Genomic DNA, 72,089 nt, shown 5'->3' on the forward strand with positions numbered 1-72,089 from the left:
GATCATTTGTGTGTGCATGTATGCACTGTTTTGTGAAAGTACTAGAATTGCATTTAACTGTGTCTGTGTTGCTGTCATGATAACACTCAAATGCCACACACCGATATAACCTGTATCTGCCTTATTGAGAGATGTCTCACCCCTACAATACGTACATATATTTCAGGTCCTTCGAGTAATCGGAGCTAGCTACCTAGTGTAGGAGCGTAGTGTTGGTGTACTGCGAGAAGTACTTGGGTAAGTCCTAAGCTTATACCAGGTGGTCTTTTGGGGGTTTTGACTGCCACTCGGATTTGTGTTGTATTTTGTAGAATTAGACTTCTTTGTATAGACTCTGGTATGGTACTATACATGTATAGAAAGACTTATCTTCCGTTGTGTTTTTGTGGTATATGTGAATGTGTATAGGGTGCCTAGGAACCCCACGGGGATGGACCCTCATTCATTGTACTATGTCATTGGTGATTTGTATGATACAGGGATAGGATTAGGTTACTTATTCACCCTCAGGTCCCATTATTGGGTTCGGTGCATGACACCTGAACTCGTCCGTTTATTAAACGAGTCATAAACGAGTCATCCGTTTAAAATATATAATTTAATTTTTTCAAATTTTTTATAAATATTTTATAGAAAATTTTTTCAATTGCAAAGGGAAAATACGAAATCCAAAATTATTGTTTAATATATTAAACAAATAAATTCGTGGTGTCCACTAGTGTGCGTGAGAGAGAGAGAGAGAGAGAGAGAGAGAGAGAGAGAGAGAGAGAGAGAGAGAGAGAGAGCACTCTTGTGTTCTAGTGTTTACACAAGGTCTTTTTATAGGGACAAGTTTGAGGTAGGACGACTCGCCTATGTTGTTAGGGTGTGGCTTGTAATGGAGTCAGCAGCCGCACCAAACCAACCGCGTTCGTTGACGTTGGAGAACAGCCGCCACCAACCCTGCCGCTGAAAGTGCAGTTGCCTCTGCTTTACTTTTATCCCCCCAACTACGTGTGTGTGTGTGTGTGTGTGTGTGTGTGTATATATATATATATGTGATGTATGTATGTGTAATCTGTGTGTGTTGTGTGGAGTGGTTTGGCAAAACATTATGAGTGTAGTGTGTGCAGAGAGTGAAGGAGCTGCGTGCGGGAGTGTTGTGTGAGAAACATAGAGTTGTTTTGAGTGAGAGAGAGAGTAGAGTTGAGCAGGGGTGCTCATCCTCCTCCTTGTATTATTCTCCTAGTTTTTAGTGGATTGTTGTGTGCTCCCATGGATGTAGGTTGAGTGGACCGAACCACGTAAAATCCAGCGTTATATTGTGGTTGTTGATTATGTGCGATTGTTGCTCGTAGATCCTACCCAACAATTGGTATGAGAGCGAGATTGGAGCAAAATTGCCAAATTGGAGCAAAATCGTCGGATTGGAGCCTCTACCAAGTATCTCAAAATTGCGTTTTGACACCACCATTGCGTTCCTCTCGTCGAGACAAATACAACGGTGGTAACCGGAGCTCGAACAGAGCTCAGATGAGGCTACACACGCCTACACGTGCCCTCATGGGCCAGCAGGTGATCAAAAGGTGGGCTTACGTGCCTTCACGCACCGGCATGGTCGGAAGGTGGGATCACGCGCTCCCACGAGCTAGCAATTGTCCGGTGAGTGTCTAGAGGTTGAAGACACTGACGTCAATGCCGAGTCGGTAAGCCACATCAGCCGGGATCTGTGACATGTCAGCTGCCACGTCAGTAGCCGAAGACTCAGTGCCACACCAATTACCACGTCACTACGTGGGCCCCACATGATCACGTCAGTAGGTGGGCCCCATAGGGAGGTGGGCCTCGATGCCACGTCAGTAGGTGGCCCCACAGGAAGGTGGGCCTTACAGTGCCATGTCAACAAGCGGCATCAAGTAACAGCGTTTGTGATAGTTAACGGCATCGGGTATATTCCATTAAATTTAACAGAGTTGATTGGAGTTTGATCATTTTGACTAAAAGTTTGACTAGGCTTTTCAGAGCCATTTCGGGTTGGTTTTTCAAACGAATTGAACAATTTCAAAGGTTTTTAGCCATTCTAGAGCCATTGGTGGTGCCCATTTTGTGAGATTCGGAGCATAATGGCAAGTGTTGACACTTAAAAATTTGAGGTGGAGAAGTTTGATGGGCGGACAACTTCAGCTTGTGGCAGAGCATAGTGAAGGATGTTTTAGTTCAACAAGGCTTGATCAAACCGCTAATCAGGAAGAAGCCCGATGATATCAAAGATGATGATTGGGCAGAATTAGAGATGAAGACGGTCAGTACAATCCGATTGTGTCTAGCAAATAAAGTCAAATATTTTGTGTTAGACGAAACCTCACCGATGGAGCTCTGGAAGAAATTAGAGCAAAGGTACATGTCGAAGTCCCTTACTAATAAGTTGTTTCTGAAGAAGAATCTTTATCAACTCCGAATGAATGAGGGAAGTAGTCTTTTTTATCACACAAATGATTTCAACAAGATTTTGACCTAGTTATTGAGCCTTGGCGTAAAAATTGATGAAGAGGTTAAGGCGCTTCTACTTTTGTCGTCTCTACCACCTTCATTTGATCGTCTGGTAACTGCATTACTCATGGGGAAGAATACCTTGAAGTTGGATGATGTGATGACATCACTTCAAGATTCTGAGATGGTAAAAAAGTCGGTTGTGACTTCTCATAAGCAGACTTTGGTGGCTAATAGTGAGCGACAAGGAAGAAGCAAAGATCGAAAGCTTGGAGGTAAACAATGGCGTTCAAAATCAAAAGGACGAGATATGAGCGAGGTTGTATGCTATTGGTGTGATAAAAAAGGTCACTTCAAAAGGAACTGTGAAGATTGAAAACGGTATGAAGAAGAAAAGAGGACACGGGATGGTGTCAATGTATCGGAGCATGCCACATGACATGATAATGATGAGGTCCTTGTAACGGCAAGCAATTTACATCAACAAATTAATCAAAATAATGTGCAGTGTCGATACTGTAAGAAGTACGACCATATGAAGAGGGAGTGCCGAAAATTGATGAGAAAGAATATGAATGCTCGCAGTAGTCCAAACAATGATGGATGAGTTTTGGACTCTAGGAGTTCAGTGCATGTTTATTCTAAGAAAGAATTTTTCCATTCTTTCAAAGAAGTTCGCAGTACGGTATCACTTGATGATGGGTCTTCATGCGATGTCAGAGGGATTGGATCTGTGAAGCTAAAGACGCCTATTGGAGCAGTCCGTGTTTTGGATGACGTAAACTTCATTCCAAAGATACGAAGAAATTTGATCTCCCTTAGTCGGTTGGATTCTAAGGGTTGCCAAATCTCTGTCGCAGGTGGAGCTATGGAGGTGACTCGATGTGACTTAATGGTATTTACTAGGAAGGATTCTCGTGGGCTGTATCGGATGATGACAGTTGCACATCATCAAGAGCAGACTGACGAGTTCGGTTTGCCAATGAAGAAGGCGATGCTCTTTGCATGGTTCAGACGTTTGAATCAGGCTATAAAGATTTGCCTCGATCAAGTTCGTATCAAGGTAGAGTTGTGGACTTGGGAGATGATACTCGCCAAGGTGGACATTGTTAGGGTGTGGCTCATAATGGAGTCGGTAGCTACACAAACCCAGTCGTGTTCATTGACGTTGGAGAACGGCGGCCACCAACCCTGCCGACCATGCTGAAATTGCAGCCGCCTCTGCTTGACTTTTACCCCCCAACTGTGTGTATATGTGTGTGTGTGTGTGTGTGTGTGTGTGTGTGATGTATGTATGTGTAATCTGTGTGCGCTGTGTGGAGTGGTCTGGCAAAACATTGTGAGTGCAGTGTGTGTAGAGAGTAAAGGAGTTGCGTGCGGGAGTGTTTTGTGAGGAACATAGAGTTGTGTTGAGAGAGAGAGAGAGAGAGAGAGAGAGAGAGAGTATAGTTTAGCAAAGGTGCTCCTCCTCCTCCTTGTATTATTATCCTGATTTTTAGTGGATTGTTGTGTGCTCCTGTGGACGTAGGTTGAGTGGACTGAACCACGATATTTTGGTAGTTGATTATATGCGATTGTTGCTTGTAGATCCTACCCAACATATGTGTCTTGCACGTGGCTCACTTGTTTAGAATTACTCAACATGCTCAAGTACATTGCACGTGACGGCTACTATGGATATGATCATGTGGCTACAAACGAGAAGCCTATAACTTAATTTCTTGTTTTTCACTAAATTAATTAAGGGTAGGTATATTCGAGTCGAATTGAGTCAAATTGACACAATAAAATACTCAAACTTGACTCGAAAATATTGAACTTGAAACTCGACTCGAATTCGTTTGATTTCATAATTGTTAAACTCGAGTTCAATCATAAGTTTATAAAAGTCGAACTCAACTCGATTATAAATTAATATTAAATACATATATTAATATATATTATGTATATATAGTATCAAATATATTTATAATATATATTATATGATGTATATAATATAAAAACAATAAAACTAAAAAGCTTAATTAGGCTCGAAACTCGATTAGAGTACTATTATAGAGCTCGGACTTGACTCATTAAAATACTCTAATAACTCAAACTCGACTTGAATTCGAGTATAATCGAGTTGAGTCGAGTTAGGGGATGAGTCCAGTTCGAATAATTCGTGAAAAAGCTGGACTCACTTATATCCTAGGGGTAGGTGAGGCTCGAGGCCACATTGTCTTTTTGTGTATTTAATTAAGTTATTGCTGCAAATTAATTAAGCATGCGGGTTGGTCCACCGCAACGTACTGGTGGCCGGGAAGAGTGAGATGGGCTCCCGAATCCCCTTCGTGTTGATGGCGTAATTGTAAGTTGTAACCTTCTCATATATACCATCTATAATTCCTTCATTAACAGATCGATGCTTCATTTCTTATAACATAATTAATCACTTCTGCTGCCGTTGCTATTGATTGATTAGTTTTTTACTTGCATTACATATACACACATTATAACTCGCTAAAAACATAAAAAAAATATTTTTTTTTTCCGAAAATATAGAAATATATAAAAATAAATAAATAGAATACTTAAAATAATCCCAACTCGTGTCCCTTCACATATTTATATATTTATAATATATATTTGTTCAATTCCAATAATCATGTATAAGTAAGGACTTGTTAGGTATCGTTATTGATTTTTGTTTTTTGTTTTTATTTTTGTACAATGAAGAAACAAAATTATAAAAACGCATTTACTATTTATGTTGCTAGTTTTATGTTTCTATTATTAATTTTCTACTGTTTACGAAAAAAAATTAAATGTCAGATTTTATGATTTTCAGTTGTTACATGTTAAATATAATTAAATTAAAAATATAATAATGAAACTAAAGACAAATTATTTTTACTGTTTTTCAATTGTCATTTCTAATAAATTTTTTATTGTAAAGTAAAATTTAAAAGTATAATAATAAAAAAATAATTATAATAATTTTTATTTTTAATATAACATATTTTCTAATGTATATTGTTTCCCAATTTTATTATTTGAAACATATTTTTATAATATTAATTGACTTAAAGCAAAAAATGAATATTTTTTAATTAAATTATTTATTTATTTTAATTTTATAAATATTAATCAAATGTTGATTTCTAGTGCTTAGTTTCTATTTCTGATTTTGATTTTCGTTTCTAGTTATCGTTTTTATAATTTTTGACACTGATACCAAATCACCCCTAATTTTTCAATTTGAATTGGTTCAATATTGCAATTTGGTCTCACAGTTTTGAGTTAAAAACAAAAAAAAAATCCAAACATCTACAACAAATTCAATGACATAACCCTCAAGAGACAATTAACAGAATGAAAATAAACATTCATAATGTTGAGAATACACCCTAAAAAAAAAGTGTTAAAACACAGTTTAGGTGGGTACAACCACCCCAGAATGAGGGAATAACTGCAAAACTAAAAACCCAAATACTATAACCAACAATACCAACTGTAAGAAGAAACACAAAGTAACCTTGCATACCTTCTTCTGCATTCTCAGAACCTCTCGTGTCCCCAAAATGTCACCACAATAAGTCTTCAACTCCTCAGCTTGCTTTTTTAGTATCACAACTCTGCCCTCGGCTTCTCCAAGCTTGATGAGTATCTTTGCTTGCTCCCCAGCCTCTGCTTTTCGTTCTTCAAGAAATGTGATTTGATCTTCTGCAGCAGCTCTCACCTTTTCTATTGTCTGTGCTATTGCCAAATACTCGACTTCAGCTTCAATCTTCTGTTTGAAAAGGCCCTCCAGCTCGGTTTCCATCTCCCTACATTTTTCCTGTTGCAACTCTATGTTACTCCCTGATTCTCCCATTTGTGACCTGCTGCTATTTAATGTAGCTTCAAGTTCAAACACTTTCGATTCCTTAACTTTCAGCATACCACTCATTGATTCCAGCTTGCTTTCCAAACATTTTACCCTTTGTTTTAGGCTTAAAACCTGGGTTTCCAAGGAACATGGAGAATTTTGTCCATTCTCTTTAGAACCCAACCAGTCGGCAGAACTTGGTTCACAGATTTCTGGATCATTAGATGTAAAATTTGCAGGTGAACTGCTATCATCAAACAAGGTCTCATATTGCGAAATAGATTCCTTCCCAATCTCCCTGAGTTTCTTAATTTCTGCAGGAGTACACACAGATCCATTAATTGAATACATAACATGACTAAAAGGCCTGAAGTCAACAATGCACTCGTACCCCTGGTGCCCCCCATATTTTTTTTATTTTTTTATTTTTAAAGAAAATGAAGAATATGAATTATTGAAAATGTGAAAGACAAACATCTAAAATAAGCGTCAGGGTCAGAGTCCAAACGGTTTCAACTGCACACGGATCATACATTAATGCAATTCTACAAATTCAAATTATGGATATTCCAACTGTGCTCTTTGAAATGCATTATCAGCATTTATTGAATCATCACCATCTGCAGGATCTCAAGAACTACCATTTATTCATATTGATATCAGACATTGAATCAATACCTTGCTTACCTTCTTATAAAATTCTACCGATGAAAGGAAGCAATATGGGGAGTAGGAAACTGATCCGATTCTCACTTAGAATATGATTTCATTTGACACAAGCCCCTGTTTGGTATTGTCTTCAAAATACAACAGATGAATTCAAAAACAAGGGAAAATAACGGCAACATTACAAGCATATTTGGGAGGGCCTTTTAGGAAATTGCTTCTCAACAGAGTTCCCAAAGAATGGCCAATTTAAGGGAACAACGAATGATGTTTTTGACTATTTAAGCATGGAATCTGTTAATCATTGAAGGTTACCCAAAAGTTTCCACTTTTGTTTCGTTTCTATTTCAGAAATGAAAATTATTTTCAGAAACTGGTTTTAAACAGGTAACAAACTAAAGACTCCTCTAACTAAAAACACCTCTAACAAGGCTAAGACTACCAATCACAATAAAAAGAAGATCCATGGCAGACAAACAGAAGAATCCATGGGGAAAATAGAGTATAACGAATATAAATGCACAAGAAGTCTACGAAAGTGTGTCCAAGCTGAACTTAAACAGCAGTAAGTGCAAAAGTATAGCATTCTAGAAGGTCTGGAAAAAGCATAGAAGTGAACAAATTTTTAAGTGAAGCATGATATATGTGAGTGGTTTCCAATGCAATATATGTGAGTGGTTTCCAATGCAATAATACTGCATTACTCGGACCTTCCACTACAACCAGGACTAGCTGTGCCTGGCAATTGGACTTGGTTACAGGCCATGGATTTATATGCTAAAAATACTGAGAACTTCACTGCACACCAGTGTCGCTAAAAGCCCAGGTAAGCTGGGTGCAAGGACTCATCGCCATAGTGCTTCCAAGGCCCCAGGCAAGATGCATTAACATGTGCACACTTGTAGCGCATTATGCACAAACTTAGATAGGGAGTTTTAGGCAAAAAAGTTTACCTTTTTATGGTATTTTGTGAGGGAATAAACAATTTGATTGTGACTAATTCAATTAGTGGGTGCACACATTACTCTGATAAAATCATATCATGACCCAAATCCTATATATAACAAAGATTAAAAAATAGATCTTTAAATTTAAGGTGTTCATGGCCAATAAAGGAAACGATAGTAGTTAAAAAGCCCAAGGCATACCAAGGCACAAAGGGTAATTGCAGCGTAGAGACCCAAACCGGGAAATAAGGAAATAAATAAGAATTTCTGAGTGGAACAACAGGCTTCGTTGACGAAGCCTATGCTTTCGTCGACGAAGGCCCACATACGGTTCGTCGCCAAAATTCAGAACCTCATCGACGAAGAGATCCATAACGGCTGGAAAATATCAGGCTAGGGTTCGTTGATGAAGGAAGAGGTCTGTCGACGAATTTGACCGGGTCAAGGGGTCTATAAATAGGATTTTTGTTTGCTTAAGGGTTAAGAAATCAAAATCTCTCACTCTATCTCTCTAGAACCGGCGCATTCTCTCTCTTCAATCCTTCGCCAATCGTTGTCTGTTTCAAAAATCAAAGGTTACCATGAGGATCAGGGAGCAAATATTTACAATCCTTGCGGAGCAGATTCTTGATCTCGTGAAAAAGTCAAGGTTCGGTTTTTCGAGCGTCTCGGTTTATTTTCAGGAAATAGGCAGGGGAATTAAGTTAAGTCAGTTTTTTATGAAATTGAGCCGTTTGAAATGTTTATGAAGTAAGTATATTTAGGTTTTCAATTGAGATTTCTAAAACCAACCGTTCAAAAGTTTTGCTTACAAATCTAGGATATATGTTATGGTATTTTCAATATAAATGAATGGTGGGAAGCTCGGTTTTACGATTTAAACTATATATGCTATGTTTTTCTTGGTTGCCTATGGGTTATATTCAAAGTATAGGAAATTGTACGGCAGGCAAATGATATGTATGTATTATGTATAACCGAAAAGAAGAATGTTGTGAAATACTAGAACTGTTTATGAAAACGCAGGAAGATTTATATGTATGATGGCCCTGAGGGCCAAGCTTTATATGACGGCTGAGGGCCAAGTTATGTATATGATGGCCACAAGGGCCGAGTTTTGTACGATGTCAGGTTTTATATGAAATGAACATGAAATATGGTCTTATTACTTAAATTGCACGATATGCTTTAGGAACCCTGATGGACCATTATGTTATGAGCACAGTACCGTTGCTAGGAATTATATATGTGACCATGTGCACCACATTGTACTGCGAGGGTGGTGTGGTGGTCTATGTCGATTAGTCTCGGTAGAGGGTATACCATACTTGGAAACCCAGACTTTCAGGACACGATAGGGCAATCGGGTCACGCAAGTAAGTTATGGATGCCTGCGTAGTCGGAGTTATGACACGGATGTATATTGACTTTGTCTTGGTTGATCGCCCTAGGCTGGAGCCTTCGAGCAGCACAACCCTGACCACGGAAGTTTATACATGGCATTAGTCACAGGAGGTGTCTTTTATACATATCTATATATTTTTTGTAAATGATATTATGAAATTAATGAACTGTTTATGTTAGGAGAATGATACAAGTATTTCCAACTATATAAGTACGTATGACGTAAAGACAACTATTTTCGGTTATATGAAAGAATGATATTTTCTGTAAGCACTAATGTATGCTGCCCACACACTAATATTAACTTAATCATCTTTACTGAGAAGTGTCTCACCCCAATATACAAATCATCTTTTTAGGAAACTACAGGTATCGTGCTTAGTAGGATCAGGGGGTGAGAGTTAAGAGTAGTTCCATTTTGAGAGTGCCCATAAGAACTCTAATGTATGTAAGTTATGTTGTATGCCTCCGGGCTTGTATTATCGTCGTGTGGACCGAACTAGTAGTTCAGTTTTGGTTGGCTCGTAATATGGATATTTGGGAATTTATATGTATGAAAAAAATTAGAACTCTGGTAATGTATGTATGAAGAATGTTTCATTACTTCCACTGCATTTATGTTTAATGATGATGGTATCAGGTACACAGACATCACTAAAGTAGCACCCCGGGCCCACGAGGGGTTTGGGACACTACATGCAAACTAGGCATGAGACATGAGGCACAATGCGAAGGCATGATCCTCACCTTCTATTAAAAAATTGTATACAATGCCTTATAATGGATAATTGATGAACACATCAGCAATGATATTTGAACTTAAAAATATAAAAAATATTCAATACCAAAACATTAATGCATAGAAATTATGACTACCAGGTACTGAGTACCAGTGAATTCAAGAAATAAGCAATGTTGATCCAGATTCCAGTATCCAAAAATAACTAAAAAAGCATAACTATAGCAATGTTCATTATGTTCAAGCTGTAAATTCCAGAAAACTGCAGCAGAAATAAGCAGCAGCTAGCAGGAAACAAAAATAAATAAATAAACAGCAGGCATCCAAGCAAAGTAAATGCATTAGCATTCAGCAATTCTAGAAAGGGCAGGAAAGTATATTTTCAACAAAACAAAAAAACGACATAGGAAAAAAAAGCCTCAGACTCCGGCAGCGATCATGGTTTCTCTGAAGTACTGAGAGCAAAAGGTCGTCACACACTCACTCAACAGGCAGAAGAATAAGAAAAGAAGATGAGAAGAAGAAAAAACCTCACTTAAATATCTGATTTGGTCAAGAACTGAAGAAGAAGAAAGTTGCATTTCAAGAAGTACCGTACCTTTGAATCTTGGACTGTCCAACCTGGTCAAGATTGAGATTAGTAGAAGAAGAAGAAGAAGAAGAAGAAACTAGCAAAGACGAGAAGAACTGTAGCAGATCGTTGACATCAAGATTCGCACTTTCCAAGGTTCAAAGAAGAAGAGGAAGAAGATTGTGACTTACCTGCTGTTTTCAAAGAAGAAAGAAGGTTGAGGAGTCCTAAAGAGCTGGTTTAAAGACTCAAAGGCTAGTTTGAAGAGTCAAAGGGCTTGTTTGGAGAGTCCTTAACACTGCCTAGGACTCCAAGTCAAGGAGACTTTTAGAATAAAAGGGTGTAAATGGTCAACATTCATGAGGTGCGTCTCACTGCACTTCTCACTTCACAGCACCTCAGTGTGCACCATAAAGTTCGCCTCGCCTCATATCCTTTTGAGATGCTAGTCTTGTCCCCTTTTGCACCTCACACCTAGACATGCCATTGACTACTTTGAAGGAAACCCAACTTGTTCACACCATACCATAAAGATAATTCAATTTTTTTCACTCCTTGTACCCAAGCAGATCAATTGTGGCTACTTTTCCAAAATCCATAGAATGCCTCAAGCAAGGGGTACATATATCTAAGATAGGCAGCTAGTACCCTTACAGCCCCTGCTAGCAAAGCTTATTCTCACCCTCATCATCATTCATTGTTTTTCAAACCAAATCCACTACAGGAAAGAGCTCAAAAGGATTTCCAGCTTGCCAATTCAATCTCCCAACTCTGATGTCATCACTCAGATTGCTACCATGTTGTAAAATTTTCGATTAGCTCACAGAGGACATGCTACCAATTTCCACCCCCTCAATGCCCTATGCTAGTGGACATCTAATGTACCACCTTATCAAGAACTCTCACTTTCAGCTGCATTAATAAACTCTCTACAAAAATAAAAATTCAATTGCAGCCATAAAAGCATTAGCTAACCATCAAAGTATCAAATAGATGAGACCCCAAAAAAACAAACTTGCTAAACGATCCTCCCCTTTCATGAACAACAGCAGTTAATGTGTTGATCCATTATCCAATTTAACTGCTAAAACTTCAACAAATGCATGCAAGGACTAAAGCTTAAAAACACCACAAATTATTGACAAAAGCCAATGCTGTACATGTAACGACCCAAAGAATAATGGTATTTAATTAATAAAAAGAAAAGGAATTGGAAACAGGAACAGAAGGAGGCAGTCGACTTCATTGACGACGTTGCATTTTGGATGGGATAATCCCGAGAAATTTTCTAGGCCTCGTCGAAGAACATAGGGATTTCGTCGACGAGGGTTCTTCAGGATCTTGTCGATGAAGTCCCGTCTCGTCAACGAGAAGATACCGAGAGAGGATTTTTGGAAGTCTGAAATTCGTCGACGAGAGTTGAGGTTTGTCGACGAGTCTTCTTCTTGGCCTCGTCGACGAGATGATGTGGCTCGCCAACAAAGGCCACAGTTTAAATAGACCTAAAATCCATTTTTTGCCAAAATTTGCTGCGCATAACCTCTCTCTCTCTCATCCTTCGGTTCCCTACCCTTCTCTCTAAGATTTCGGACCGATTTTCTGCCGGTTCAACGATCTGAAGCCACCACGACGCTCCTAAGAAAGTTCTCTGCAAGTCTGCTGGAGGGGATCGTCGGTGGGGTCAAGTTGGAAACCATCCCAAATCCAGGATAAGGCTTTCTACTCAATATTTGGATTTTTGACAGTTGTAAAAAACATAATACGCGTAGAAATACTTAACTTTAGTTCTGAAAAATTCCGTTTTCAGAGTGTTGAACGGGAAACCCTGCGGGTGCAGGAGTATTTCTCTTAGGGGCTTTTCATGACACAGGTAAGGGGATAAACTAAACTAGTATTTTTATGAAAAGTATGTATAATATTATAGCATTTGATTTTAGAAAAATAAATATATTTATATATGATTTATATTTGAAAAATACTACTGAAAATGATGGTATGTTAAATATACGAAAAACCTGTTGTGTGGCATGAGTAGAAATTATAATGAAAAAACTATTTTCTGGGAATGTGCTAATGATATGGATTTTTATAATGAAAAACCGGTGTACGGGCCGAGATTTTGATATATTTTCCGAAGTACGGGCCGAACTATGTATGTGATTTGCCGGCGTACGGGCCGTGCTATGGATATGATTTGCCAGCGTACGGACTGAGCTATGGATATATTTGCCGGTGTACGGGTCGAGCTATGGAAATGATTTGCTAGCGTACGGGCTGTGCTATGGATATGATTTGCCGGCATACGGGCCGATGATTTTCATGATATACATATATATGCAAAATGATATGATTAATTTGATAATTAATGATATGAAATATCCATGTATCATAGTTTCAGTATATGCTATATTTTATCAGAACCTAATTGACTTGATCTAAGCTAACACTTGCACAGTACCGTTGCTATGTGTCCATGGTCATCATGATCATGATATTTGTGTTAACGCCATTGTGCGGAATGGTGTGAGATTGGATGGTCGATATGGTTTTTAAGAGGTGTGTGAGCGCCCCTGGTGTACGAACCAGGTCTGATAGACCCATTAGACTTACAGATTGTAATTTTGACTTGGGAGTGGTCGGCCAACCATTGTCAGGTCCCGCTTTCGGGCCACACAATCCAGTCATGTGGGGATAAGACATGACAATAGCCAGTTAACCTACTAAGATTGTTTTCGTATTATTATTTATGAGATGAATTATGCTATGGAAACCATTATGTTCTGCCATGTTGATTATACATGTTTTTCCAAAAATGATGTATATACAGTTTTACTGGTTATGTTTATGATTATATATATATCACAGAAATGCTCATGTTGTTACACACTAGTGTTAGTTTATTTCTCTTACTGAGTCGTGTCTTACCCCGAATTTTATAAACATTTCAGGAGCCCTTGATAGGAGAGCAGGTAAAGCCCCGCTGATCTAGTACGGTTGTTTTGCCCTTCCAGAAGGCTAAGTGTTATGATAAGGTCGGATGTATTTTGTGGAAATGGCCCTAAGACATCTTTTGGGTTATGTATTGTGTATATATATATACAGTGATTGTAGTAACTCTGGTATTGTGATGTATGATATAATGAGGTTTTTATGATTTATGTTTCCTACTGCATAGGCTTCCGTGATGTGTTTATGATGTATCCTTAGAACCCACGGGTTCAGGTGGATTATGATCTGCTGAGTTTTGTGATATTGTAATATTAAAAATAGAAAAAAGTGAAAATTAAGCAGGTCGTCACAGTATAGCCCAAGCATCCAATCAAAAAAAGGGCGGCCCAAACATCCAATCAGCTAACCTAAAAAACAACAGCAGAGACTTGGTCATCCATGAAGTTAACAACACTGTAGATGGCTATTTGTTCCGCAAATAGTGTTACTTTGCACTTTCTCAGCCTCCTCTTATGACACCAAAAGGATTCCATATTTCCCTTATTTTAAAAAAGCTTCAGAGCACAATTCATTTGCAAAGGTGGAGCCATGGACACCAACACTCGAAAAATAAGATATAGATGGGAGATCAAAATTGTCCTTAGATACTCCAAAAAGTTAAATTTTCCTTAAATATTTCATAAAAAAAAATTGTCAAATATTTAATATATCTGGGATTAAAGTCACAGCATTTAGACAATCCTTTTAGACTCTAATTCGTATTTCTTATTAAAACTATTCATTTTATTTTGCACAGGAAATTATTTTCTATCTTTTCAATACTTAAAATTGTAAGCGAATGTTAAGTACGTAGAAATGAAATGGGAGCAAATGGAATGGAATGACATTTGTTACTTGATTTCTGTTAGATTACCACTTTACCTAAAAGTTTAAGCTATTAGGTTGTGGGCAAACAATGTATATCAAGCTTTAACATTACCCTGCACGTGCAGCCCAACAGCATGTGGAGAGAGATTAAACACTATAGATAATACCCATTACAGGGAATACAATAAATTTTTTAAACACGACGCAATAAATGCGGGCAACAAGACTAGGACCCAAGACCTCCTGTAATTAGCTCTAATACAATGTTAAATTACCACTTTATCTAAAAGCTTAAACTGCTAGGTTGTGGGCCAACGATGTATATCAAGCTTCAATAATTTCTAAATGCTTTTCATTCAATTTTTTATTCCAATCCATTCCCAGAGATTCTATTATGTGAACCAAACATGACGCAAGTCGTATTTTTGTTCATTAGACTTTGACTTTAAAAATCATTATTATGTCATAGCATGTGAATATCTCTTATTTCATGAAGGGCAAAAAGGTGCCTTCAATTAAATCCATTTCTATAGTTGATCAGATGCTCCTGTCACCGTCCAAATATTTCTGCACAGTTGTTAGCTTATACGATATAAAAATCAATAATAGGAACCTTCATTTACTTCCCCAAATCAATCATGTAACAACAATTAGATCTCCTGGATCAATTATTTTGGCAAATTAAACAAGATTATTAAAATAAACTCCAAAAAACTAGCAAGAATCTGATCCAAGCTTCTACAGTCAACAATATTTACTTCTGGCAGTTGCAGGAGACACTAAACACTTTTATTTTTTGTTACTTCCAAAGCATGTTTATGGCAACAAAAATGATGGGAAAATAAGAAACAACAAAGCAAAACAAAATAAATAAAATAAGAGACATGCAGAGTTTATAGGAATGTAAGTACTTTTTAATTGCAAAGCAGCAAATAAATGCCATGACTGCACTCTGGAAATAGGGACTGAAAAGAACAAAACAACAATTATCAATGTCGGACATGAAAGAGTTCACACCAACCTTTTTCAAGTGCTTCCTGCACAGATTTGAGTGTAAGGACAGAATCAACCAAAGGATCCCCCTCTTTTGTGGGCCAAGGGTCCTCTATTCTCTCTTCTTTAACCTTCCAAGATGAGCCAGCAGCTAAATTGTCCTGTGAAAGATCCTCAGCTTGCCCCATATTATCTTTGCGGTAACCAGTTTGAAATTCCTCACTGGACTGTTGTTCAGTTGCTGGAGGGTCATCACCATTCACTCCAACATGATTTGTTGACCTTCCAATTTGTTTTCCATTACTAATTGCAGAGGAAGCACCCTGCATAAAGACAAAGTTAGAACTCCTCGAATCAGATTCCATGCTGGAATGAGAGTTTTCCTTCTCGATTTTGACCCTATCTCCTCTAGGCTTCTTGCTAGTTTCAATCCGACCCTTTCCCTGTTGAACGCGTTGAACTGAATTACTCACAGCCCTCCCACTGAGATTCTTCATCCTGTTCTTTTCCCGTACAATAACCGATGCTGCAGTCACCTTTGGAGCACTGGCTGCAGTAGAAGACTTGCTACTTTGATCCTCGCTGTTCTCAGAATCAGCACTAACAGAAAAACCAGACCCAACAGCCAACCTAGAATCTGAGTTGGAGCAAGGGATGTCCGCAGCACCAAGGTTTCTTACCAACAAATTTACAGATTCAACAGAACCTTCACTCATCTTATTGATTTCCATAGGAAGCCGTGGATGTCTTGTTGGACTGGCAGGTGTGGACCAACCCCGCTTTAATATTTTACTAGAGTCAAGATTAGTACTTGCATCATTGATAAAATCTCTCCTAATGCGCCTCCACTTCTTCAGCCCATAACCCTTCATTGTTGGAGGAGGTGACTCTCCAGGAGCATGGGCAGATTTTGCAGAAGGTGAATTTACTGGATTTTCAGTTTCAACATCCTTAACCTCCATGTTGGTAGCCAATAGCTTGGGGTCCTCCAGTTGAGCAGAGCTCAAGCTCAAAATCTCATTTGCACAAGATCCATTAATTTCTATCTTACTCTCATTGAAGTGAGGCGTTCTTTCTCTTTCGGAGGTCACCTCATTATCCTCCACGGATTCTAGTGCGGAACATTCACTTTCCAAATCCATCACCAAGTAAAACCTACGGGAAGCAGAAATTATGTCGTTCCAGATCAATAGGTTCACATCTCCTAAGTCAGGATCTCCCTATGATAACCCACATCCTCAGCTCTCTCTTTCTCTCTCTCTCTCTCTCTCTCTCCCAACCTCATCAATCTCCCCAGAAAAACTCAGATCAAGATCAAGGACAACCATCATTCCAGCTCATGGGCTATATCCAGCAAATATCTGAGAAAATAAAGCACGCTGCTTTTGGTAATTCTTCGCATGATAATTCAAACATATGTTTGTGTGCGCAAATATATATATTTTTGCAGGTGAGCAAGAGGAGTGCCCTAGTCGTCAGAAATCAAAAAGGTGGAAAGCGACATATACAGATTCAATGAACTAGAACAACATGGAAAGAAAACAAAACATCATCAGCAGGAAATGCAAAGGACTACGAATGTAAGGATTGGAATTTACAAGGATGAATCAACAGAATACGAGTTGGCGACATACATACCTTTCTCCGCATAAATTAAATGAAGCGAGTAGCCATAGATGGATGCACAAGCTTTTTTCTGATTTCGGTAGGGATGGGACGGAGATGGAAGGAAACCCTAAAACTGATTCGGATTTGCAGATTTATAGACCATCAAATAAATTATTCAAAACTAAAGAATAAAAATTAAAAAAATTAAGATGAGTTTGGAACGAGGGGAGGTTCAGCCGGTCCACATGAGGTGTTGGGTGGCCCACACCAGGACAAGTGGTCGCCTAGCTGCCGCCCTCTCTCCGAAGTTTTTAATAGCGTACCTGTGGACCGTAGTACAGTTTTAACTCGCGAGAAATAACCCTTGCTCCGGTTGGGTTAGTCGAATCAAATTTTAAAAATAAAAATCGTATTCTTACTTTGTGAAATTATGTGAGAGAAATTATATTTTATCCGTGTTATATGAAAAATATAAATGTTTATCACCCCTTTATCGTCCGCTCATTCATCTTCTTTCATCTTCCTTCATTATAAATAATGTAATATCCTTAATATCCTATAAAAGAGTCATCTCTCTCATTTAGATGCACTCAAAAAAAAAAAAATGTTTGAAGAGAAGAGACATGTAGAAAGGATAAGAGAAGAGGAGAAATAGATGGAAGAAAAATATTTTAAACTAGGTTGGTTTCAAATTATCTTGTAATTCTTCCCAAAATAATGAAATTTTTTATTCTATTTGCCCGTGGAATAGGAATACCCAAACCACGTAAAATTTCTATCTTGTCTCTATTCACTTTCTTACATCTTTTATAACACATTATTAGCACGAGACTCAAACAATATGAAATATTTTTTTAAATCCTATTTAGTTTATTTCTTGTAAGTTTTACTCCACAATAGTATAATATTCTCTAGAAGAGAATATGTCTTTTAAAATTTAAAAGTATCAATCTCCAGAAGAGATGATAAGATAAACCTCCTAAAGATGCTATATATTTAACCTCTCGAAAAGATAAACCTCCTGAAGAGATTATGAATCTAGTCTCCAAAAGAAATGATATATATTTACCTCCTAAAGACTCCTGAAGAGACTATGTATCTAATCTCTAGAAGAGATGATAAATATTTACCTCCTGAAATATATATATATTATCATCTCAATTTTATTTCAGTTTTTACTTTTTGTTATTCTAAATTGTCTTATTATTGTTAATTTATTCAGATGTCGAACCTAACTAAAGTTGAATTTATTTTCCTTGATATCAAAGGCAACAATTATTTATTATGGATTTTTGATGTTGATATCCATCTAAATGTAATGAACTTATGAAACAATATTTTAGATGAAAATACCGTATCCCTACAAGATCGCACACAGGTTATGATATTCTTCCGTCATCATTTAGATGAAGAATTTAAATTGAATACTAAAGAAAAAATGAAACATAGGATTTGGGAGAAATAATAATTTTATTTCAACGAATGACAACGTGAACACTTAGGCTACACAAGGAGTAGTATTTAAAGGAGATACATGATACAATTGTGAATTTTGAATTCCATAAAGTCAAGTGTATGTACGATTGGTATCGGATCTTCAATAAATGTACAACAATGGTCAACACCTTTGATGAAACCGTCGATGGTTTGGTGAAACCGTTAATGATTTGCCACAAAGTTTTATTCTGTTTGAAACCGTCGATGTAACCGTTGACAGTACTATCGACGGTTTTCTTCAGAATTGCTTTCTGTTTGAAACTGATTATATAACCGTCAACGTAATGATTCTTGGTTGAGTCAAAACCATCAATGATTTTATGAAACTATCAACAGTTTGATGAAAACGTCGATGGTTTCTGACGGGTGTTGGGTCTGTGTGTTGATTGGAATCTTCCTTCTTTGGTTTGATTTAATTGTTGTTGGAACAATCTTCATACTGATTGGATTCTTCCTTCTTTGGTGAGAATTTAAATCTATTGCCTTGTTGATGTGAAGTATCATGATTTCTAGGAGTTGCTGAATTGTCTTCGTGGATGGAATTTATTGGCGTGAGGGCTCCAGTATCCCTCAACAACACTGCTCTGATTGGGGCTAAATTGGTGGCTTCAGTGGAGGACTCCTGTGCGTTGAGAGGGCCGAGTGGTGATGAGTTGCTAATACCCTCCTGCAAACCTTGTCGGGGTTGGAGGCAAAGTTTGTTGCAAAAATAATGAAGTGTTGAATTGGACATTGGCTTTGTAAAAAGATCGATGACTGGGTGATGAGTGGAGATGTGTTGAGTGATAAGCAGGCCACATCCAACGTGTTTGCGTACAAAATGATAATCCAACTCAATATGTTTGTTGCGAGCATGGAAAATTGGATTAACGATCATGTGAAGCGCACTGAGGTTGTCACAGTAGAGGATGGGAGGAAATGTCAGTGTAATGTGAAGGTCTTGGAGGATAAAGGTGATCTAGGTGAGTTCAGCATTTGAGTTAGCCATGGCATAGTACTCGGCTTCCGTACTTGATCATGAAATAGTATGTTATTTTTTTATACACCACGAGATGAGATTCCCTACAAGAAATGTACAGTAGCTCGTGGTGGAGCATCTCGTTGTGGGACACCCTGCCCAATTTGCATATGAAAAGGCAACTAGATCAAGTGGAGCATGTGAAGAAAATAGTAAACCCATTTCAATGGAACCTTTGACATATTGGAGAAAATGACGAACCATTTTTAAGTGCGTCAGCGTGGGAACATGCATGAATTGGGAGACATAATTAACACTAAATGAAATGTCAAGGTGAGTGAGTGTGAGGTATTGTAAAGCACCAACAAGTCCCCTATAGTAACTAGGATCTTCCATAAGAATGTCAGTGGAAGTAATTTTTGTTTTATCTTCAAGCGGTGTACCCATGGGCTTACAATAAATCATATTGGAGCATTCAAGGATAATAAGGGCGTAGTGTGATTGAGATAGATGAAGTCCATTGGGTGTTGACATGATTTCCATTCCAAGGAAGTGATGAATTGGCCCCAAGTCTTTCATCGCAAACTCATTGCTTAGAAGTTGAATGAAATTTGTAACAAGTGTTGGAACAGATCTAGTGAGTAATATATCATCCACATAAAGAAGTAAAATTAATGATCCAAAATCTAAGTGAAAAACAAATAAGGAAGGGTAGGCTAGACTATAGAAGAAACCATATTTAAGAAGAAATGCACTAAATCAATCAAACCAAGCACGAGGTGCTTGTTTTAAGCCATAGAGTGCTCGTTGTAGTTTACAAACGTATGTTGGATGGTTCAGATATGCCATTCCTAGTGGTTATTGCAAACATGCTTTAAGTCGATCTAAGGTGTCATCAGGTTTGAGTTTTGATTTAAACACCCATTTGGAACCAATGATATGCATGTGAGGTGTGCAAGGAACAAGTGTCTAGGTGTAACGACCCTGTAAATTCTACTGCTATAAATATAAAAAATACTAATAATATCAACAATATCGACTCGAACCCAAAGTGGGGTACCAGGGATATACCTGTCCATAAAATATACTAACAATGCAGCGGAAAATATAATGTACTTGAGATCCTCATATACAATACCAGAGTTCTAATGTCACCATAAATATATATATATATATATAAAATCTCAAAAACCCCTAAAATATCCCAAGGATTATACAAAACATATCCCCATCTTAAAACACTTACCCTAAGCTATAGTACCTAGGCTCCCTCTGTAGTGGTTCTAAAAAAAATAAAAAATAAAAAATAAATAAAATTAATTAATTAATAATTATTATTAATGTAATAATATAATATATTAATATATTAATATAATATAATATAATATATATTAATATAATATTATATAACTTAACCTGAAGGAATAACATTCCTTTAGGATTAAGTTCCCTAAGAAGGATATCCAAAGACACTCTCCGTCCCTCATGCCTCTCACTCTCCTCAACCCCTCTCTTTCTCTTCTCAATTTTCTCGGCCAAACGTGCACCAATCGAAGAATGAAAAATACCCTTGGGTTCCATTCTCAGCCACCAATATTTTAACCGGAGTGGATTCGTGATTACGGCGTTGTAGGCATCACTCCTAGAATAAGGTAATCTCTCTCTCTCTCTCTCTCTCTCTCTCTCTCTCTCTCTCTCTCTCTCTCTCTCTCTCTCTCTCTCTCTCTCCTCAATTTCTCTCAAATTTTCAGTCAAATTAACGATCGGACACCACCACAGGGTCTCAGCTTCGATCCTTAACAAGTTAATTGGAGCAGATAAAGGTTTGGGCTTCTTAAGCACCACTCCAAGGCTAAGGTAAGGGGAACAAATTATGTCAACTTTTTCTTAAATTTGAATAGATTAAATTCGAGTATTTGAACTCGTATGTGTTATATATGATTTTTTGGTTGATTCAGGCAAATGATTTGTAGGTTTTGGATTATTATACGTATCCTGAAAAAAAAAAACCTAAACTGTGTTGATTGATCATTTATGTTTTCTAAAAATATAGTTTTGGTTAAATAAAATCGTGGAGATGATTAGACCTGATTTTTGTTAAAATGTATTTTTCTCAGGTAGTTTACGGTATTTCGAAATTATAATTTAAATTGTGTGGCATAAAATTATTCATATCTTACTGCATAAATGAATTTGAGTATTTTGTGGTATTATATCGTGAAAATGGAATTTGGACTATGTTAAATCAAGTGTAATCCTAAGAGGGGGGGGTGAATTGGGTATTTAAAAAATCTTTAACACTTATTTACCGCTTAAACCCTTCTTATATATTTACCAATGAATTCTTGTAACTCAATTACTTATGTGTAAGGCTATCCAACCTATGCATGTGATGTACACACTTCAAAAGCAGTGCTGAAAATAAAGAGTAAAGGGAAGAGAGAAGACAAATGCAGTTTTACGAGGTTCAGCCGACTTAGCTTACGTCCTCACCTTTAGCAACCACTCAAGGATTCACTAAATCCCCGCTCGTTAAATTGGGACGGAGCTTCCCTTACAATCCGCTGCTTACAAGAGGCACAACTCTCTCCTACTCCGCTGCTTACAAGAGATACAACTCTCTCCTGACACACTGGTTCACACACCAAACCATGTATACAATATAATCTGAAAAATAACACTCAAAACAATGCTTCTAACAAAAGCTTGTGAGTACAATTCAATTTCCTAATACATTAACATATGATATAACTTGAAGCTCATGAATGTATGAAAAACGATGTAATCGTTTTAATGTATGATATGCTTCAACACACAAATCCTTATTTAACCAAAACTCCCAAGTAAATATATATTTAAAATGTTTTGGAGTATACTAGGGTTCTTGGTTCACTTTGCAAAAATACACAAATATATTTGAAGTGAACTTGTTAACAAAAAACTTTGTCTTGAATATTAAATCAATCAAAATCACAAAGTTTTTGTTTCAAGTATTCAATCACAAACTGAATATATTGTTTTTCAGAAATTATCCCTCAATAGAATATATAGTTAGAAGTACCAAGGATATTTAATCAAACAAGTATAGTTCCTTTAGAAAACACACACTTGACTCAAACCTTTTAATCAACCACACAACTTAAATCAAATAATGATCTTGTTTAGAATAACTATGTATATGTATAGGTACTTTCAAGATCAACCTTTTAATCAAAATAGGTTTTTCTATAATAAGCTCAATGAATGATATATATGTATATTTATATACTCTTGAATCAAAAATCAACCAACCAAGTTAAATAAGCTTTCTCAAGTAATGATCTTTTCAAAAATCAATTTTTATATGAATGTGCACACTCAAGATCAAAACTTTTCTAATGATAATCAAGAGCACGTAATGAGATGAGATGAGAAGTTCTTAAGAATAATAACTTGAAAGATCAAACCTCAATACTAGATTGAAGTACAGTTGAATTAATGAATACCTTTTGATTTTCGAAATAGATTTGCCCAAAGACAATGAAAGTAGAATGACGTGCAGACAATCAGCTCAAGTTTTTCTACAATCTTACAATACGATGTGTTCTTCTCTTGTTGTGTGTCTTCGACTTGTTCTAGGGTTTAGAAATTCAGAATATATAGTGTCTTACCCTTAGAATTGATCTCAGTCGTTGGATCAATGAAATAGCTCGCGAGTTCTTTTAATAAAAAACAAGTTTTTAAGTTTCCCGCAAGTTCAGGTGCCTGAGGTCGAAAGCCCAGGCGACCGAAGTTCCTTAAGCCTTTGAAAAATCAAGTTGGAATACAGGGTCAGGCGCCTAAAGAGGGAAGTTTAGGCTCCTGAAGTGGATTCAGGCGCCTGAGGTTCCAAGGTTAGGCAACTGAAGAAATTCTTCAGGCTACTGAGGTGGAGTTCAGGCTACAGAAGTCCCCTTTTTTTTATTTCCTTTTTTTAATTTTAAAAAATGCTTTGCTCTTTTTCTTGGGCCTTTTATAAAATATATTTTCCATGATTTCAAAAACATTTCTAAGTTCATGAAGGTTCCCTAATGATATACATGAAATGCATGAATCCTAAATAAATTCTAATTTATGTTGGGTCTCAAATTAATTCATATGACAATGTAGGTACATGAGTTCTAAATACCCATTCCCAAGATGTTCTTGAACTTTGCCGCTTGCATCTTGATTCTCGTACTCTTTGAGTTCCATGGATCTTGCCAAGATTTGTTAGCTTTACATGAAGGCTTCCATGACTCGTTATCTTTCCATGCATGCTTAATATAGTTCCTATAGTTCCTATTCACAAACTCCATGTACAGATCAAATACCAAGTGATTTGTCATTATCAAAAACGGATTGGACTCGTAGAGTCAACACAATTTAATCACTATTGGGCCTTGATCGGAATGGTTTTGTGAAAATACTGGAATTGTATGGAACTGTATGAAAATGTTTTGAAATTGTATCGTATTGTATAGTGTTATATTTTATGTAAAATAACATTGGTATGCCACACACTGATATAACCTGCTTTCTTCCTTACTGAGAGGTGTCTCACCCTGAATGTACGTACAATGTTTTTTTTCAGGTCCTTCTGGTAGTTGGAACTAGCATCCTAGCGTCCGGAAGCGAGGGGTGTCGTTTAGCTACTACTAGTGCTTGATAGGTACGAGTTTTTGTGTAACAACCCGAATATTAATGGGATTTAAATAATAAGAGGAGGGGAAATGGAAATGGTAACAGAGGAAGGAAGTCGACTTCATCGACGAACGCTTTGCGTTCGTCAATGACATTGCATTTTGGAAGGAAAAACTAAAAAGGAATCATCAGGGTTTCGTCGATGAATACAGGGGATTCGTCGACAAGGGCTTAATAAAATTCGTTGACGAAAACTGAATTTCGTCAACGAAGAACCGAGAGAGTTTTGAGCCGACTGAATTTCGTCGGCGAGGACTGAATTTTGTCAACGAAATTATTGAAGGATTCGTCGACGAATGACGTGGCTCGTCGACAAATCCAGTTCTATAAATAGAAAAATCTAGATTTTTAACTTCATTATTAAGCAACCTTCGCCCTCTCTCTCTCCTCTTCGATTCTCTCTTTCTCTCTCATCGATTTTGGGCCGGATTTACGCCGGTTCAACATTCCAAAGTCACCATGACGCTCCTGGGGAAGTTCTTTCCAAATCTGCCAGAGCGGATTGTTGGTGAAAGCAAGTTGGAAATCATCTTTAAGTTGAGGTAAGGTTTTTTAAGCCAAATTTGGTCTTACGACAGTTATAGGAAATGATGTACACGTAGAAATACTGAAGTTTAATATTGGAAGTTTTCAGTTTCAGGATATTTTTTAGGAAACCTTACGGGTGTGAGATTAGAGTTTATAAGGGCTTTTCTCAGTAGCCAGGTAAGAGAATAAACTAAAACAGTTACTTTTCATGCAAATTACTATTATTTATGAGTAAATTGATTTCCTGAAAATATATATGATATTAGCATATTATGGAATTAATGCACTTTTGGGAAAAATACTGTTATTATGTTGGAACAAGTATATACATATGAGATGCCAAAAATCATGATTTTCAAATGCAATGAATAGTTTTAATACAACAAATGTGTGGCATGAATATTATTTTACCTGGAAAAATATTTTGATATGATTATGATGTAAATACAGTATGATTTGAGAGGTTATGAAGATATATAGTACATTATGATTCTTATAAATGCATGATAAAATGATTATTTTCATAATGACGTATTTATGTATGATATCGGCACGAGGCCGTAATTATGATATGTTCGGCACGAGGCCGTAATTATTATATGTTCAGCACGAGGTCGTAATTATGATATGTTCAGCACGAGGTCGTAATTATGATATGTTCATGATGCTGTAATTATGAAAGATGTTATATAATCATATACTATATGTTATCAGAACCCGAATGTTAGTTTAGTTCAGTTCAGGAGCTCGGTACCGTAGCTATATAGATCAGATATCTATGTTTAGATTAGTGCTTACCACCCCACGAGGAGGTGGGATATGGATAGTCGATGTGGCTTTCAGTAGAGTGTGGACGTCCACCTGGCAATCCGGACCAGGGTGTGGCGGGCTCATCGTACTTACAAACATATTTGATTCTGCAATGGTCGGCCAGCCATTGTTGGGTCCCGCTTTCGGGCTGCATAACCTATCATGGGGGGTAATACATGACATTAGCTAGCTATTCATCCTGGATATATTTTCAGTATTATCAGTATAACTGATGTTTTATGTACGATACGACTTACTAGAAAATATGAAAGCATGTGATTATTTAGTATGATATGATGAACGTTCACGAAAATATGAAATGTATTATATATGTATAATTGCATTAAATGTTCATGTTGCCACACAGCTGTATTGAGTTTATTTTCCCTTACTAAAATGTGTCTCACCCCCAACATTAATTAATTTTTCAGGAGACTCTGAGTGACCGGCAGGTCGTGGCCGCCATTGAGTTAGGGATATTACCACGTTAGGAAGGTAAGATTTTTGTATTAGGGTCAGAATTATTTTGTGTTTGACCCTAGAGTTATTTTTATGTTTATGAGGATGCATAAAAATATAGTATTATGATGTTGTAGTAAACTCTGGTATTATGCTTGATGAATGGATGGTTTCAATTTTATGATTGTTGCTGCTTAGGTTTCCTCTGTGATTGATAGGTGTCCCCGTTACCCACAGATTCAGGTTGACCATTTTATCTATTATGTGACATTTTATATTAAGAAATTTAGGGTCGCTACATCTTGTAATCGAGTTGTCGTGATAGATTTTGTAGACGCCCGTAGTATGTATGGTACTCATAGGGACGTATATCCTTGTATGGTATAGACTCTAGTATAGTACCGTTTATGTATAGAAAGACCGTATTCCACTACGTATTTTGATGAGTATGGATGTTTATATGTATGTATATAGGGTTTCCTTTCACCCCATGGGGTTGGACCCTCTTTTTGTGTTGTATCATGTATGTTTTAATTGATACAGAGATAGGTTAGGTTACTATATTCACACCTGGGACCCACTCGCAATTTCGGGGCTTGACGGCTTGGTATCAGAGCTAACCAGGTTCTTAGGTCTTGTAGGCTTGGTTAGGAGTATTGATGTGTACATACCAGAGTATAGGATGTAGGAAATAGGTAGTGTTATTCGAGGGTTGTTCTATTGCTAGATCGGGATGTGTAGGCTGTATTTCATGTTTTTCCTGGAATGACGATTCCAATAAAGGCGGGGTAGACCATTAATGGATTCGTGTCGATGTGACGGGGCAGGCTTAGACCTATGAGAGTAATAGTTGACATGATTAGGTCTATGATTGCGTTAACTCTGTACAATATAGGAATTATAACTGATTCCTATTCTGTTTTCAGAATGGAGCCTAAGGATAACAACTTGGAGAGTGGCTCCGAGGAGATGACAAGTGATGAGTCTCCTTCTGTGTCTTGTGGTTTGGCGAGATAGGTGATCCGAGAGATTGGGCGGAGTGTTAGGAGACGTGAGAGCTCTCCTACTAATGCGGGGTGTACCATCGAGAGGTTCACACGCATACACCCTCCGACATTCTCAGGAGAACCTGATCCGATAGTGGCAGAGGACTGGGTCGAGAAGACTGAGAGGATTCTAGATGTCCTCCACTGCACTGATGGGCAGAAGGTCCTTTATGCTACTTTCCAGCTATCTGGCGGAATACCGAGCGGCCGAGTTCTCAGGGGGATCCATCCTCCGCACCATGCGCTAAGTGCCGTAAATGGCACGATGGTAAATGTCAGCCATTTTGGGGTATCTGCTACAACTGTGGCAAGTCGGGCCACATGGCGAAGAATTGTCAGGAACAAAGGAGGATTATGCCTGCACAGAGTCAGAACAGTGGGAGTAATCAGATGCCTCGGGGGAACTACCAGGCAACCACGGCTCCAGCGAGAGTATATTCACTTACTCCAGCAGATGTGAAACACGTTGGGAATATGGTGACAGGTACCATGTTATTTCTTTTGAATAGAGCTGTTTTTTTATTTAATTCGGAGGCAACCCATTCGTTTATATCTACTAGTTTTGTGAAGTTGTGTGAGGCGGAAACTTGTGTGATGAATGAGATGTTGTCTGTGACTACATCGACTAGGAGTGTAACGATTTATAGTAAGATGTTAGAAAATTGCCTAGTTATGATTCAAGAGAGACTGCTACCGGAAAATCTTGTAGTATATGATATGTCGGGTTTCAACGTCATACTAGGAATGGATTGGTTGTTCTCCAGCTATGCGGTGATTGATTGTCGTAAGAAGGTAGTAGTGTTCAGACCTCCTAGGAAGTAAAAGTATGAGTTCGTGGGATCGTGTGTGCGTTCGATGCCACAAATTTTATCGGCATTACAGGCAAGGAGGTTACTCTTGGATGGTTGTTAGGGGTACCTAGCTTGCGTGAAGGAACCGCCGCGGGATGAGTTAAGACTAGAGGATATTCAGGTGGTCAACGAGTTTCCGAATGTGTTTCTAGACGACTTACCCGATTTACCTCCGAATCGTGAGGTGGAGTTTACGATAGAGTTGCCTAGCAAGGCAGCGATCTCTAAAGCTCCGTACTGGATGGCTCTAGCAGAATTTCGAGAGTTGAATGAGCAGTTGCAAGAACTACTGGACCAGGCTTTTATTCGACCGAGTGTTTCACCCTAGGGAGCTCCAGTATTATTTGTGAAGAAGAAGGACGGGTCGATGCGTATGTGCATTGATTGCCGTGAGATCAACAAAGTGACAATGAAGAACCGTTACCCTTTGCCTCGTATAGATGATCTCTTTGACCAGTTGGAGGGAATGCATGTGTTTTTGAAGATCGAACTACGGTTAGGGTATCATCAGGTGAGGGTGAGATCTAAGGATGTAGCAAAGACCGCTTTCTGAACCAGATACGACCACTATGAGTTCTTGGTTATGCCGTTTGGGTTGACCAACGCACCGGTAGTGTTCATGGATCTGATGAACCAGGTTTTCCATGAGTACTTAGACCAGTTCATAGTGGTATTCATCGATGACATTCTGGTATACTTGAGGATCCCGGAAAAGTATGAAAACCATTTGAGGTTGGTGTTATAGATTCTGCGAGAGAAGAAGTTGTATGCTAAGCTGAAAAAGTGTGAGTTCTGGTTGAATCAAGTCTTTCTTAGGCCATGTGGTGTCTAGGGGCGGTATCTCCGTTGATCCTAGCAAGATTGAAGTTATGGTCGACTAGGCTAAACCGAAGAGTGTGTAGGAGGTTCGGAGTTTTCTGGGACTGGTGGGTTACTATCGTCGGTTCATGGAGGGTTTCTTTAAATTGTCTGGACCTCTGACACGATTGACTAGGAAGGGGGTGAAGTTTGACTAGACTAGTGATTGCGAGTAGTGCTTTCTCGAGTTGAAGCACCGGCTGGTTACTGCTCCAGTATTGACCATTCCTTCGGGGGATGGGGGTTTTGTGATCTATAGCGATGCGTCCATGAAGGGTTTGGGATGTGTGCTTATGCAACAAGATAAGGTGGTAGTTTATGCTTCTCAACAACTTAAGGAGTATGAGAAGAATTACCCTACGCATGACTTAGAGTTAGCTGCTGTTGTTTATGCCTTGAAGATCTGGCGACACTACCTGTACGGTGTTTGGTTTGAGATTTTCACTGACCAAAAAAGCCTCAGGTATTTTTTCACGCAGAATGAGTTGAATATGACGCAGAAGCGGTTGCTAGAGTTGATCAATGACTATGATTATACGATCAGTTATTACTCGGGAAAGGCTAATGTGGTAGTAGATGTAACAACCCAAATAAAATGGTATTCAAATAATAAAGAGAGGAAAATGGAGACCGAAAACAGAAGGAGGCCGTCGACTTCTTCGACGACATTGAACTTTGGAAGGACTAAAGGAAAGGGGGTCAGCAGGGCTTCGTCGACGAATACGAGGGATTCGTCAACGAAGGCTTTAAAGATTTCGTTGACGAACACAGGGCTTCGTCGACGAGAAAATACCGAGAGGAGTTCTGAGGCAGCCTGAATTTCGTCGATGAATACAAGGTCTCGTCGACGAAATTTGTGAAGGACTCGTCGACGAAGAATGGGCTCGTCGATGAAATCCTCTGTTTTATAAGTATGAAAAATCTAAGAAGCTTCTCTCTCTCTCTCTCTCTCTCTCTCTCTCTCTCTACGACTCTCTCTCCCTTCTCTCTTCGTTTTCGGCCCCACCGGTCATCGGATCGACGATCCGAAGCTACACGATGCTCTTGGCGGAGTTCTCTCCAAATCTGCTAGAGCGGATCGTGGGAGAAAGTTAGTTGGAAATCATCCCTGAGTTGAGGTAAGACTTTTTAAGTCATATTTGGTCTTGTGCTAGTTAGAAGAAATGTTGTGCGCATGAAAATACTGAAGTTTAATACTATGGGTTTTCAGTTTCAGAGTATTGGTCAGGGAACCCCTCAGGTGTTAAACTTGAATGCTTTGGGTAAAAACTCTCTACTCAATATGTGGGTTTTTGACAGTTGAGGAAAATATTGTATGCTTAGAAATACTGAATTTTAATTCTGGGATTTTTCATTTTCAGAGTGTTGAGTTAGGAACCCTGCGGGTGCGGGGCAGTTTTATTAGGGGCTTTCTAGGAATCAGGTAAGGGGATAAACTAAGCTAGTACTATTTTGGAAAATGCTTATATACATATAGTTATCATTTGATTTATGAAAAATGTTTATGTTTATATATATATATATATATATATATATATATATGTTTTATATTTGCAAAATACTGTGAAAATGATCGTATGTTGAATATGTGGAAAATGTACTATGTGGCATGAGTAAAAATGTTGTGAAATGTTGTTTTTTGGGAATGTGGATGATATGGATTTTTATGATGGAAAACCGGCGTACGGGGCGAGATGCTTATATATATATATATATATATGTGTGTGTGTGTGTGTGTGTGTGTGTGTGTGTGTGTGGATGTGATTTGCCGGCGTACGGGCCGTGCTATGTGATTTGCCAGCGTACGGGCTGTGCTATGTGATTTGCTGGCGTTCGGGCCGTGCTATGTGGTTTGCCAGTGTACGAGCTATGCTATGTGATTTGCCGGCGTACGGGCCTTGCTATGTTAAAATGTGTAATACCGGCATACGGGCTGATGATTTTCATGATACACGTATATATGTGAAATGATATGATTGATATGAAAATGAATGATATGAGATATCTATGTATCACAATTTTAGTATATGTACATGGTATTAGAACCTGGTTGGCTTGGTTTAGGCTAGCACTTGCACGGTACCGTTGCTATGTGTCCATGGTCTTCGTGATCATGATATCTGTGTTAACGCCACTATACGGAGTGGTGTGAGATTGGATGGTCGATATGGTTATGTTCAAGAAGTGTGCTGTTATCACCTCTGGTGTACGGACCAGTCTGGGTAGACCCATCGGACCTACAGACTAAACTATTGACTTGGCAATGGTCGGCCAACCATTGTCAGGTCCTGCCTTCGGGCACACAACCCAGTCATGTGGGGGTAATACATGAAAACAGCCAGCTAATCTACCAGGATGGTTTTTATGTTATCATTATTATTATCATGATATGAGATGAGAAATGTTTATGAAAATGCAGTATGTTCTGCCATGTTTTGACATACATATGTTTTCCCAGATTCGATGAACAATATTGAATATGTTATGTATGGTATATGTAGAACACGATATACTCATGTTGCCACACACTAGTATTAGTTTATTTCCCTTATTGAGAGGTGTCTCACCCCTAAATCTTATACACTTTTCAGGAGCCCCGGATAGGAGAGCGGGAAAAGCCCCATAGAATTAGTATTGTTTATCTGCCCTCTGCGAAGGGTAAGTCTTGGTAGGGACAGTTAGATTTTTGTGGGAATTGTCCCTAGATCTATTTTTGGGATTTATATACTGAGAGTTAGTGTTTGTAGTACTCTGGTATGTGTTGTGCACATTATGATGAGATGTATATAATTTTATACTTTCTACTGCGTAGGCTTCTGTTGTATGTTTTGTTATATCCCTAGTACCCATGGGTCCAGGTGGATGATGACCTGCTGAACTGGATTGTGGGATATGGAGTATTGATTTTATGATATGATGATATAAAATATATATATATATATGTGAAAAATGAGCAGGTCGTGACAGCTTGGTATCAGAGCCTTGGTTGCTAGGTTCTGTAGACTTTAGAGTGCAGCAGAAACAATACCAGAGTTTAGGAAATGATTTTAGGTTTTGTTCTACAGTCTGAAAGCAGGACTTCAATGGTAGTTTCTGTGCTTTTCCTGGGGTACGATTTCAGGAAAACCATAGTAAGCTATTGTCGGGTTGTGTTCCTAGAATGTAGAACTGGTGATTAGAAATGAGTTAGGAATGTTGGGATAAGTGGGGAGGATAGGTGGGTAAACTATAAGGATAGAAGTTCTAAGTCGTGTTTGTTGTTTCAGGATGGATCCAGAAGGAGGAAATAGTGCCCATGCGAGTGGCAGTGATGGTGCAGGACCATCAGGTGCAGCTGGGACCGACTCTGATGTGGTATTACGTAGCGTGGCTCAGCAGGTTATGGCTGAGTTCGCTAGGAGTTCGAGGGAGCAGAGTGGTCCATCTGCAGGCCATGGATGCACCATAGAGAAGTTCACGAAGATGAGTCCTCCAGTGTTCTCAGGCGGAGTTGATCCTGTAGCCGCTGAGAACTGGATGCAGGAGATTGAGAAAATCTTGACTGTGTTGCAATGTACTGAGGAATAGAGGGTCCTCTTTGCCACCTATAAATTAACAAGAGAGGCTGAGAGGTGGTGAACTGCGGTGAGACTATTGGAGCAGCAGAGGGTGACTCCGATAGCTATGACATGGGACCAGTTTAAAGATCTATTCTTTGACAGGTATTTTCCAGCTACTGTGAGGGAGGCTAAGGTAGAAGAGTTCCTAAGTCTGAAGCAGGGATAGCTATCCGTCCAGCAGTATGTAGCACGTTTATCGAGCTCTCTTATTTCGCCCCATACATTGTTCCTGATAAGGTGAAGAAGGCGAGGCAGTTTGAGAGGGGCTTAAGGCGGAGTATATTCAAGCAGGTAGTCATGCTAAGGATTCAGGACTTTGCTGAGTTGGTCGATAGGGCAGCTTTGACAGAGGTTGGTGAGCGTCTTGATGCAGAGGAGCAGGGACAGAGGAAGAGGTCTGCATCTACCGGCTATCAGCAGGGTCATAGACTGGGTCAGTGGAGGAAAGGAAACCATGGCAGAGGACAGAGACAGGAGACAGGAGAGAGGAGGACTCGAGGTGCAGACAGGGCGGGGTCCTCCAGTCTGTTAGACTTATGGTAGGAGGTACTGGGGGGAGTGTTAAGTTGGTGGTATGGTGTGCTACTACTGTGGTAAATCAGGGCACATGGTGCGAGACTGTCCTACCCCATCAGATACAGGTCTAGTGTGCTATCGCTGTGGTAAACCGGGGCATATGGTACGAGACTGCCCTACACTACCAGATGTAGTTCCAGCTCCTAGACCATATCGGAGAGGTTACCAGGCACCACATAGGGGCCAGCAGAGGAATACGGCTCCAGCCAGGGTGTTCACTTTGACGCCGGGGGAGGCTAAGACGGCAGGTGACATGGTGACAGGTATGGTGATTATGCTTTCTTTTAAAGTTATTGCATTGTTTGATTCAGGAGCTACTCACTCGTTTGTGTCTTCGGGGTGTATTAAATTATGTGGGACTAAAACACAGTCATTAGATGTTGAATTGTTGGTATCTACGCCGACTAGATCAGTAGTGAGATATAGTAGGGTACTCCACGACTGCCCAGTAGGGATTCAGGGGAAAATATTATCTGTTGATTTGTGTTAGACATGCTTGGGTTTGATGTTATATTTGGCATGGATTGGCTAGCAGCTAATTTTGCCAGCATATATTGCCGTGCACGAGAGGTGATATTCAGATCTCCAGGGAAAGCGAAATTTAAGTTCATAGGGTCGCAAGTGCAATCCTCGCCTCAGCTAGTTTCAGCTATTCAAGCCAGGACACTACTGTTGAGTGGTCGAGGGTTTGTGGCTGTTGTGGAAGAGATGTCAGAAAATGAATCGAAACTTGCTAGCATGCCTATAGTGAAGGAGTTTATTGATGTTTTTACAGATGAGTTACCAGGCTTACCACCCGATCGTGAGGTAGATTTCTCTATTAATCTACCTTCCGGTACAACGCCAATTTCTAAAGTACCTTATCGGATGGCACTAGTAGAATTGGCAGAATTGAAGAATCAGTTGCAGGATCTGCTTGATAAGGGCTTCATACGACCTAGTGTATCTCCATGGGGAGCTCCTGTTCTATTTGTGAGAAGAAGGACGGGACTATGAGGATGTGTATAGACTACAGGGAGATTAATAAAGTGACCATCAAGAACAAATATCCTCTACCCCGTATTGATGATTTGTTTGACCAGCTCTAGGGTACACGAGTGTATTCGAAGATTGACCTCAGATCTGGCTACCATCAGGTGAAGGTGAAAGCAGAAGACGTCTCAAAGACGGCCTTCAGGACCAGGTACGAGCATTACGAGTTTCTTATTATGCCGTTTGGATTGACGAATGCTCCTGCGGTATTTATGGACTTGATAAACAGAGTCTTCCACCGATACCTAGACCAGTTTGTTGTTGTGTTTATTGATGATGTACTGGTCTATTCGAGGAGTTATGAGGAGCATGAGATGCACCTTAGGCAGGTTTTACAGACACTTCGGGAGAAGAAGTTATACGCCAAATTCAGTAAATGTGAGTTTTGGCTTGAGAAGGTTGTGTTCTTGGGGCATATTATATCTGGAGACGGTATTTCTGTAGATCCCAGTAAGATTGAGGCGGTGGTGAACTGGGCTAGACTGAGGAATGTCTAGGAGATCCGGAGTTTCTTGGGGCTAGCAGGATATTATCACCGTTTCATTGAGGGATTTTCAGCTTTGTCAGGACCCTTGACACGATTGACGAGGAAGAATGTCAGATTTGAGTGGGATGACAGCTGTGAGCAGAGTTTTTAGGAGCTGAAGCAGAGGTTAGTCACAGCGCCTGTATTGATCATCCCATCCGGGGGTGAAGGTTATATTATTTACAGTGATGCATCCTTGAAGGGACTTGACTGTGTGTTGATGCAACATGGCAGGGTAGTTGCATATGCGTCCCGACAGTTGAAGGAATATGAAAAGAACTACCCTACCCATGATCTTGAGTTGGCTGCAGTAGTACACGCGCTGAAAATTTGGAGGCAATACCTGTACGGCGAGCAGTGTGAGATCTTCTCCGACCACAAGAGTTTAAATTATTTCTTTACGCAGAAGGAACTGAATATGAGACAGAGAAGGTGGTTGGAGCTGATTAAAGATTTTGATTGTACCATCAACTATCACCCAGGGAAAACAAACGTGGTAGCTAATGTGTTGAGCAGGAAATCCAGGGAACCGGTGTTAGCAGCTATGGAGATCCAGCATCCGATTATGATGGATCTGGAGAGACTCGGCATAGAGTTGGTGGAGAGTGATCTCCCAGTGTGTATTGCCAGCCTTGTGGTACAGCCTACTCTGCAGGAGAGAATTAAAGCTCCTCAGAAGGAAGATCTAGAGCTAGTAGAGGTGATGGATAGAGTACAGAGTGGTCAGGGGGAAGAGTTCAGTATTGCAGATGACGGTGCTTTGCAATTCTGTATTAGGAAGACCATTCTAGAGGAAGCTCACAAATCTTTGTATACAGTTCATCCTAGTAGTACGAAGATGTACAAGGATCTGCGAGAATTGTACTGGTGGAGTGGCATGAAGAGAGGGATCGCCGAGTATGTAGCCCAGTGTTTGACGTGCCAGTAGGTAAAGGCTGAGCACCAGAGACCAGCAGGGCAGTTGCAGCCGTTATTTATCCCGGAGTGGAAGTGGGATCATATATCCATGGACTTCGTGTTAGGACTGCCGATAGTGTTGCATTGCCAGAATGCCATCTGGGTGGTTGTTGATCGATTGACGAAGACCGCCCACTTTATTCCTATCAAGATCAACTACTCCCTCAGCCGTTTAGCGGAGATTTACGTTCAGGAGATAATTCGTTCTCATGGGGTGCCAGTATTGATTGTGTCGGATAGAGACCCACGATTTATGTCACGATTTTGGAGGAGCTTGCAGGAGGCTTTGGGGTCTCAGTTATCGTTTAGCACGGCATTCCATCTGCAGTCAGATAGGCAGATTGAGAGGACGATACAGATACTTGAGGACATGTTCCGTGCGTGTGTATTGGACTTTGGGGGTAGTTGGAGTTAGTTCATGCCACTGGTAGAGTTTGCGTATAATAACAGTTATCAGTCTAGCATTGGCATGACACCATTTGAGGCTCTATATGGTAGGAGATGTCGATCTCCTTTGTTTTGGGATGAAGTGGGTGAGCGGCGAGTTGTGGGGCCAGAGCTTGTGCAGTAGGCGTGTGATAAGGTCTGGCTTATCAGGGACAGGATCAGTGCAGCTCAGAGCCGACAGAAGAGTTATGCCGACCATCACCGCAGGAATTTAGAGTTTGATGTGGGCAACCATGTGTTTTTGAAGATTGCTCCGATGAAAGGGGTTATGCGATTTGGGAAGAAGGGTAAGCTTAGTCCTAGATTTATCGGTCCATTTGAGATTCTAGATAAAGTGGGACCGGTAGCCTACAGACTAGCTTTGCCACCTAAGTTATCCAGGATCTACGACGTATTTCATGTTGCTATGTTAAGGAAGTACGTTCCGGATCCTTCTCATATCATCAGTTATGATGAATTGGAGCTTAGTGATTCACTGGGGTATGAAGAGGTACCAGTATAGATTCTGGATAGGAAGGTGCAAGAATTACGTAACAAGAAGATTCCTCAGGTAAAAGTTTTGTGGAGGAATCATGCAGTAGAAGAGGCTTCTTGGGAATCCGAGGAGCAGATGAAGCAAAGATATCCGCATTTATTTCAAGAGGTCTGAGTGGATAAAAGCAAGTAGTTAAGTAGTTCCTTTTGCAGGTACATGTAATGGTTTAATTAGCATAGTATTTTAGTTCTAGAGGAAGTTTTCTTTTGTGCATGTAATCTTCCAGGACTTAGAATGTAACCACGGTATTCCTCCGCCATAAGTGAGGGTAGGTAATAAATGAGTAGACCATTTTCCTTATTAAGGGATGACAAGTTATGTGAACAGTAAATTTTGAGGACGAAATTTTTATAAGGAGGGGAGGATGTAACGACCCAAATAAAATGGTATTCAAATAATAAAGAGAGGGAAATGGAGACCGAAAACAAAACGAGGTTGTCGACTTCGTTGATGACATTGAACTTTGGAAGGACTAAAGGAAAGGGGGTCAGCAGGGCTTCGTCGACGAATATAGGGGATTCGTCAACGAAGGCTTTAAAGATTTCGTCGACGAACTAGGGCTTCGTCGATGAGAAAATACCGAGAGGAGTTCTGAGGTAGCTTGAATTTCGTCGACGAATGCAGGGTCTCGTCGACGAAATTTGTGAAGGACTCGTCGACGAAGAACGGGCTTGTCGACGAAATCCTCTGTTTTATAAGTATGAAAAATCCGGGGAAAATATCATTTTTAAGAAGCCCCTCTCTCTCCTCTCTCTCTCTCTCTCTCTCTCTCTCTACAACACTCTCTCCCTTCTCTCTTCATTTCCGGCCCCACTGGTAGTCGGATCGACGATCTGAAGTTATCACGACACTCCTGGAGGAGTTCTCTCCAAATTGGCTGGAGCGAATCGTGGGAGAAAGCTAGTTGGAAATCATCCCTGAGTTGAGGTAAGGCTTTTTAAGCCATATTTGATCTTGCGCTAGTTAGAAGAAATGTTGTGCGCATGAAAATACTGAAGTTTAATACTGGGGGTTTTCAATTTTAGAGTATTGGTCAGGGAAACCCTCAGGTGTTAAACTTGAATGCTTTTGGGTAAAAACTTTCTACTCAATATGTGGGTTTTTGACAGTTGAGGAAAATATTGTATGCTTAGAAATACTGAACTTTAATTTTGGGATTTTTTATTTTTAGGGTGTTGAGTTAGGAACCCTACGGGTGCAGGGCAGTTTTATTAGAGGCTTTCCAAATGTTGTTTTTGGGAATATGGATTATATGAATTTTTATGATGGAAAACCGGCGTACGGGCCGAGATGTTTATATATATGTGTGGATGTGATTTGCCAGCGTACAAGCCGTGCTATGTGATTTGCCGGTGTACGGGCCGTGCTATGTGATTTGCCAGCGTACGGGTTGTGCTATGTGATTTGCCTGCGTATGGGCCATGCTATGTGGTTTGCCAGCGTACGGGCTGTGTTATGTGATTTGCCGACGTACGGGCCGTGCTATGTTAAAATGTGTAATACCGGCGTATGGGCCGATGATTTTCATGATACACGTATATATGTGAAATGATATGATTGATATAAAATGAATGATATGAGATATCTATGTATCACAATTTTAGTATATGTATATGATATGAGAACCTGGTTGGCTTGGTTTAGGCTAGCACTTGCACGGTACCGTTACTATGTGTCCATGGTCTTCGTGATCATGATATCTGTGTTAACGCCGCTATACAGAGTGGTGTGAGATTGGATGGTCGATGTGGTTATGTTCAAGAAGTGTGCTGTTATCGCCTCTGGTGTACGGACCAGTCTGGGTAGACCCATCGGACCTACAGACTAAACTATTGACTTGGCAGTGGTCGGCCAACCATTGTCAGGTCCTGCCATCGGGCACACAACCCAGTCATGTGGGGGTAATACATGAAAACAGCCAGCTAATCTACCAGGATGGTTTTTATGTTATTATTATTATTATCATGATATGAGATGAGAAATGTTTATGAAAATGCAGCTTGTTCTGCCATGTTTTGATATACATATGTTTTCCCAGATTTGATGAACAGTATTGAATATGTTATGTATGGTATATGTAGAACACGATATACTCATGTTGCCACACACTAGTATTAGTTTATTTCCCTTACTGAGAGGTGTCTCACCCCTAAATCTTATACACTTTTCAGGAGCCCCGGATAGGAGAGCGGGAAAAGCCCCGTAGAATTAGTGTTGTTTATCTGCCCTCTGCGAAGGGTAAGTCTTGGTAGGGACAGTTAGATTTTTGTGGGAATTGTCCCTAGATCTATTTTTGGGATTTATATACTGAGAGTTAGTGTTTGTAGTACTCTGGTATGTGTTGTGCACATTATGATGAGATGTATATAATTTTATACTTTCTATTGCGTAGGCTTCTGCTGTATGTTTTGTTATATCCCTGGTGCCCACGGGTCTAGGTGGATGATGACCTGCTGAACTGGATTATGGGATATGGAGTATTGATTTTATGATATGATGCTATAAAAAAAAATATATCTATATATATGTGAAAAATGAGCAGGTCGTGACAGCAGATGCAATGAGTCGGAAATCAAAACGTGCAGCAGTAACTGCAGTTATAGCTCAACATCATGTCAGATGGGATCTGGAAAACCTTGGCGTGGAGTTGGTGACTGTTGATCATCAGGCTTTTGTTGCTAGCTTGGTAATCTAGCCGACTTTGTTTGAGCGTATTAAAGCCGCGCAGGTGAGTGATGTGGAGTTAGCTGAGATTGTGGAGAAAGAGTAGTAAGGATTGACTGTGGATTTTAACATCTCTGACAGAGGTGTGCTGAGGTTTGGGACCAAGCTGTGTGTTCCAAACGATGATGAGATCCGAAGGATGATTCTAGAGGAAGCGCATCATTCTCTGTATACGGTACATCCGGGTAATACGAAGATGTATCGGGATTTGCACGAGTCCTTCTGGTGGAGTGGTATGAAGAGGGATATTGTCCGGTTCATGGAATATTGTCTAATGTGTCAGCAGATTAAAACTAAACATCAGAGGCCGGAAGGGCCGTTGCAGCCTTTGCCTATTCTGGTGTGGAAATGGGAGGACATTTCTATGGACTTTGTTACTAGATTGCCACCAGCACGTCACGGGTAGAATGCTATTTGGGTAATCGTGGACAGGTTGACGAAATCTGCTCACTTTGTACCGACGAAGGTCAGCTACCTTTTAAGTAGGCTAGCGGACCTGTATGTATATGAGATAATGAGAATGCACGGAGTACCAGTGTCTATTGTTTCATATCTGGATCCGAGGTTTACTTCTCGATTTTGGAAGAGTTTGTAGGAAGCACTGGGGACGAAGCTTACTTTCTGTACAACGTTCCACCCCCAGACTGATGGACAATTAGAGAGGATGATACAGATATTGGAAGATATGCTGCAAGCTTGTGTGTTAGACTTCGGTAGTATCTGGATACAGTTTATGTCACTTGTAGAGTTCACTTATAATAACAGCTTCCAGTCTAGTATCGGGATGACACCGTTCGAAGCTTTATATGGTCGAAGGTGTCGATCTCCTTTGTGTTGGGATGAGGTTGGTGAACATCAAGTGTTAGGACCTAAACTCATGCAGTAGGCGTCTGAGAAGGTAGGTTTGATCCGGGAGAGGATTAGATCAACTTAGAGTCGGCAGAAGAGTTACGCAGATGTTCGCCTCCGTGAGTTGGACTTTAAGGTGGGGGGTAAAGTATTCCTTAGAATTGCTCCGATGAAGGGAGTGATGAGATTCGTAAGGAAGGGCAAGTTGAGCCCGAGGTATAACGGACCATTTGAGGTTATTGAGCGAGTGGGTCCGGTAGCCTACAGAGTTGCACTACCCCCAGCACTCTCGAGGGTCCACGATGTATTTCACATATCCATGCTGAGAAGGTACGTGTTGGATCCATCACATATTATTAGTTATGATGAGTTGGAAATTGAGGATACTTTAGCGTATGAGAAAATACCTGTTCAAGTTCTAGACCGTAAAGTTCAAAAGCTTCGTATCAAAGAAATACCGTTGGTGAAGGTATTGTGGCGAAACCACGAGATTGAGGAAGCTTCTTGGGAACTGGAAACGAAAATACACTGGAAGTATCCGCAGTTGTTCTGAGAAGTATTTGGATAACGAGGTGATATGAGTATGTATGCATGTATGTAATACTCTGTTATCGTATTGTATTTGGTGGTTAGTCTCTGGGAGAGTCCTGTTGTATTGTAAACTCCCGAGGCCACGTATGCATGTAACCACAGTATTCCTCCGCCATAAGTGAGGGAATGTATGTATGTATGTATGTATGTATGTATCATAACGGGGTTGCGTATAAATGGCCGTCGTATTCTAGAGTATGTATATATGTATCGTGACGGGGCTGCATATAAATAACCGTCGTATTCTATAAAGTATGTATGTATGTATCGTGATGGGGCTGCACATAAATGGCCGCCATATTCTCTAGAGTATGTATGTATGTATCGTAGGGGGACTGCGTATAAATGGTCGCCGCTTCGCCTGAGTGTGTATGTATGTAGTAGTGTAGTAGTATGAAAGTGTTCGTAATGAGAGATTGCAAATTTCAAGGACAAAATTTTTGTGAGGGGAGATGGTAAGAACCCGAACCGTCATATATGGGTTAATTATATAAAAGAAGGATAAAATGGTAAATTGAGCAGGGTTCGTCGACGAAGGTTGAAGGCTCCTCGTCGACGAAATTCAGAGACTCACCGACGAGGGAATGCCGAGAGGTTCGGAGGAATTGAAATATCCAGCTCATCGACGAGGCCACCGACTCGTCGACAAAGCTAATGGCGGACTCGTCGACGAGGACGCCAATTCGTTAACAAATCCACCTAGGTCAAAGGCCTTTAAAAGATATTTTGGGGATTTCTTCTTAGCTAGTCTCTCTCTCTCTCTCTCTCTCTCTCTCTCTCTCTCTCTCTCTCTCTCTCTCTCTCTCTCTCTCTCTCTTCTTGATTTCTTTGCCGTTCATCACCTGATTTGTAAATCGAACATTATTGCGAGGATTAAGGAAGGATTCTCTACGTTTCTAGCGGATCGGAATTCCATTTCGAGCATTTTCGGATTTCGGGGTTAAATCAAGGTAAGGCTCGGTTTTCATTTCTGATTCAGTATATGTGTAGTAGTACGGATTGTAAGTATGTATTGTACTGTGGTTTGTAGGTTTTGAAGTCTCGGTTCGTAGTTTTGGGGACCGTAGAGTTCATAATTGGAATTCAGGTTAAAGTAAGGGGATTCTGTTTATATCAGTTTATTTTCGAAATCGGGATCGGTAAGCTTGTAGGCTATGATCGTATGTATGTTTTGGTAACTTATTTGGGGAGATCTATTGGGTAAAATGCCGGATTTTTGGGTTACATTTTTCTGAAAAATTGGGGATTTCGGGTATCATCTCTACTTTGTTTGGAAGACTGTTGGTTATATTGAAACTGTATTATTGAGGTGATCGTAATCCATATTTGTATAAACTATATACTTGAATTTGTAAACGATATGATTTGCAGTAAACCAAATAAGTGTGGTATGTATGGTTGTATGTATTTGTTCCAGGTATTTATAAAACAGCTAGTGGCGGCTAATTATCGTACACTGAAATGTATAGGAACATGAGTTCCAAAATGATTCCAGGTTTTGTGAAATTGGCTAGGGACGGCTAATTACCGTACGCTGAAACAGTTATGTGGCGGTTAATTACCATACGCTGCGCCATGTACCGATTAACTACCGTGGGTGAGAGTGGCCGACTCTATATCCGGGGTTTGAAATATCACCAGTATGTTTCAGCTGGTCACCGATGGGTGTGTTCTACACCGTATGGAGCAATGTAATCACTATTAGGTCTTGGTCGTTGCAGTGTAGTTGCGTATGTAGGAATGTAATCGCTGTGAGACCTAGGTGACTTTGTGTAGTTGTGTATGGAGTAATGTAATCATTATTTGGCCTCGGTCGTCGCAACGTAGTTGCGTATGTAGCAATGTAATCGCTGTGAGACTTAGGTGACCTTGTGTAGTTGCGTACTAGTGTGACGACACTGACCGTATGTTTTGGGTATCGTATGTACTGGAATGGTTTTGTGAAAATACTGGATCTGTATGGATTTGTATGGAATTGTATGAAAATGTTTTGGAACTGTATCATATTGTATAGTGTTATATTTTATGTAAAATAACACTGGTATGCCACACACTGATATAACATGCTTTCTTCCTTACTGAGAAGTGTCTCACCTTGAATGTACATACAATGTTTTTTTTTCCAGGTCCTTCTGGTAGCCGGAACTATCATCCTAGCGTTCGGAAGCGAGGGGTGTCGTTTAGCTACTACTAGTGCCTGATAAGTACGAGTTTTTGTAACCGGGTTGTCGTGATAGATTTTGTAGACGCTCGTAGTATGCATGGTATTTATAGGGACGTATATCCTTGTATGGTATAGACTCTGGTATGGTACCGTTTATGTATAGAAAGACTGTATTTCGCTGCGTATTTTGATGAGTATGGATGTTTATATGTATGTATATAGGGCATCCGTTTACCCCACGGGGTCGGACCCTTTTTTTTTGTATTGTATCATGTATATTTTAATTGATACAGAGACATGTTAGGTTACTATATTCACACCCGGGACCTACTTGCGGGTTCGGGGCGTGACACCATATCTCACGGGTCGGATTCTTACACAATCCTATATGAAATTAGTAAATTTTTAAAACCTTCACATCAAGTAATATGATTTCAATTAGGCTATTGAGTGTATCAAAGATAATAGCACAAGCATGTTCTCATGTTAAAATAGGAATATATTTAATAATTTATTAATTAAATTCTCATACATTCAAATTTAAGACTTCTTCTAAACAAGGTTATGTGTTTTTCCATTGGGAATTTTTTGGAATCACCTACTTAGAAGTACTTTTCAAAGAAAAAAAATATTGAATTTAGTAAATATTGATAATAAGTGCTGAATTAAAAAAAGTGTTGAAAGTCATATGTAGTGTTTAGTTGTGTTTAAAAATAAGTATTGATTATGAGTACTAATGAATAAGTGGTATTTGGATAACTACTTTTATTTTGCATGTAATATATATCTATTTTTACTAATATTATTGTTAGTTCTTAGTACACTGCATATATTAATAATACATAATAAATAACATATAATTTTTTATTTATGTTAATAATAATATTTTTATTTATTAAATTAATATTTTTAATTAGTATTTTTCTAATTAATATAATTTATAATTTATTTTTTGATTAACAAAAATATATTATTAGTAATTTATGTTTATAATATTATTAGTTTCATATTTTTTTTAATAATTAAACCGCCTCTCTATAGTACTCAAGTAGGAAAAAAATAATATAAGATAGCTTTCCAAATTCACTTAAAAATTACTTTAAAAAGTGATTGTGAAGTGTCCACTTTACAAAAAGCACTTATTATAATTTAAACTAGACAATATTTTTTAATTTTAATATTTATTTTAAATGATAAATATTATAAATATTTGTTTAAGTGGTCTCAAATAGAGGCTTAATCTTACCTAATGCTTTTTTTTTACCTCCTTGGCTGCGACTTCTGACCAATCTTTGGCTTCTCGGGAGGGACGTGCACGCAGGGCGTGTACTTCGTGTTGAATTTCTTGATAAAAATCGAGGTTGGGGACAGGAGCAATTAATAATAATCATTATGCATAATATAATATTCAAGCCTTTCATTCACAATCTATGACCCCATCTTTAATTTCAAGCTATCACTCGCACTCGCACTCGCATATCCATTAATTATTCAAAACACCTTGACAGATCCAACCCATCCATTGATTCCCTTCCGCTTTCTTCAGCTTGTTTGAATTGCTTGTCTGCAGAGAGAGACAGAAGGGATGGGCATCGTCATCATTCATGTATCAAGGTTTCCCTAGCTAGCTAGCTAGCAAGTAGCAACACACATATATATGCCGGAGACAGATTCTGTGAAACAGCATGCAGCAGGTAAATGCCCCAGTACAGTTGTTGCAGTACTTCATTTGCAGGCTTTTTTTTTTTTTAATGTTTTCTTTGCGATGAACTAATGATATATACACCATATATATTTAAACTTCATTAATTTCTGTCCTCCCTTGTTCAACTGCAGAGCTTAAAGAGCTGATAATTAAGAAAGAGTGTTCGATCCACATCAACTGCCATTTTTGTCAAACATTATGGAAGCCCCATAGTGCGGCGTGCAATTGATAATATCCGGCCGGCCATCTCCCTCATATATGAAAATTTATAATGATATTGTAGCACGGGCGCACTATGTACCCAACTGTTACATTCGTCTTCTATATGGCGTCCCGGTCTTTAATTGCATCCTTCAACGTGTGAATGAGAGCAAATTAAGACTGATTCAGGCACAGAGATATGGAAATGTGTATGCCTTCTCTCCAGAAACATACGAGGAAGGAACCATAGGTATCATCCAACACACTTGAGCAATGGCCCGAGACTGCGATAAATTTTTACAACCTCTCATTTGCTAGCTACACAAAACAGCTTGCATTTAATTTGAACCCGTGCTTCTTGTATAACTATGTGTTTCTTCATCATCAGATGCGCAAAATTCTGCAGCAGGCACAAAAAAATAATTCATCCGTGGGCATAGCTAATGAAGGATCACCATCACCATATGCCTGAGCTTCTAAGGAAATCCCAGCTCATGATAATATCTTGTCACGCAACTACTTTCAGTAAAGACTCAACAACAGACGAACTAACCATTAAGTCCCTCATAATCAAGGTCGCTGTAAATTCAGGTAGCAAACCAAGTAAGGAGGACTTGCCGACGACTTCCCATGTCTCTAATGCGCGTTCACTTTCACCGTCTGGGAGCATAAAGAACTCCATTGAATCGTCATCACCATCCAACTCTCCTTCTCTCATCTCCCCTCCATCATCAGCATTTGTATCTTCCCTACAGTCACCTTCATATCTCCACAGGCCTTAATGACCACAAATCCCACTGAGAACCTCACTCTAGCAATACTTATGCATCCGTCACCACCCGTCTCTTACCATTCTGACGACATCCCAAGCAGCTCCTACTCTCCACCCCCTGAAACATGTGATTTCTCGGATGATCTAACTGATCAAAAGCTCAAATTAATAACCAGCGTTCCACTTCTAGACCCCACGCCTCCTCGAATATCCTTCTCCTTCCCAGTCCCTCGAGTTTCCGTTGCCAAGGGCTCTATATCTCCCTGTGACATTTACATAGGCAACCATAAACAGAATCCCAACTTAGTGTGCTTCTGTAAGTGGCTCAAATCAGAGATGGAGCTGCAGGGAGTTGCTTAATTCCTTTGTTACAGACGGAGCAAAATATTCCGACGGTCAGAGCTATGAGACTGCGGATAGAATTATTTGCTTGGCGATATTCTGCATTGTGGTTCTCACTTGTTCTAGCTGTCTCAATCACCTCAGCATTAAAGAGATAAGATTCTTTGCTCAGAAAAGAATCTCATACCCTTTTTCTTCTTTACGCAGCCTATGGAGGTATTGGATTTTCTCAACCAAAACTCAATTGATAAAGCATGTAAAGAAGCAATTGACGGGCAACTGATTAAATATCATGAGTTCAAGCTTGAAGTCCATGAGAATAACTAGTGGACCTCTTAGCACTAGAAGAACATCGATACACATGAATGAATATCAATTTAACCTAAAAGTTTAAACCTATTGGGTCTTGATTCGAACAATGTATAGCACCCATCATCTACTCAATTTTTCCAATATGAGACAAACTCACAAGTGTAATTCTTAACAAACTATCTCTCACTTGTGAGTTCTAATTGCTCCTCCTTGAACAAAGATCATCTCACTTATGGTACTAAACTCAATTCTCTAACAATTGGTCAAGTGGGTCTTACCACTGGCGCCTTACGTGCCTCGAATTGCATTCCACGTGCCTCTGAACCAATCCTACCTCTCACGTTTTGACCATATCTGGATCCATCCCAGACCTAATTAAACCTGCTCAAGCGCTTAAAAACACACATAAAATACTTGTACTTAGTCAGCATCAAAACACGGATCAAACTCAAAATGTCAACAAGGACGCAGTAGCAGAACATGATATATCGACATTCCTTTAGGCTACACGACATTGTTGGGCGATTGGTGCGTGGCTTGGACCAAGAGGTCGGCATTATATGCCGACAATTTGCTCCAGTCACCTGCTTCACCTGGCCAAACATGATTGAAGAGCAATGTTTGGTTTTGTACGAGCGCATATTGGTAAGTTTTCCAACCAATTCTTTTACTTTTAATATACTACACTATTTAATGTCTAACATTTTATATGTATTTCATAAGCAGGATTAGTTTGGTCGATATTGACATTCTTACCGACCCTAATGTCAAAAAAGCAGTGAACGTGCACTTGTGCGCTCGGTTTAATACCTATTGTAAAAAAATGTATGGGCATTTTAAAACGATGGGAGATGAGGCTGAACGATACCTGTACGATAAGATCTCCCACGAAGATTGGGAGTTGGTGTGTCGCCATTTCTGTGACCCTCACTATCAAGTGATGTGTTTAGATTAGAACTACTTTTTGGTATCGATGTGGATTATTATCTCATTAAATCTTTTATGTAGGTTATCTGCCAAAAAAATGTTAAGAACCGTAGAAAATTAGATGTGACAATTACATGATATGCTTTAGGAACCCTGGGAACCAGTATAGTGTGAGCACGGTACCGTTGCTAGAGATTTATTATGTGGCCGTGTGCGCCCACACCTGTGTTGAAAGGTATAGGGTGGCCTTATTCGATTTGCCTATGTGAGGTGAATGCACCCTTGGGTGAGGGCAATCGAACCAGCAGTTGGAGCTGCGTGTACCCGTGGAGTATGTTAGCAAAGAGTATAGATGACTACTATCTGGGTGGATCCCCAAGGACATTAGTCCAGCCTTCAGGTCACACAACCCGTGCCATGGGGAAGTAAATGACGTGTTTATCACAGGGAGTGTCTTATATGCACATTTGTTAATTTATGTGAATACGGTTAATTAATAAGATAATTTCGAGGGCTTACTGAGAAAGGTGAGTGCCCTGGTAGCAGTAATGGTACTAGAGCAGAGGGAAGCTACTTGTATGGGTGGGTATTCTTCCCTATCCTCGGCCAATTGTGTGTGTGAGTGTGAAATAAGAATGTTTTCATAAATGTGTTTATCTGCTTAGTGAACTGGTTATTTTCTGCACACTAAATGCATATTGGCCACACACTGATATTAACTTAGTCTTTCCCTTACTGAGTTGTGCCTCATCCTTACTTTACAAACTTTCTTTTTAGGGAATCCTAGAGAACGGGTCTGACGGGCTAGAGGAGCCAGGCTAGAGGTGTAAATTTATGTCGGTAGTGTGTAGATAGAGATTTTATTTTTGTTTAGTTTTATGGAATGTAATTATGTGAAAATTTATATATTTGTGTATAAAGATAGTTAGAACTCTGGTAATGTAATTTGAGGATTTTATATTTTATTTCCGTTGTGTATGTGTGTTTTATATTTGAAGAATAAGGTATCAGGTACACTGACGTCACTAAAGTAGCACTCCGGACCCACGTGGCAGGTTGAGGTTGTTACAATTGACACTGCTCTCGTTGAATTGGCAAAGTCAAAAGCTTCGAAGGCAAAGAAAATATCTGCTAGTATTAAGAAGCCTAAGGTTTCTGCATCTCATCCTCCATGCATTGAGATGATGAAGGAGATGGTCCTTTCGCAAAGAGAAAGGACTAGTTCAAGCCGGTACATGATCGTGAAGTTAATTGAAATACTAAAGCCTCTATCTCTGCCTCTTCATATGCAAATCGAAATATGAATGTTCACGTAATCAAATCGAAAAACTCGAATTCACAAACCGTGCACATCTTTGATCGAAGAAACACTGTTGAGCAGTTTCACGAACGACAACTACACCAACGATTCGAGCTACATGAATATGCGATCGAAGAGCATAAACAAGTGGCCATAGAAATCAGACTCCTCACAAAGAACAAGCGATCGTGGATTTCGCTCATCTCTTCCTCTGATGTTCAACTCCAAGAAATTGCTCTTAGTGATTCTCAATCTATCTCTCTGCAACAAGAACAAATTGCTCTGATACCATGATGAAAAAATGAATTCTACTAGAGAAGAAGAAGAAGAAATATATTTGTATATGGATCTCCGAGAGAGAGAGAGAGAGAGAGAGAGAGAGAGAGAGAGAGAGAGAGAGAGAGAGAGAGAGAGAGAGAATTATCTCCGAGAAAAAATGAGAGAAAAAAAATTTATCATCTTTTTGTATATCAAAAAACAAGAGCAGCAGTATTTATATGAAATGTACAAATGTAAATGAAATGCAAATAAATTCGTAAGACAAATATCACACGAGAATGCACAAAAACACATGCATACAATCCCATATCTCATAAAATACTCACCCCTTTTAGTACTATGACTTGCACGCAAAAAAAAAAAAAAACCAACAACAAAAAGAAAAAAAAAAACAAAAAACAAAAAAGCATATTTTCGATCATTTCGCACGAACCTACGTATAAAGGCATTTTACAGATTGATTGGTCATCAAGGCAGCCATTTGAATATTACACTGTATTAATGCTGACTAATAGTACTATAATGCACTCCTCTTTTTTCTTTGCTTTAATTTTCTTCTCTGAGGACTTCTTGTTAATATATCTTCTTTTATTATTTTAAAAAACATATACTTTTCACAAAAGGCTAGGAAATGGAGATGACTATAAAGTGACTCGAGTAAGAATCGGATTGAGAAGCACCAAAAAAGACCAAGCCATTGGAATGGCAGACCACAAGAACAGAATGCGAGGTTATTCCATTGGCAGCCTTGACATGGTATCCTTTTGTAACGAGAATATCGTGTTTGGCAGCAGCTTGTAACTTGCAACCTTCTCAAATTACTCATTCACTGAAAAATTACATAAGGAAATTAGACAAGAAAGATACATAATTATGCTTGTGATGATCAGGATATATATATATGATAGAGATAAAAATTAATTTGCCTATGATGAAAGGCATGGTTCTCACTTCTAAACTACCATTTCTTGGACCTAAAAATCAAATTATACAACACAATGAAAGACAAGAATTGATATCACAAGGAGAAGAATAAGATAAATAGGCAACCAAAACTTTAGTATACATCAATCACAACACACAATTTTTATTGACTAAACTCTCAAAATGTGTTCATGTTAGGAGTCTCTACACACAATTCTCTTCACGTAACTCTTATCATAATATTCTATCATCTAAGTATAGAGAGTTTGACAACTTAAGAAAGGTGTTCTTTATTAAGCTTTGAACTCTTCCACTTGTGTAAAATTGGAAAGAGTCATACGATTCAGATCAAACTATTGTATCTTGGAAGAGATAGAGTCAAAGTAAAGTTAGGTTGCATATGTTCTTACCGAGAAGCATTCCAACAAAATCAATACTGACAACATGAATGAAAACGAGAGTTACTCGACTACCATGAAAGGTTGGAACAATACAAAAAAGATGAGTATAAATGTTAGTTTCGTACTTACCATTTTTATGATTATTATGATACTACTTATTCTTCCGCAAAAGGAAATTTGGAAAGCTTTTAAGAATAAGTATGATACTGAGGAGGTAGGAACAAAGAAACATGCAGCTAGTCGATTTTTCCTATCAAATGGTGGATGGAAAATTGGCTATAGAGCATGTTGATATTACTGTATTAATGTTGGATGTTTCAATTTTTTTTCAAAAAAAATATCAGTTTAATAGTTGTCGGTCTTATTTTGATTAAGTGTACATTAAATTAAATATATTAGTTTTTATGTTTTTTAAAATATCAAATACTACTTTAACAATTTCGTATTTATGATGTTAGAAGTTATACTTAATTTTACTTATATAAACTGTGATCCAGCTTCATTTCAACTACCATTTTTCTTCTTCGAAATAATTTTATCTTCTACTATTTCTTAAGATTTATATTTTGTTGGGCAACTAAATGACACTACATCTCGTATAGTTTTGGTGTTTGTGAATACACACAAAACCAAGCCAACTTAGTAATTTTGGAGGTTGTGCACATAGTGACTATATGCATCGAGAAATATTTTTTGTGTACGTGAAATTGACTTTAAGGACAGTTGTCCTTCCACATCCTAGCTTCTAATAAGTATTTGTATTTTTATTCAATATTAATTTTTTAAGAAATATTTTTTCTTCTATTAATAATATTCTTGATAGAGCAAGCACAAAATTTCCAGTTGATAGTGGTGGAAGTTACATCCAAAGGCATCAAGATTGTGGACAATCCTGTTGTGACTAGAATCAATGACAAGCTAACCCCATCTTGAAGAGAATTCCAAAAGAGCATGCGCCATATGCAAAAGGATATTTCTCTCGAGACTTTGATAACTCAAACAAGTGTAGAGGAGGAGGCAAGAGGGCAAGATGCATGTGCTTATGCAAGAAAGTAATAACAATATTAATAATGATAATACTACAAAGGTAAATTTAATTAGTTTCGAACATACCACTTTGACTAATTGTCATTTTCCTAAAAGTTCACATTTAAAGCCTAAGAAGAAAAATATGAAAAATAATGATAGACCTCATAAAATTAATAGGGGCAACCCCAATCAAAAGAATTGGAATCATTGACCCCCTAATAATCAAAACAAGCAAAGCAATAATGTTTGCTTTGTTTGTAGTAAAAGTGAGCATATTGTTCGAATTTGCAAATTTTGAAAATGTGGACCTAATCCTTAAGCAAATATAGTTAAGGAACTGATTGTGGCATGATTACAAACATAAATATGGTCAACAATATTTAAGGGTGGTGGGCAGACTCAAATGCTAATAGACATGTCTATTATGAGAAAATTTGGTTCAAGTTGTACGCTCCTTTTAAGAAACCTAAAACCATTATGCTTGGTGATTCTCATACCACCTAAATGCTTGGTATTGGTGAGGTTGAATTGAAGTTTATATCTGGAAGGACATTAGTATTAAAAATATGTATTATACTTCTTCCGTTAGAAAGAACTTTCTTCCTTAAATTTTTGGTTTGCTCGTTGATGTCATGTTAATAGTAGATATGTAGGAATCATGAGTGAATTGGGATTAATCCCAAATATTGGAAAGGATTTTAAAAAATGTGAGTCATATAGTAAAGTTTAAATAACAAAAGAGTCGAACAAAAGTGTTGAGAGAAATACCTAATTGTTAGATTTAATTCACTCATATTTGTGTGAATTTGAATTTAACTCATAAAGGAAATAGATATTTTACCACTTTTATTGACGATTTTTGAAAATATTCACATGTTTATTTATTGAAAAATAAAAGTGATGATTTTGAAAAGTTTAAAATTTTTATCCTCGAAATGGAAATCAATTCAGTAAAAAAAAAAAAGAAGATAATTAGAAGTGATAGAGGTTGTGAGTATGAATCTTTAGAATTTAACTATGTTTGCACAATCTTTTGGAATAATCTATGAAGTTTCTCTACCTTATTCTTTTACTTATAATGGTATAGTTGAAAGGAAGAATAGAGTTTTGATAAATTTGACTAATATTATGCTAATAAAATCAGGTGCACCTTCTAATACTTTGGGAGAAACTATTTTAACTGCTTTTCATGTTTTAAATAGAGTACCATACAAAATAACCAAAGTTACACCTTTTGAAATTTGAAGAGGGCATAAGCCTAGATTATCTTGGAGTTTGGGGTTGTTTAGACTTTGTAAGGCTTAGAAATCCTAAAAGGCTTAAATTAGTTGTTAGAGAATCTACTTGTGATTTTCTTGGATATGATATTAATAGTTCAGCTTATAAATTTTTAGATATTGAGAATAATATTATTTTGGAGTCAGGTGATGCGAATTTTCATGAAGAAAAATTTCCTTTTAAAAAATTAAAAATAGTGGGGGTCAAAACATTAGTAATAATATTGTTTTAGAACCTAGCTCATATATTCCTAGTTTAAAAAATAAAAGAGATTTTGAGATCAAACCTAGAAGGAGTAAAAAGGCTAGAGTTGAAAAAGATTTTGGTCATGACTATTTTGTTTATGTTTTAGAGGAAAGTCAAATTACCTTACAAGATGCATTAACATCACCTGATGGAATTTTTTAGAAAGACGCTGTGAATGATGAGATTGAATCTCTAATGTCAAATAAAACATAGAAATTGGGTGATTTACCACCATGTTATAAAACCATAGGGTGCAAATGGGTCCTTAAGTGATTAATCCAAACGAATATAGTACCATTATTGGTGGCCTAAGACATGTAACTGATTTAACTAGACTTAACATTGTCTATGCAGTAGGAGTGTAATGCCCCAAACCCTTAAATCCGAGTCCGGTGCGTTATTCCTGATCATATCCTGATAAATCATAATCCATAAAATACGCAGCGAAAAATATAATCATAATCTCCATATAACATAATACCAGAGTTTATTAATTCTAACTATAATCCATATTATCCATTCATTACCTGCATTTCCATAAATCTATATAACTCCCAAAACAATTTAGTATTTTCACAATCATTTCTTATTCGATAGCCTTAAAACATAAAGGCATAAAACATAAATATTCTACATCCCAAAATTAACATAGAAATATACCATTTTCTTTTACTATTTCCCAATAATGTTATAGAACCTCAAGCTCTCTTAGCTCGATCTCGAAGAAATCCTGAAAAAAGATAAATTCATGTTCGAGTGAGACACATCTTAGTAAGGGAAGAAATCATATATTAAAACAGTGTGTGGCCAACATAAGTTTATATATAACATAATATTTAACATTTGAAAATCCTTAACATAAATTCCGAAATCATTCCCTGATCCTAATCAAACACATGCAAATGTTTAACCCACGAAATTACCCGAGGATAAGGGTGATTACCCACCCATACAAGTAGCACCCCTTTGCTATGATATTTAGGCAACCCAAAGGTCACAGTTAAAGCATACCAGGGCACTCACCTTACTCAGTAAGCTCTCAAGTGATAAATTAATCTCGTACTCACACTGTTCAACAATAGCTTACCGGCAAAGGCCCTAAAGATAAGGAAATCTACCCGCCAATACAAGTAGGTTCCCTCTGCTCTAATACGTTATGCGGCTACTGCCACATCTATAACTACTAGTGCACTCGCCTTACTCAGCAAGCCCTCAGGCGAAAGGTACGTCTCGCCCAATCGTAACATGTTCTACGTACATACATACTTCTAATATCATAATACATCATTCTTTTCTGTCATTATACATTCATGCACATTCATTCCTATTCATAAATTAATTTTGCATTTTGTTTTACTTTAAGTGACTTTTTTCCATTTACATCATTTACCTTTGTCATTTCATTTCATTGTCATTTCATCGTCATTTCATTGCATAACATTTCATTTCATTACTTCGTACTACAGCTGGTCTTTAACCATCATCAGTTAGTCTACATAGAAACGTGTTAGATCTGCTAGCACAGCTCCTTTTAACTGTCATCAGTTAGTCTACACAGAAGTGTACTAGATCTGCTAACATGGCTGTCTTTCAGCTGTCTTACATTTACATGGTTGCATTTAACATACACAGGCAACATTGTCCATATCATATTTTATTTTCATTGTTTTACTTACTTAGTCTACATCTCATACATTTAACATATATTTGCACAGAATCTCATGCCACACAATTTAACAATAAAATTCATACACTGCCTGTAAAATAAGCCAACCAACATTTAATATTTATACACTGAAAATACCTTCATTTCTTACTTAATTATCCTGAAAATATTTCTCACTTTCATCAATTCATTTTCGCATATACATATCTAATAAACAGCCCTAAACTCGAAAAAATATATATAATTTAAACAGTTGGCATTTTACCCATACTAAAACATATACACGTACATATAATACAATTTATTTTTTCATTAAATTCATAAAAATTCTAATTTAATATATATTTTTTCCCTTACCTGGTTTCTTGAACTACGCCAACAAGGACTCCGAAAAATACCTACGGCACTCACCCGGATCCTGAAATTAAATTCCTAATTCCAATAAATTATTTCTGAATAAAATATTAATTTAATACTTCCTAGAGCCATAATTCCTAAATAAATAATAATACCCTTAAATTTAGCCAAATTCCCAAATCCCACTCTTGCTTTGAAGTAGGGCTTAGAAAACCCCAATTGAGAAATTACCTACGTCAAAATGATGATAACAACGACTAGGACCCTATGGTGGTGTCCGTTCGTCGATTTAACCACATATTAATAGCAAAATTGAGAAAATGGGAAAAAATTACCTTTTCCCAAGAACAGTATCTAAGCCATTCTCATGAAAAATCTGTTCTAATAGAAATGTCGGCAACGAAATCAGGATTCTAATGGCACCTTCCGTTTTCCGATCCGTCGCAAACTTGTCGAGTAATTAAGAGAATGAGAGAGATGGAGACGGAGTGCCTAAGCACGCAAGAAACAACTTAGGGGGGTGGTTTGTGCCTGACATCCTTCTCTGTTCTTTCTTCTTCTTTCTTCTTCTTCTTTTAACTTTTCTTAACTTTATATATATATTATAATAACTTACTTATATATATTATTTTATTTAATTAATTAATTTTAATTTTTTTTTAAATCCAATGTAAAAATATTTAATTTAATAACTAATTATTTAATTATTTAATTTATCTTAATTTCATTTCATTTCATTTTTAATTTTAATTTTTTTTCTTCTTTTTCCCACATCATTCCTTTTATTTATTTATCTGTTATTTTATTTATTATTATTTTTTTCAAATTATTTTAATTCTTTTAAATTTTCGGGTCTTTACAAGGAGTACTTAGTAGATTTTAGTAAGTCAAGTAAAGTACATTGGAATGCTCTTGAGTGTATAATGACATATTTTTCTAGTACCAAAAGTTATGTTTTTTTTTTTTTACTAAGTATGCAGTAGTACTTGAAGGTTTTTCTAATGCTGATTAGTGGAACACTTTGCCAGGTGATTCTCTCTCTACCATTGGCTATATTTTTACTTTAGGTGGTGGTGTTATTTGTTGAAATTTAAAAAACAAACAATAACCGTTAACTCAACTATGGAAGTTGAGTTAATTGCTTTACCATTAGTTAAAGAAGAAGCAAGTTGGTTGAGATATATGTTATGTGAAATTCCATTTTGGAAAAAGTCAATACCACCTATTCTAATTAATTATGATAGCATTGGTGCAATTGGTAAAGTGAATAACCATTATTATTGTGGTAAATCTAGACTCATAAGAAGGAAATACAGTACTACAAGATCATATTTAAGTAATGAGATCATTAAGGCGAATTATATAAGACCTACTGAGAATCTTGCAGATCCATTAACTAAGGTCTTAGCAAGGGTTTGGAATACATCAAGGGGGATAGGGTTAAAGCCCATAAAATTATAAACCACATGTGAGGATACCCAACCTAAGGACTAAAGGTCCTATAATTGGATTCAGTAGGAAGAATGAATCATATGGTGGTCTTAAGAAATGTAATATTATCTTAAACTCATCCTAATGGTACAAGTGAATTTATCTTGTAACGGAGGAGGTTGAGTTTTAAAGACTCCTAATGATAATGTGTGTCTTTTATAAGTAGGGTGTTAGAGTTACAAGAGCAACCTTGATAGATTTTACCTATGTGAGCATCAGAGTGTGGGTGCTCTCTATAAGAATTGGGTTTATTCTCAAATATGGTCATGAAATTAGGATTAGCAAAAGGTCAAAATGTGCTAACTGTTAAAGCTCGTGTCATCATTTGGATCATTACGTGTGAGAAGTAATATTTTATTTCCTTTAAGCAATCATGATTCAATTGTCTGAGACCGCTGATTCTAAAGTAAAGATTATTATTTGCTAAGTGAAGGCTCAATACAAGGCACACCTTAATTATGCATAATTATCTTTCTTTGTTTGTTAAACTCTCTACATACATGTTGCATACATAATATTAAAATGGAGGGTGGGGGATTGTTTGTTTATTTTAATATTATATTATCAAAGTAGATTAATCATCTTTGAAAAGGCATGCATCTTGGAGTTAGATTTTTATTTATTTAAGTCATTGGAAAATAGCAAATATATTAGAGTTAGATTTTTATTCAATTAAATTTTTGGAAAGAGCATATACATTTAGAGTTAGAGCATATACATTTAGAGTTAGACATCTATTATTGAATTTATGGTTTTTTTGTGTTTCTTAAATTCTAAATATTAAGTGTACTTCTTTTTTAGATCTTATGCGTCTATAAATACCCTTAAAGCATTGGCTCTAAACACAGTCTTTACACATAACTCTTATCATATTATTCTATCATCCAAAAATAGAGAGTTTCACAACTTAAGAAATGTGTTCTTTGTGGAGTTTTAGATACTTCTATTTGTGTAAAATTAGAGAGAGTCATATGATTCAAATCGGATTGTTGTATCCTAGGAGAGACAAGTCAAAATGAAGTTCTACTGTACCGGTTTGTGGACTAAATAAAAATATCGTAGAGGGTTTAAATTTCCTTAAAAAAAACGAGATATCCGTGTCTTAACTTAATTATGAATCATGTTTGTATTTGATTTGGATTTAAGTGTCTTTTTTTTTTTTTTTGTACTATTTTTCCTAACACACACCTACACACGCGCATATATATATATACATCTAATGTTGGCGTACGTGCATGTATGCGGAGCAAGGCAGGTACACGTACGTACTTATGGCAAGCCCGGCCAGGGGGCCGGCAGGGGAATGGGGTTGCCTAGCTTGCCTGCATCTGCATGCATGCAATGCATGCCTTTCTCTTTGGATAATTCCATTAATTCCCATCTCTATGGATTCTCCTTTTTACCACTACTAATTAACCTACCTACCAACCTCATATAATCCGTAATTAATTAATTAATTAGAACACTGGTAGTTCAATTACTTAATTCATTCATATGACAACGTTAGTACACGTACGGCCTCTCAAAGTTCGACAGCAATGGAGAAGAGGGATTATGATCATCGAAAAGATATGGAGCGGGAATCCGTGCCATACGCTACTACTGCATGTTATATATATTTACGGTTTACTTACGCGTGCACGTGCATTCCTTAATTCTAGCAGCTAGCTACTTCGTTTTTTCCTTTTTTATAAGTCAAGCCTCCGATGCTATTTGGTGTTTGTTCAGTTCACAGCATCAAGCTCGAGTAATGATGATGATTTGTGTGAAACCCAACAAAAATGCACTACGTAGAAAGCTAATTAATGAAATTAGGCATCTGCGTGTAATTGCATATATTCTTAACATCCAGTTAATTACTTACTTAAAAATTATATTCTTAACTTACAACCCAAACCCAAATTAAAACCGCTCACTCACCCCCGCCAGGTCACCAGCTCCTCTTCCTAATTAAATTATACATGTAAATGCAGAAACCATGCCGCTCGCCCACCTAAAATTGAGCATTATTGATTTTGTTATTTATCGTGATAATCAAAAATGCATCAGAGGTTGAGTTTACAAATTAATTAATATGATCTTCAGTTTTAATTTGTGTGGATTTATTTGGACAAAATCCAAGAAGAAAATAACCGGCTCAAGTCTGGAAAAAATAAAAAATAAAAGTTGCGCTTGCGAATTTCCACCCATCATTCATCTTAAGCCAAGGCTTCTTCACTTCCCCGCCATATTTCCTATTATTATACCTTCTTCACATATTTCTCATACATTTTTCCACGCTCCCTGCTGCAGGGGAAGCTTAAATTTTATTATTGCATCCATTTACTCATCCACCGTGCAACACCTGCTTAAAATTTTTGGATCCTCATTGTGGTCGGTATGCATAATTAACCATCAAAAATAAATACATAAATAACAATTCATCATCATCATCATCAATCTAATTAACTAGACAAAGTACTCCATGGAGCCAAGAAATCATCATCATCATCATCTAAATTCTTACTTAGCATGTCCTGATCAAACTGCCATGCATTATTTTAATTTCAACTTTTTCCCCAAAAAAAAAAAAATAACTCCATAGTATAAAATCCCAAAAGTTCCCGTCTTGATGTTTTAACACAAGTTAGCATGCAGATCAATTGATGTAAAACCTGGTAACACGTGCACAACACCATTTGAAAAATGGCTACCCAAGATAAGCCTGTTGACTAGGAGAATAATACAATGCAGATCTTGGAGGACGACGTGCTGCTGAAGGAACCACAAAAGGCTTCCGCTGCTGCTGCGCACCAGACGCTTCTGAAGTATAACCCCAGCTAAGAGGACGGGTACTAGTCCTTCCCCTCCCAGCCGTACTGTGCTCACTCAGGGTGGAAGGGTCCTGGGAGTACTGATGATCACAACGGGGCAAAGAGTCCAAGACGACATGCCTTGATTTATAACCAGGGATAGCAGATGATGAAATGCCACCTAAAGTTGGCTGGCTTCCCCTCAAGCTTTTGGTGTGCTTTGCATCATCAGCCATCAAACCAGCTTCACTCTCAGGAACATCATCAATGACGATAATCTCTTTATTAGAAACCACAGTAGAATTTGTTTTCCTGAATTTTGAGTCTACTGGACTAGCTATAACTTTCTCTATATCACATGCTGCAGCTGCATCCCATCCATTCTTGGGTCGATCATGTTGAGTCAACAAATTGCATTCACCTTTGAATCTGTGGCGCTCGAAAGATGCTGAGTAACTCGCCTCGGTATTAATCTTGTTCAGAAAAATGCCTGCTGCTGCTCTTGTTGGTGTGTCTAACGTCTTAGAATTTAGCTGGCTTCTCAAGTCTTTTGACAACTTTGCATCAACCGTGTCTCCCCTTGGGTTTTGTGGATCTTGGCCAAAGATAACACTACCCAGCTGACTCACTATGCAATGAAAGGAATGGTAGTCCAGGGTTTGATTACTGCCAGAAGAGACTCCAGAGATTGTCGGGAACTGTAGACTTGGACTGTTATTTGAGACAACTGGTTCAGCCTGCCTGGGTCGTGTGGATGCATCATCATCTTTGTTGGCCACCATTAAATTCTTCCCCATCAACCTGAGTATGGGACTAGAAGCAGATGGGCTAGCCGAGTCACAATCACCATGACTAGAGAACCTTACTGCCGCATCAGAAGAAATTTTCGTGGTAGCAGGTCCTGCAGGTGATCTCGTGACAGGAACCTTCTCTGATCCAGAACTCGTGCAACTGCTCTGAGAAACCATTTCAAGCCCAGCAATGGGATTATTTGTCCTTGCATTTGGATTCCACCCCACTTGTTTTCCCATAGCCATTGCTCGTCGCCTTAGTAGTTGTGAATCTTGATAATTCAAAGCGATGCTTTGAGAGATTTTCTCCTTCCGTGTACAACAGCATGGATGACCATCGTCAGTGAAACCAAGTGGTCCCTTTTCAGGAATTATTACATTGTCTTTCAAATTCTCTCCATCTGAAAAGGTTCTTTTCATTCCCTGGCTAACTGTTTGTGGAAAGAAAGATTCATTAACTACAGTAGGCTCAATGCCAACGTCCAGGAACCCTGAACTAATCCTATCTTGAATTGCCGGCGGCCCTGCAGAAAGTAACTGCTCTGAAAAATTAATACTGGATCTTGCTAAAGTGGAATTAGAAAGGGTTGATGTTGCAGAAATAGGAGAATCAGATGAATCTACATCAACCAGTTCATGCTTATCTTGAGACGAATGAACACGGCTTGTGGTCAATGATGAGTTCCCTTGAAAATCTTCCGAGCTCATATCTCGAGGACTCGGCAAATATGATCCTGGTGGTCCAGGAATTGGTATAGGCTCAACCTCGGAGAAGTTCCCTTGCATAGCTTGAGGATCCAATTCTGCCCTCATATGAGTGTTTTGCCCAACAATACCATCGCCAACTTCACCTGCACAAAACAAGTTACACCCATGACCCAAACTTGGCTCAGCTAGACCCCTTGGTGCTTCAGCAGTGCATAAAGGCTCTTTACACTTTTTCTCCATAGATTGCAGTGAAATGAGTTCAGTATCAAAAGGACAGACCAGCTTGGGATATTCAGGATCTAAGGATTTGCTCAAACTCATCATGTTTCCCCCAACAGCTATCGAAGAGGGAGGGTCAATGCTAGCTTCTTTCCCAAAGAATTGAGCCTCTTTTGAAGAAGATTCTGGACTATCAACTTTTCCAGCAGAACCATCACTGGTCATAGCAGAAGAGACTATCTTTTCTCTCATGTCATGATCATAAAACTGGGATGCTAATGGGGAACTCCTCATCACCATGGCTTCCTCCCATCGAGAAATAATTGGTGATCCTATATCTGGTCTCGTATACACTACACTGCATCCAGCAAGAGATAAAGTCTCAGTGACTTCCTCATGAGATTCATTTTCATCATTATTGCACATCAAATCATATTGTTGATCCCCTTTAGAAGGTTCTGCCTCCAACTCTCCATCTATTTCTGTTGTAAAATGCACCCGGGGCTTCTTATGGGTTGAATATTTTTCACTTGTGTTAGATTTGTGCACAGGCACAGATGATTTGCCAACTGAAATAGTGTCCTCCCTCAAACCAGATAATCTCATGGACTCTGATGAGAATTCATGGCAACACCAATATGGTTTGGTGCAAACATGGGAGGAACTACCAGAGTTTCTAACTTGACCAGCAATCTTAACTGTTTTATCATTCAATTTAGAAACATTATCTTTTGGAAATTTCGGAAGATTAAGCATACAGCTACCATGCATGGATGTGCTGTCACTGCTGTCTTTGCTAGACTGGTAAATATTTTCCTTCAGTGCTTCCAAAGACCTCACTCGGGCTCCAAACAAGGGAATTCCTCCTCTCTGGCTAGTAGGTGAACACTCCCTGCCATTGACTCGTGCCTCATATTTTGAATTCTCCACCCTCCCACTGTTTTCAGGAGAAGAAATTGGATTCTGAGAGGAGTTTGGAGATTTCCGAAGACAACTTCTCTTTCTGTGAGAATCACTATGACAATGATGATCACTATCATCCAACAAGTCCCTTGTCATGTGTAACTTATATCCTGATAACTGATGTATATCTTTATTGTTGAACTTCTTTGAGAGGCCACTTCGTTTAGAGCATACCCCTTGTCTTAGAGTTCCGGAATCACTGTTTTTTAACTGCTCTTGAGCTTTGAAAAGTTGCGAGAGATGTTGCTTCTTTTGTCGAGTTTCTTTCGCTTCAGAATTCCCCTCCTGACCAGTACAAATCTGTTTACCAACAATTTAATAACCATGTGGCAGAATTCTCGTATGAATAAATTTGCATGAAAGGGGAATGCAAATCTTGCAATTCAAGGTGCATAAATGTCAGTGATAGAGGATTAGAAGAAACCAAATCATTATTTTTTAATTTTTAAAAAAATTAAAAAACCACCATTGTTGCATTTACTGAGTAGGATGTCAAGACACAAAAGTACAAATCAATTACTGATATAGATGTTTACATCTGCAGTGTGCCCGAAGGCAGACTAGCAGGTAGAAAATTTTCTTCAATCTAAGATAAAAGAAAAGCAATTATAAGAAATTTCTGCAAAAAGAAAATGGCACCAAAAAACAGAAAGCTAGTGGTATGTTTATATCTGCAGTGTGTCCAAATATGGCAGACGAGCAGGTAGAAAAATTTCTTCAGTTTATAAAATGATTATAACCAGTTAAAAGAAGAGCTAGTATAACAATTTCAGCAAAAAAGAATGGCAACCAAAAACAGAAAGATAAGTGTTTTACCTCAAATTTAAAGGCCTTGGAAGAGCCAAATTTTTTGCTGTGAGGAGCTAGTTTCAGGTACTTGTGATGTTTTGGCAAGTCATACCTTCTCTTGTTGACTGAAAGAAATTTGCTTCCTTTACCCTTTCTCAAAGCTTTCCCTGGTCTAGGATTCTTTCCAACTTGCAACCCTGATGGCACATCATTGAATTTTGACAAAATTCGAAGTTTTGTGCCAGTGGCATCAATGTATACTGCGCCTTCGTCGCCATTGTCCTCAGGATAAATGGGTGACACTCTTGGCCTTTGCCCCTCATGACACACCCCAGGATCCTGAGTAGGCTTCTTCAAATCCACAGCCCAGCTTGACCCATTTCGTCTATCAAGCTCTTCTAGTGTGCAACAAGGAGCTGTTGCACAGATATCAACCATCAATCTCGTCTTCCTCGGCTTTATTCTATGTTTAGTTAGTCTAGAGTCTGCCGCCCACTTGGAAGTTGATTCGACAGAGAGGCACTGATCTATGTGAGCATTCAATGTGGTGTTAGAAGACGACGAGAATGTCTTGCAAACAGGGCAAATTTTTGAAGTCATTGGCTCAGATAAGGCAGTACAATTCGATATGATATCCTCTGTTGGGTTGGGATCAGAGGGATTACCAAACTTCACTATCAATCTGCACTTCTTGCCCGAGTGTTGGTTCACACTTGCAGTCTTTTGGGATGCAGGAGGAGGACCAGCAGCTGCACGTTCAACAACAGAGGCTTCCAATGAAGTGGCCGCTTCTGCTATTGGGCTAGATGATAACCCCTTTGTGGGTACAGACTCTACTACTGCTTCAGATTGAGATTGATTAATGGTGGCTGTGGTGGTAAGATCTTTGTCTCTGCCAGATCTGCAAGAAGTGAAGTCTAGCTTGGGGTTCCATAGAGAAGCATCATCATTTGTAGTGCTGGTGGACACCCCAGGATGGGTGCTCAGCCCCGAAGGCTTCCTATGACCATCCGCCAAACTGTTGACATTAATTTCCTTTTCCTTCTCAAGTAAAAAGCTAGTCGGGAGGGCACATCTTTTATTGAAGACTTGGTTCCTTACTGAGTCAAGAGGCTGAAAAGGTGGCAACAGATCTTTGACGCCATGCTTCAAGCAAAGTTGCAGGTTTCTCTGAGAAAAGGGCCAATTAGTCTTGATATCCTTGCTCCGGGAACTACATACATAATCCCTGCAGCAGCAACAACAGCAAAAGGCCAGATTGTTACCATCATATTTTTAGTATATAACTTGGGATGATCAATTACATTACACCTATTATCTTATCTCACAGCATTACTACTTATAGTCAATAGCTCTAACTGGGCACAGCTCTCTTTGGAGACTAAACCCAAAGAACACCAGCTGGAACAATAACATAAATGGAAACCGCCTGTATTATATTTTAGTTACTGAAACGGAGCATATGGAGCATAAAATCTGAGCTACGTTCATCCAAGAAAACTGCCATACATAGGAGGAAGGCAACATGGCAAATAAAGGAACAAAATAACAGCTTTTACACACACAAATTCACTCACAAAATGAACTAATAAATCTCTGACAAACACAACAGAGAGGGGGAGAGACCGGGTGTGTTGCTCTGATATGAGATGATGAAGATGTATCAGTACAACATAAAACACATTGTGACGAAATCACGTTCGCACAAAATAAGATTTGTGATTTAGATGCATGCTTGGACATATAAATGCAACGAATTGAAGGGACACAGAGAAGCCTAGTGAGTGGGTGGGTGCGTTCGTGTGTGCCTGCCTGGCGCAACTAGAGATGCAAGCAAGTTCATCATAATCATCATCATCAGGCAAACAAGTAAGGTAAAGATCCCAGATAAGAAGAGTCGTCTCGATGGATCTGACCCATCAAGTAAATTAAAGGCCCAAATAATTGTTAAGAACGGATTGAGGGGGAAGAGGAGGTGGGTGAGGATTTGAAGTACCTTATGGAGAATTTAGGAAGCGGGGTGCCGCAGGCATCAACGCCACCGGATAACTTGAACAGATCTACCTCTTGCTGCAAGGCGGCAAGTTTATGATCAGAAGAAACCCTCTCATCACCACCACTACTCTTCACCTGTGCTCTTTCGCAAGGATATGAGAGATCTGGTGGAGGGTTTTCAATGGATAACATCTGAAGTAAAGCACCTGCAGCAGCTTCTCTCTTCTTGTGCTGTCTCTACTGCAACAGTCACAAGCTGGAGGTCTACTTTTATTATGTTCAAACTTAGCCTTCAGCATATATAACAAAATTGAAATAGTAATCTCTGTCAATCTCTCTCTTATTATCTTTCTTGAGCACAAATTACCACAACCCCCTCCCTACCCCGCGACAGCAGGATCGAACAACACGTACGATGCCGCAGGCAAAATCAAACACCCCTATAAGGGATCTTCAGTTCCCTTCATCCATCAGCTCAGCTAGCGCGCCGGCCTGCAACAGAAGAGGAAGATATATAAAAACATAAACTTGAGAGCACAGAGACTCCTGGAAATTAATGACCCAGAAAGGCCAGTGGATTCTAGAACCTCCCAGAAAGAACGTTATTTTATGTGGTCAGAAATGAGTAAATTTGAAGCAGCAATATCCAAGCTAGGTAGCTAGCTAGCTAGTATACGGGAGGAAGACCAGTGGATCGAGCAAAGAACTTCGAAGAATAAAACCCAACCCCCCGCAATTAAACAAACCTAGCTCCAGGGATTGATGATCGAAGATCAAACTCTGCAGAGCGTTATTTTATGTGGAGAAACCCACCGTCGGCACACTTAAAATTGAGAAGCAACCCAACTCCCAAAACCCCCCGTCTAGTAACGAACACAACATACATGCTCCAATAATTGAAGTGCTCCACAAATAATACGACCGATGCCGTAGATTTCAAGCGAGGGGATCCAATATATAGAGACGATGAAATCTTCCAGGTGAACATGAAATCTCACATCAAGATCGATGAGTGGCCTATGCTAGGGTGGGGGGGGACGACAAAATAGATCAGAGTCTAGCGACAAAGTCGATCGATCCGAACTGGGAAGAGAGAGGCAGAGAGTTAATTAATATGGTTGCCAGAAACAAAGAAGCCCATTTCTCTCTCTTTCCTTCTTTTTCTTTATATATATACATATATATGGGTCGACCAAGTAAACAGTAGGACACGACCACAACAAAATCCAGTATAAACCCACGACTAGATTCTCTTCACTCTTTTTCTTCCCCTTAAAGTAATCAAGAGGGGGAAAACCAGTGAGCTCATGATCGTCAAAATATTAAAGCTAGCTAACTCAAAAATCATTGAGAATGCATCATAAAATCACGCGGAACTTGATGAGCATATGTTCAAACTTGGGGGGGTATCATGCCTTCCAGCACAAAAAAAAAAATTAAACAAATTCAGCATACAGCGGAATGATCAGTGGTAAAATTTATGTTGAAGAGCGTGGACGAGGAGATCGGGAGAGGAGAAGAGATTGAGGCCAAACTAAATCTATGTCCTCCGCTGCAAAATCTTGCGGGACTCTGATCGAAAATAAAACCAAAGAAGCGTACGGATCCCCCACGCCAAAATCCAAAACCCAAGCGAAATTTTGAAAATAATAAAATAAAAAAAGTAAAGAGGACTGAGCTACAAAAACCTAGAATTCGTGAAAGATTTTGTAGCAACAGGAAAGAGAGAAAACCCAAAAATAAAAATAAAAGAACACAATCGGAGAGCAGATGGAGAAGAGAGGAAGAAGCAAGCCTGATGTTGTATGATACAAACCTTCTTATTTTGAAGCTTGAACGGGATAGCTAGCTCCGGCGGAAAATGGGGAGGAAACAAATAAAATTCCCAAAAGAAAAATATCCGATTTAAGCTGATTAATTAAAAAAAAAAAAAGATGAGAGAGAGAGAGAGAGAGAGAGAGAGAGAGAGAGAGATTGAGAGTTGAGAAAACAGCACCACCCACTCACACATCAAGGGGCATCAGGTTCACCAAAAAGCAGGTTTGTACCATTGAACAGCACGATACGATTCACCTCCCATCTGTGAATATGCGTGATATAGAGAGAGAGAGAGAGAGAGAGAGAGAGAGAGAGTGTGAGAGTCTCTGTGTGTGTGTGTGTGTGTGTGTGACTCTGCGTGTTCTAAAGTGGTTTTCTTTCCTATCCTATTCTACAAAGCTGTCCTATCCTATACCTACCCTACAATACAAATCCCCTCGCCCACCTTCATTTTCTGCAATTCTTTTTATTCTTTATTTTTATTCCCTAATGAGTATAATATATGTTTTTTGTTGGCAAAAACTTAAATTTTATGGCATACATCTCCCAAATTCCTTAACTATTCAAAAATATGAGAAAATTGATCCAATCCAAAAATTTAAACCCAATTGAACCAAAGTTTTATTAAACTTATTCGTTTGATTCGATTTCAAATCAAATATTTTTAACATCTTGGATATCAGTTCAATTTTGATTTGTGTTGGTCTCGAATTGATGGTTACCTGAATCGATGATTACATGAACTGAACCAGTACTATATATATATATATATATATATATATATAATGTTATTATATAACCATTTAACTATAATATATTTTTACATAAGTATTTAACTATACGAAGTTAGACGTCACGAGCTAAACTTATTCAGTACATTATGCTTGCTTGTGACCGCTTGTCTCGTATATTTGAGATGGGTTTCCATCATGTAAATACTAGTGTAAGGTTATTTTCTAATAGTAGTTTATTTGTATGTCAAATATGACAGTATGACTCCTCGGTCACTTTGATGTTTCCAAGTGTCAGGATGATAATTATATAAAAACTTCTTTAGGGGAGGGTAAGTGTTCATCAGTCATTTGAAAACTTATTAGCTTTTGTCAACATCTTTAGCCTACTTGCCTCCTTTGCTAAGCACACAATGTCAACGGAAGTGTTATTAATGAATTACATTTGCTTCAATGTTTACTGCTTGCTTGTCACGACTTTCATGAATTGATTACTGTTTCCGCTGCTATATGAATGAATGCTAATGAGATTGCTTCGTGGATGAATGTTGGTAAACGATAGGCTGGCTAGTTAAGCAAGAGTGTTTTAACTAACGTCGTACGACCCTTCACAAAGGTGTGAAAATAGTTGGCTCATGACACTAGGGCATACCCTATGCCTCACTGTCTCCACTCTCTTCACTCCCTCCAACCACATCAAGCGACATCGATGCCTGCATCGAGACACCTACATCGTGAGGCAATGCCTACATCGAGCAGTGATGCCGACAACGCCAACCTCTTTTGCTCTAAGCCTTGTCGCCTTTCCTCCTTGCCGAATCTATGCATATTCATTGCTTGTCACTGCCCTATCGAATCTGCCTATGTTCATTGTTTGTCGCTGCCTTACTAGATTTGTGCACATCCATTGCCATTTGACATCACCTTTTCGAATCTAGTGTTTTACTAGATCTGCAAGTAACCTTGAAAGATGAATATTATTTGTTGTTAGTGAAAGAACTCGTTGAAATCAACACTCTCATCACATATGTTTGGAAAAATGTAGATTTGTGTAATTATGTGAACTTAGTTGAAATTGCAACTACAAATAAGAGGAACATAGAGATACACAATATTCTAAGAATTTCCATGAATAAAATCTATCTACATCTAGCAGCAAAATCAGGAGATGAATAGATTTTGAATAACTTTTAAGGTAGTCATTTGGCTCGGATTAGATATCGAACCAAACCGTCGGTTAACCAAAACATCCAATTCAGTTTCGATTTATCGAATCTCTAAACCAATGGGATCAATTTGATTCAGTAAACAAAGATTTAGTTTGGATACTTGAACTATGAACAACCCTAATTATTACTACCTTTCCTTTTTAATAATTTATTATTTATTTAGTCTTACACCTCACAACTCTCTTCCTTTTTAAAATCACAATTTTCTTTATGTTATAAACAAAAAAAAAAAAAAAAAAAAGATCTTTTCTGTTGGGCATCCTTTTGCATGACATTTATAGGAGTGCCAATTTTATAAATAAAAAATTAAATATATAAACAAAAGGAAATTAGGGTTGTATGTGTAAGTCGGTGTGGTGGAAATTAAAAGAAAAGAAGAAAAAGAGGGTTGACAGCACTTTAAAGAAAAAGAAGACGTGAGAAAGAAAAAACTCACTTGGATGCTTGATCGAACGACTAAACGGACTCTAATTGGCTTCAACTTGATTGACTTTGATCGTGGTATTCTTCTTTGGATATTGTCTTTTGGTGAGACAATATTTTGTTGGTCTCCAATTCTTATCGGTAAGATTAACTTCCAAGTAAGACTTTTTACGATTTGTTGCAATTGCCATTGTTATTGAGAGCTCTACTAGAGCTATTACTGTAACACCCCAACCCTCTAGGTGGGCCCGAAGTGCCACTAAACATACATAACATGTAGATCTCTGATACCATACAACCCGCCCAAATAAGGGAAAACAGTTGTTCCATACTGATTTGCATGATCATACATAGCAGAAAAACATAAACATACATCTTCTAATAAAAATTTACCAGAGTTTCTAACTGTTTCTTCACATACATCCATGTGTACTAAAAACATAATCTGCTATTACAATTCCCAAAAAGACAACTTGGCCAAAGCCCAGTGCACATATACAAGAACTTACATAAACTAACAAAAACACTACGTTCCAGAATCCCTCTAAAATGCTAGGACCGGTTTCTTGTAAGACCTGAAATAAGATTTGTATGTTGGGGTGAGACACTTCTCAATAAGGTAGATCATATTATATCAGTGTATGACAACATGAGTTTATTCCGGTAGAAAACAATTACACATTTAAACCATTCATAAACCTATAATATAGAAGATATATACAAAATTCTTGCATAAGATAATTCGACTCATTACGAGCGAGAGTTCCCGAGGTTGGGGTAAGGTACAGGCTCATACGATGTACGATCCCTCGGCTCGATACTTAAAGTTGTAACTTTGCCCATTTTATTTTTAAATCATGTATATGCATAATGAACTCATCTCAGCTTTGAAACATCATAACTACACCATTTACTTCCCCTATGGCACGAGTTGTGAGTTTATAATGCTCTGATCTAGACCTAGGGTCACCAGACTAGTCATGCTACTTTCTCCAATCCGACTTGACCCACACCACCCTGGTCCGTGATCAACTAGTGGCCCTTCTTACCAAGTTGACTAGTACGATACCCACATTGAAGAATAACGTGTGGTTGCACTGTACCTTTCATGCTAGCAACAGTACCAACAAGCTTTCTCAAGTAGTTCATATACTATATGTGATGACCCAAAAATATATATACGATTAAAGCATAATAATAATAATAATAAAATAATAAAAATTGTCATTAAGTTAATATCAATACAAAAGTACTTTTTTGTAGGATTCTTGATTCTATGTTTAATGCCTAAGAAAAACATTGTCTTAACGAGTGCTCAAAGACCATTGCAGCTTAGTCATTCCCTGTGGGTCAGCCTGATCAAAATGGAATTTCATAGGATAAGTACGATAGACACTATTTGTACACGTAAATAAGTATATATACATAAAATAATGTTTAGACAGACATAATTTGTAAAAATACATGGTAAAATAATAATAATAATAATAATAATAATAATAATAATAATAATAATAATAATAATATAGGTATCCAATGCGGGTTCCACAAAACTGTGTGAGGCCCACATGAGTCCCGAAGTTGTGTGGGGTCCACATGAGTCCCAAAGCTGTGTAGGACCCATAAAATCGTGTGAGAACTATTTGAGTTTCGTAGAATCCACTTGGGTCTCGAAATTGTGTGGGGTCCACAAGACCATGTGGTGCCCACATGAGTTTTCGAAATTCGAATTTAATTCTTTTTCATAAAAAAAATAACTAAAACATAGCTTAAAATAATAATAATGAAAATAATAATGATTTCAAAAAAAATAAAAAAATAATTAATTAAGTAATTAATTAAAAATTAATTAAATGAGAGTGTCGGCAAATACTCCCATTTCTCTCACATGATCCCCATCTGCATCTCATACTTAGCTTATACCTAACCCATCCCATGTCCATTCTTTAATTTTAAAAAAATTACAATTTCACTCCTTTCCCCACACTTTTACAAATTTCATTTTTTTACCCAAAATTTTCTTATAAATAGAAAGCTCTCAACCTTCATTTTTTACAAAAAAAAAATTCAAAGGAAGAGAAGGATTAGTGAGTAAAAGAATTAGTGGTGGAGGGGGAATTTTTGTTATAATTAAATTCTCACTCACTCACTCACTCTTTCCGATCTCATTTTTTAGAGATATTCGTTGTGTTCATAGCACGAGGTGAAGGAAGAGGTAAGTAAATTCTATAACGCCCCGACCCCCTACGTGGGCTTGGAGTGCTATCATTTACCTAATAGTCCACATACTAATATCATGTACGCAGCGGAAAACATAAATATAATTTCCATAAATATATAATATAAGAGTTTTCTAAATCTATCTACCAATCATAATAAATTAATCATCCACCTTTATTCAAATATATACATATCTCCAAAACATTATCTACAAATACGAGTATTCACAACTATTCATCTATCTGAAGACTTCAATGCATAAAACATAAAATATACATCTCAAAATTAACATAAAAATATACCATTTTCTCTTTTTATTTCCCAAAAATGTTATAAAACCTCGAGCTCTCTAAGCTCGATCTCGAGGAAATCCTGAAAAAGATAAATTCATATTCGGGTGAAACACATCTCAGTAAAGGAAGAAACAATATATTAAAATAGTGTGTGGCTAACATGAGTTTATATAACAACATAATATTTAACGTTTGAAAATCGTTATATAATTTCTAAAATCATTCTCTGAACCTAATCAATCACATGCAAAAGATTTAACTCACGAAACTACCCAAGGATAGGGGTGATTACCCGCTCATACAAGTAGCACCCCTCTGCTCTGATACTTAGGCAACCTGAAGGTCACAATTGAAGCATATCAAAGCACTCACCTTACTCAATAAGCCTTCAAGTATTAAATTGATCTCGTACTCACTCAGTTCAAACAAAGGTTTACCGGCATAGGCCTCAAGGATAGGAAAATCTACCCGCTCATACAAGTAGGTTCCCTATGCCTTAGTACGTTATGCAGCTACTGCCACATCTGAAGTTACTAGCACACTCGTCTTTCTCAGCAAGCTCTCAGGCGAAGAGTATGCCCCGCCCAACATGTTCTACTAGCATAGATACTTCTAATATCATAATATATTATTCTTTCTGTCATTATTCAATCATTCATATTTATTCATGTTCATAACTTAGACATTACATTGCATTTCACTTTAAGTAACCTTTCACATTTTACATCGTTCACATTTCACATTTTATATCTATTTCATTTACATTTCCATTTCATTTCATTTTCATTTCATTCATTCGCACTATAACTCCTTTTAGTTGTACATCAGTTAGTCCACATAGAAATGCATTAAAATCTGCTAACACAACTTCTTTTAGCTGTCATCAATTAGTCTACAGCTCCTTTCAACTGTCATTACTACAGCTCCATCTGTACATTAGTTAGTCTATAGCTCCTTTCAATTGTCATTACTATAGCTCCTTTTAGCTGTATATTAGTTAGTCTACAGCTCCTTTGAGCTGTCATTAATATGATTACATTAACAATCACATGCTACATAATTAATATAACATTTTCATACTCAATTCATTTCTTGTATATCCTGCATCTCATACATA

General features: G+C 38.1%; 2 protein-coding genes across 6 annotated transcripts; both read right to left on the reverse strand.

The window, feature by feature from the left end:
- Positions 1 to 5,793: 5,793 nt before the first annotated feature.
- On the reverse strand, positions 5,794 to 17,264 carry LOC131168413 (WPP domain-interacting protein 2-like). The gene is made up of 3 exons (XM_058127805.1): positions 17,094 to 17,264; positions 15,484 to 16,923; positions 5,794 to 6,633 (listed from the first exon to the last, which is right to left on the reverse strand). Exons 2-3 carry the CDS (start codon positions 16,595 to 16,597, stop codon positions 5,885 to 5,887), a joined length of 1,863 nt encoding a protein of 620 aa, XP_057983788.1. The 5' UTR covers positions 16,598 to 16,923; positions 17,094 to 17,264; the 3' UTR covers positions 5,794 to 5,884.
- Positions 17,265 to 58,466: 41,202 nt separating this feature from the next.
- Positions 58,467 to 66,459, reverse strand: LOC131168417 (uncharacterized). 5 transcript variants are annotated; one of them, XM_058127849.1, is made up of 4 exons: positions 66,266 to 66,459; positions 64,260 to 64,750; positions 62,291 to 63,491; positions 58,467 to 61,759 (listed from the first exon to the last, which is right to left on the reverse strand). In XM_058127849.1, the coding sequence occupies exons 2-4, from the start codon at positions 64,448 to 64,450 to the stop codon at positions 58,691 to 58,693; spliced, it is 4,461 nt and encodes a 1,486-aa protein (XP_057983832.1). In that variant the 5' UTR covers positions 64,451 to 64,750; positions 66,266 to 66,459; the 3' UTR covers positions 58,467 to 58,690. The 5 variants fall into 5 exon arrangements, with proteins under 5 accessions (XP_057983832.1, XP_057983801.1, XP_057983827.1 ...); XM_058127818.1 differs by having other exon boundaries at positions 58,467 to 61,774; XM_058127844.1 differs by having other exon boundaries at positions 66,075 to 66,421.
- Between the last annotated feature and the right edge of the window lie 5,630 nt (positions 66,460 to 72,089).

The sequence above is a fragment of the Malania oleifera genome, chromosome 1, assembly GCF_029873635.1.
Source record: "Malania oleifera isolate guangnan ecotype guangnan chromosome 1, ASM2987363v1, whole genome shotgun sequence".
Taxonomy (NCBI): Eukaryota; Viridiplantae; Streptophyta; class Magnoliopsida; order Santalales; family Ximeniaceae; genus Malania; species Malania oleifera.

Coding starts and splice junctions, on each gene's coding strand:
- LOC131168417 (XM_058127818.1), bottom strand. CDS start 64,450: ATGTTATCCATTGAAAACCCTCCACCAGATCTCTCATATCCTTGCGAA. Junction 63,492..64,259: donor CTTCCTAAATTCTCCATAAG/GTACTTCAAATC, acceptor TTGCTGCTGCAG/GGATTATGTATGTAGTTCCC. Junction 61,775..62,290: donor CCAAGGCCTTTAAATTTGAG/GTAAAACACTTA, acceptor GTTGGTAAACAG/ATTTGTACTGGTCAGGAGGG.
- LOC131168413 (XM_058127805.1), bottom strand. CDS start 16,597: ATGGATTTGGAAAGTGAATGTTCCGCACTAGAATCCGTGGAGGATAAT. Junction 6,634..15,483: donor GCAGGAAGCACTTGAAAAAG/GTTGGTGTGAAC, acceptor GTACTCCTGCAG/AAATTAAGAAACTCAGGGAG.